We start from the raw sequence: 64,124 nt of genomic DNA on the forward strand, positions 1-64,124 counted from the left end.
CACATGAGACTACGAAATGACAGGTGTTTTAAGTACACGACACAACATCGCACGGGGATGACCGAAGCCTCGGGGTACAAGATCAGACTGAAAGCACACAACACACGAAGTACTTCAAATTGCGGCCACCTTATCTCCAACAAACCATGCCACTCCGCCGCGTAGCGGCGGCGAACGGCTAGTCCTAAAGTATCAAGGCTAGCACGGTGTCCGTCCGTCCGTCACACGAAACGCTCAGATTTCTGCGCCTTCCCATTGGCTGCCGAGCGGAGCGAAGGCGGCATCGATTGGTTAAAACGGAATTATGTTATTCACATCAATAAATTCATGTGGCTCACACAGATTTGCATAAGACTATCCATTATCCGAAGGCGGCATCGTTTTAATATTACGAAGTATAATATTTACCATTTTAATAATATTAATACATGCTGCTTTTAATATTTGAGTGCTAAAGCTATTTATTCTCAAATAAGAAATCCCCTAAAGAGGCTTCCAATGCTGCGACGTGCTTAACCTACACGTAGGAATGCGTGTTTCCAAGGACATCCTACAGTATCAAGGCTAGCACGGTGTCCATCCGTCCGTCACACAAAACGCTCAGATTTTTTTAGCCTTCCCATTGGCTGCCGAGCGGAGCGAAGGCGGCACTGATTGGTTAAAACGGAATTATGTAATTCGCATCAATAAATTCATGTGGTTTACAGAGATTTGCATAAGACTATCCATTATCCGAAGGCGGCATCGTTTTAATATTACGAAGTATAATATTTACCATTTTAATAATATTAATACATGTTGCTTTTAATATTTGAGTGCTAAACAGAAAGAGCTATTTATTCTCAAATAAGAAATTCCCTAAAGATGCTTCCAATGCTGCGACGTGCTTAACCTACACGTAGGAATGCGTGTTTCCAAGGACATTTCCGCCTCTTAACCTTGTAGCGTGTCTGTGTGTCTGTCCGTCTGTCAATCCGTCCGTCGCACTCCCTGTCTTCCTGCTTTGACCTGCCTTTTCGCATGGCTACACTCGGCCTTTCTAAAGCATTTGGGTCCCATCTTATGGACGGCGCCTACCTTTCTGACTCGACCTAACTATGCCAAAATCACAAAAATAGCAAAAACGCCACACAATTAACTCGCGTCCTGATTGGGCAATACCTGCCGACCTGCGACACTGACTGGATCTGTCGCACGATCAGACCGTCTATCGCCCTCGCGATTGGACGTAAGGTAAACGTTTCTGCCGAGCACGAAACGCATCGATTGGTTGCAAACAGCTAGGCGAGCTGCGCAGATACTTGATTATTGACATTTAGCTACGCAAAACCTGTCGTATGTACTGCGAATCGGGCACAGTAACCACTTTATTTTCTAAGAGCTCTGCACACTTCTTAAATAGAGATATTTACTGTTATTAATGTAGACTTCACAGACCGGTATTCTGTAAGAGCTCTGGGATGTTATTTTCCACTCACTTTTCAAAGTAAAGACGATATTAAAAGTATTAGTATCATTAATATAAGTATCACAGGCCGCATTTGTAAGAGCTCGGCGATGCTTTTTTCCACACTCTTTCTAAAGAAGAGACATTAATAGTTTTTAATATTAAAGTAGGCTTCACGACCAGCGCTTTTTGTAGGGACTTTGCAAATATATATCTTTTTGCTTCACCTGGCACTCACCACTGCCACCGTGCAATGAAGGCACGCGGCTGCACGATCATTGCGATATCTGCTCCCGTGCACCGCACCCGACGAATGCATGCGCGCACGATAGATAATTGTTTTAGTCAATTTATATTGCATGTAAAGTATGTATTTGTTTGGAAATCTGATAATAATATGTTAAAGCTAAGCCAAATATTAATAATATAAACATTTTACTATTTTGCTTAATAATAAATATCAGCGTTTTATTACCGTGCTATTGGCTAATATTCTACGCACGTAATTGGTTAAAACAATATATTTTGTTAACTTACTAACAGTTTGCAAAATGGTGGGCCCTACGTGCAAGCAATGCGAGGCGAAGATTGACCCGCTTCTGCTGAACCCGCAGCGGTCTACGACGGATTACCGGGCGCGCTGCGTCTGCTGCGGGAAGCTGCAGTACGGCTACGCATTCCGTACAATCAGCGGGCGGGACATCGTGCGGCGCTGTATAGCCTGCGAGAACGGCCCAAAAGCGGTTGAGTTCTGGGAGGAAAAGCCCACCACCTGATTCGGCCGAAGTGCGCCGCCAGGAAAGCCTGGCGAACGTCAAGAAGGCGATGGGTCCTGACTGGTACCTTAAGAAGAAAAAGAGGCGCAGCCGCCCTCGCAAGCTGACCGCCCGAAACTTCAAGTACATCGAGCAAAAGAAGCAGCAGAAGAGCAAGTAATGGTAAATATACCCTTTTAGGCCCCCATTTTCCTACTTATTTTGTTTTAGTATACTGGCTGACGGTGCGAGGCTTGGAGCGATAAGCTGACTATAGTGCTGACTCGCCTACAAAGCGTAGCGCGCTTCATAAAATATGAGCACATGGAATCAACTGTGTACCACTGCAAGCTGGTCGTTCCTATCCGCATACGCGTCACCGTAGATGGCACGTACACTCGCCCACGTGGACACACGCAAAACCATGATATCTGTACCATCAGCGCTTATAGCGTATATTTCCACAAATTTAAACTTCAGTATTGAGTGGGAGCTACGTGCGACGAATAAGCTGCTGTTTGCATAGATACTACCACTGCGTGACAGTGCAGACCGTACAGATGGACGTGGCAAGTCAATGTGTCTGAACGCAATATTGTACTTTAGTGTCCTGTCCATAATGACCGAGATGAGAGCTCGGTTGTGTCGCGGATCACGGTGTACCCGCCGCGCGCGAATTTATCGCATTGGCTATTGCTAACAGAAGGTGTACCCGCCGCACGCGTATAAAACACTACTACTAGCAGACATGTGGTCAGCTTGCCTATATCGCTGCGGTATGGCCTGTGCCCAATTAGTGACGTGCTGGATCATATAGACGGATACATCATAATCGTAGGTACAGTAAGCTAGCACGACGATGCAAAAGTACCGAGATCGCAGCGGTGCTCAATGCATAGGTGTTGGATATCACGGCCACACCCATTGGCGACATTGCGGGATTTGCACGGACACATCAAATAGCACGCCGGGCTGTTAGGTAGGTAGCGTAAGTACTTCATCTAATGTACATGAGCTAGGTTTCGATTCAAGGCTAAGGTATCTACGAGCTGATAATTTGCCTACAGCCATGTGGCTTCATATGTTTGGCATACATATGGGCACCAGTAAATGACACTCGGAAAGCATCTACACCACTCTGTCAGTCAGTAGCTATGCAAATAAGTCAGTAAATACGTCAGCTATGCAAGTAAGATCAATGCATGCGGAATATAGTGGAAAGATGCTACAGTATTATCATAAAGAGCTCAGCGGAACTGTTGCAAAGCATAATATTGGTGTTTGTGGCGATCATTGGCAAAACAAAATTCTGTCCTAAAAGATACTTCGCGCGGAAGGCCGACCAAACCTTGCTCTAATAGACCGTCGCAAGCAATGATATGGTGTCGACTGCCTCATCGCGATGACGTGACAGATGGTATTATGTTTGACTAGGCGTATTTAGACCACCAAACTAGGATTCCCACCGATCTATGCCAATTCCGTAGCATCATGGATACTGACCCGTCTTCTGAACAGCATATATTACATTTGCAACCACGCGCGCCTCCGATTGGCGTCATTGTGGGAGATATGCGCTCAAATGAGATTATAGCCAAATCCTTCTCGGGTAAGATGGTGCTCATCTTGCAGATCACGGGAAACCCTGGTCATGTCTACCATAACATGTGAACTCTATAAATACTGTGTGCGGTGTTCTTTTGGAGCGTAACATAAGTAGATCACAGTATACATTTATTATATGTAGCTTCGCTCTAAGTAGAAACTCTAAGCACACCGCAGCGCAGCGGAGGTGTCCAGCCCACACTACACCAACCAGCCCTGCCCTAGCGTCCGCGGAGCGGGCGCCCAGAGAGCTAGTCCTAAAGTATCAAGGCTAGCACGGTGTCCGTCCGTCCGTCACACGAAAGGCTCAGATTTCTGAGCCTTCCCATTGGCTGCCGAGCGGAGCGAAGGCGGCATCGATTGGTTAAAACGGAATTATGTAATTTACATCAATAAATTCATGTGGTTCACAGAGATTTGCACAAGTCTATCCATTATCCGAAGGCGGCATCGTTTTAATATACGAAGTATAATATTTACCATTTTAATAATATTAATACATGTTGCTTTTAATATTTGAGTGCTAAACAGAAAGAGCTATTTATTCTCAAATAAGAAATTCCCTAAAGATGCTTCCAATGCTGCGACGTGCTTAACCTACACGTTGGAATGCGTGTTTCCAAGGACATACTATAAGTATACGTAATAGTATGTACTTAGTAGGTTTTGCAAGCTATTGTAGCTGTTTTGTTGTAGAAATATTAATAAATTAGTTGAGAGTGAGGTAACTGACTGAACTGCCAAATCATAGTACATGTACAACAGAAGATGGCCGTAAGAACAACGCTTTGTTAATAAGCGATCCATAAAGATAGATACTGTAGTTTTAGATTGAACAAAATGAGCTCATATGTGTTACTGCTGTAAACCATTGTTTTCTACGAGTTGTTTAGACAGCAAAATCCGATACTACTTAGCTGGCGGACGTGTCGTCGACAGGGGCGTAGGATACGATTTTAAATGGAGCGGCAATACAACAACAAAACACGAGAGGTGTGATATATAGTTGGTTAAGTAGACCCCATAATGAAACGCTAATAAACGTTGGAGCTTAAATGACGTCGAATAATTATGGAATCATCGTTACATTATCAAATACAAAATCACCAGCAACAGCAGCAAGGCGCCTTGCGACACAATATCCAAATGCTTCAATTATAACTGGCACAGACTCGGGTGCTTATTCTGAATCAGCACAAAATGAACGCTACATACATTAAAATCGTACAATTTGAATATTGTTTAGCTTTCATTGAGTTTGATATGAGAAGTGAACAATCTTTATTAATAGTTACTTACAAGCTGAATTAGGCAGTACAGACAGGTAAGTAGTGCAAGCTGGACAGGCCATTACTATCGTTTGCGCTGATGTGAGCTAAGTTTCATAGCGGCTCAGAAATGGCCCGTTATATCGAGCACGACGCTAAACTAAACGTATTGTGTTGCGCTTGTATAAATGTTATTTGAAGTGCTGGTGGTTTTGGGTGGAAGATGAAGATACAGTGATAGCCAGCAACAAAAAAGAGATTGTATCAAGAATCTTGATTCACGAGAGGTGAAAATTATACACCTTTGCCAGTCCAAATCGGCGACAGTGTAAAGCAAAGCGGTGTGAAGTAACTTAAGTGACAAAGAAATTTTTATTTTTTATTTTCAAAAATTGACTTTAGAGCAATGGCGATTTAGCGCAGAGCTAACTGGTGGTCAAAACAAGTTAAAAAAAGTCCATCCTGTCTTCGCCCTTTTCCGAGCACCATCGTACCCGGCACCCCCGCGTTGATACTCCATCTCATGCTACCTCGGTCGTTGTCGACACGTGCAAAATGCAACTTAGGCCACACACTCGACACGCAGACAGAGCCGTCGCGACTGGGCGATGCTAGACGACTCCATGAGCATGCGGAAGATAAGCTCCTCGCTGTAGCCTGCCTTGTCCAGCATCGTGATGCGCTCCAGCGGCTTGAACCAGCGCACGCGTCTCCGCCGATGTCGTCCTGCGGTTGCCTGCCTGTCCCCCGCCTGTGTTTTCTCCCGCTGATGCTGCGCCGCGTTCACTGAAGTCCTCCACACACATTGCGGGGTTCGAGCCAGCCCCACCGCTGGACCACCGCGTCGAGGCACTGCGCTGCCGCCGATGCCCACGCCGAACTCGTAGACGGTGACGGTGGACCAGCGTACGCTCTTGCTCGCCATGGCTGCTGTGTATGTGGCTGTTGGACTGGGGCGAGGAAGGAATGGAGGAAAGACCCAGAAGGCGTCGGCTGTATGTCGTTCACGCGCCCCTCCCGGGTAACCACTCACTCGCGCCGCTGCCATGCAAGCACCAGATTTGGTGGATCTGCTCCATCCACTTACAAACACTCAGTTGCTTGCCTTGCGTTGTTTTTCCCAGTCAGCGCTCAGTTCAACATCGTCCGCTTGCCCAGAAAACAGAGCGCCGGATGCAGCTGCTTGAAAACGCTGCAGAGCATAGCTTCCATGTATGGATCTGCGCTTGGTTAACAAGATGGCGCGCCACTGTGCGTTGTCAGTGGCGGCAGCTATTCGTAGCGAACCTATGGAGTACGGCACGTAAAGTTTTGCACTACACTAAATCAACTTTGCATGACAGGCTTTTTCTAAAAAAATAAATTAAAAAATTAAAAAAAATTAATTACGGGACGTTCCACTTTGCTTTACACTGTCGCCGATTTGGACTGGCAAAGGTGTAGTTGGTTAAATAGACCCAATAAAGAAACGTTAATAAACTTTAAGCCTAAATGACGTTTAGCCATCCTGGAATCGTCGTTACACTATCAAATAATTTACACCACCGTCAACAAGAATAACTGCAAGGCGTCATGGTTTGGTATGAGAAGTGATCAATGTACTTAGTGGAAACAGGACATGCCATTACTATAATATCCTTTGCATTGATGCGAGCTAAGTTTCATAGCGGCTCAAAAACGGCAAATGATATCGAGCACGACGAAAAGCTAAATATATTGTGTGGCGGTTGTAGACATGCTATTTGAAGTGCAGGTGATTCTGACAGTGATAGCCAACAATAATAAAGAGACTGTGTCAAGATCACTACAGGTAGAATAATCTTTTTTTTACATTGTAAGTATGATGCTAGGGGCTTAGGTTTTTGTAGTAATAATTGCACGGCTTACTGGGAACTCAGCCTTTTGTAGCGAATGGCCTAAATTAAACCCAAATTTATGACATTAAAGAAGTCGATTTAGGCACATCGGGGCTCATAGTTTTTAGAATAATTATCCATCCGAAAAGGCAAACAACTTGAATAAAAGCCTAAACTACCGCCGCTACGCGGCGGCGCTCGGCTAGTGTGATAACTAAGGGAATTCGGTGAGTAGTACTAATGGAGGGGCACGTTTGTTCGAAACAGTATTATAACACGCTTCGATGGCCACGCCATAGCGTTTTTTTCATCTACTTACAGCCCGCCTGTCGACTTCTGCCGCGCCAGCTTCTGTGCCTTGAGAGAAGCCAGAGTGGGGCGCTCAAACTGAGACTTGCCGAGCTTGCGGTTCACGTAGTACACACGACCCGTCGAGCGCGACACCTTCGCCTCCCAGCCGACGGGAAGAGAGACTTCCGGCAACGCGTCCAGGTTGAACGACTCGCGCACAGGACGATCCGCCGGCGTTGTGGCCGGCTTCACCTTGGCGCTCTTCGAGGTAACGACCGTCGTGGACGCAACGTTGTCGGACGGGTTGGTGTTCTCCTCTGGTTTGCTGTTTGTGCGCTTGCTCCGGTTGTCGTACATCCCCTTGACGACCGACATGCGGCCCTTCAAACTCGACATGGCACCAGTCACGCCCACTTCCATGCTCTTGACAATCGTGTTGCGCGTGGAAGAACTGTTGGTGGGGCTGTCCTCACCTTCAACCTCCGAGACGTCGAAGCCGTCCCCACTGTCTCCCTTTTTGTTCGTGTTCCAGAAGCGAGAGCCTACACTCATGCTGGGCATGCGCGGGAAGTGGCGCTCGGACGGACGCGTCTCTGATGATGGGCGGTTAAGGTCGTCCGAGCCGGTGAGCGAGTCCATCAGTACAGTCTCACGAGGTTTCTTCTCTTTCTTGGAGCCCAGCGTGCGGAAGATCGACTTCTTCGGCGTGGGTTTCTTCTCGGGAACAACACCTTCAGCGTGAAGCTTGGCGATCTGCTCCGTCAGCTTCTTGTTTTCGGCCTCGAGCTGCGAAATCTTCTTGTCCTTGTCACGCACAGTATCTTGCAGTTGGCGAACCTTGACGTGGTTGCCAGCTGAAGAGAACTCCTTGTCGCTCTTGAACTTCTCGATCTCGGCCTTCAAGCCCTTCATAGTAACCTTCATGTCCTCATTCTTCTCACGCAGCTTCTTGTTCTCGTCTGTAAGAGTCTCGATCATACCGCCAGCATCAGCCATCACAACACTCGAAGCAGCAGAGGAGTCCGCCGTCGCGACGCTGCTGCGACGCTGCAGCTGAGCATTCCGCTCCTGTTCTTCCTGCAGAGCAGCCTTCAGCTTGTTCAGCTGGTACGCCATGTCCGCCTCACGACGCTTCTCCTCGAGAGCAGCTAGATATTTCGGCCGCTGAATCGTCATACGAACCATAGCCTGCACACGAATGACCATTTCGCGCATCTTGACATAACGGTGACGCTTGACAAATCCACGCATATACCGCTGAATGATGACAGCGTTGTGGTTACTCTTGACTTCCGCAGCTACCTTGCGGCCCTGCATGCCTCGCCAGTGAGCCTGCGCTGAAATGAGGCCCTTCATGAACGTGTTGTATCTGCGCATAGCGATTACACACCGAATAACCGACTGCAACTTGATGATTGCTTCTAGCTGTCTGAGGTACTTGATACGCTGCGTAAAGCCAACCATGATGTTCTGTACGTACGTGGCCTTGGCATCCAGGAACTTCTTACGGCGGTCCTCAAGCTCTTCGAGCACACCTAGCTGGAAGTACACACGAGTCTTACCCATCTGATACTGAGTTGGGGATTCCAGCTTGAGCTTGTCCATGAGCAGCTGGCACTTGTCTGCAGCAGTCTCGCCACCACTCGGCACGAACAGCCAGAACTTGTCCAGGATCTCCGTGTGCTGCAGCCGGTTCGGGTACGCTGCACGGGAGATACGAATGGCTTCAATCACACCGGCACATCGCAACTGGGACACCACCATGTTTTGGTCCATGGCAGTAGCGCTCTTGATCGGGTTGGGCTTGATGCAGCGTACGTAATGTACACGCGTCGAGTTGATGGTTGCCATCAGCTCCGTCAGACTCTCTTTGAATTGGGTACCCACGGTCGTGATGGACAGAGCACCGCCACGCTTACGGCGGCTACCTGACGCCTCAGAAACAGCTGACTTAGGCTCCGGCTTCGGGTCGAAGAGCTTGGCGATGAACGGCTTGGATGAGCCACGCATGAGCTCGGACAAGTCAGGCAGCAGTGAGTCCTTGTGCTTCTCCAGGAATCCCACCGAGTCGTACATGACAGGAGCGGCATAGTGCTTGATGAGGAACTCGGTACGAGACGTGCGAGGGAACTCAATAACGTGCGCCATATCATCCTTGTGCAAAGACGTCACCTTGGACATGAAGGACTCCTCACTGCCCTTCGGTCGCATCACCTCTTCGTTCAGCAGCGAAATGATACCCATGCGCGATTCAATCACAGTCAGCACGTCCTGGTTATCCGCGTACTCAATGTGGTCCCACACGATTCCTTCCTCCTCATACTCAATCTGCACCGTCTTAAACACATCCTGTGTGAATTTCTGCTGAAGCTTCTCGTTAGCGAAGTTAATGCAGAACTGCTCAAACGAGTTGTGCTTGAAATGCTCGAACCCGAAGATATCGAGCACACCCACGTGGTTGGCCATGTTGGCATCATCAGCAAGCGACTGGTTGATCGTAGCCACAAGCCAGTCGAACACGTTGGAGTAGATCGCTTTAGCGAGGGCGTCACGACAGTCCATCGCCAGCTCTTTTTTTAAAGGTACACTGTACACATCATTCACAGCACGCATAGTACGCGAACAAAGAGCCTTCTGAAGTGCCTCCCACGTGACACCAAGCATCTGAGTAGCACAATTCGCACCACCGTCGCCCTCAGCGATGAGAGACTTCTCATCATCTGCCGGGTCTGACTGCAGCTGTACCTCACCAAGGTGGAGCACTCCAGCCAGCACTTCGAACAGTGGCCGCTGGTCATCGCGAGACAGACCCACAAGCTCCAAGGCCTCGCGTGTTTGGTTGAAGTGTTTCTTGTCGGAGAGTCCTTCGATCTTCCGTGCCGTGTTGTCGCCCGTGTACACATAGTGCTTCGACGATTCGAGCTGCAACTCCGACGCAATGTCGGGCGAGTCAAGCAGTTGGTAGAAGATATGGTAGTTGCGTTCAGGCGCTTCGTGCTGGATGACACGCGTCTTTTCCAGAAGATACGTGCGGCACTTGGCACCGACAAGCGTGCCATTCTTGTCAAACTGCAGCTGTGTAAACTTGCCGAAACGACTGGAGTTGTCATTACGCACAGTTTTGGCGTTACCAAAGGACTCGAGCAGCGGGTTTACTTCGATAATCCTCTTGATGGTGGAGTTGTTGAGACCGCCTGCGATGGTGGCCAGGTGGTTCATGAGGATTTTGGTGGTCTCGGTCTTACCAGCACCGGACTCGCCACTGACCAGAATGGACTGGTTGCGCTCCGAGCGCCGCATGTTGTCGTAGGCAGCGACGGATGTGGCGTACACGTGCGGGGGCAGCTCCTCTTTGGGCTGGTTAAGGTAGCGGAGGTGCTGGTCTTCAGCGTAGAGGTCTGGGAGCCACTTGTAGGGGTTAATAGCGATGCAAATGTCGCCTGTGTACGTGTAGGGCAGCTCGCACAGGAAGCGCTTCTTGATGTTGAACAGGATGGCGGCCTCGTGCAAATAGTTGAGCGTGATCATGTCCTCAATGCCCTCGAGACCAACGTTCTCGTTCTGGTACGGAAGCGACTCGAGTTGATGCACATCCAGTAGCGCCTTTGTCTTCTTCGACAGCATGTCCACGCAGCGTTCCTCAGTCTCGCCATCGGGAAGTTCCACTTTGCAGTAGATCTTACGTGTCTTGCCATCGCCCGAGTTCTCATCACGCAGTACTTCAGCCGCAAGCCACACGTGCGTCTCATCCGGCACGAAGCACTTGGCGCCCGCCACCATCTGCAGGTCGCTCATGGTGTTTTCAAATCCCCTCGGCCCCTCTAAGAACTCAGGAAGCTGGCGTGGCAGACGGTCTAAAGCGGAATGGGTCGACTTGAGCCGAACGGGGAGCTGGCAAGATACCGCACAGTACCGGTAGGTGGAGCCATCTTGCAAGTGGCAACTCCATTTACTTAAGGTTTGTAAACAATCTTTGATCCGACAACAATCTGTGACGACATAGCCCGGCCAGTGCAGCTGGAAAGTCAACCGGCTGGGGGGATTTGATCGTCGGTGTTACCGACGGTGTGCGACGCAGTACAGCCTGTAGCCATGACCGTGTGCCTCCTTAAGAAGGCTGCCCGCCTCCTAAGGAGTACTTAGGCGGTGCTATTGCAGTGTGCGCCTTCATGTGCGGGGTTTCTTACCTAAAAGCTTCTCCACAAGGTTACAAAATGAAGCACCAGATCTCATTTGTTTGATGGTCGTTTTCTGCAAGGAACATGATTTACCGTCCAAGCACCGGTTTCTGCTGTTAACTTTGCCCCAAGTTGAGAACCCACTAAACTACATGTGCATATCTATCTAACTAAATGCCGTGTGTTGCCCAAGAAGCTCTGGATGCACTGTATTCCAGTACAGTACAGTGTAATTATTTGCCTCAATTACCGCTGTAAAAACACCTTTTATACTTGCAATTTAAAAAAAAATTACAGGATCATATCTTATGCATAGTGATTTTACGCAAGATCAGCCGCATAGCATATTGAAGGGTATAAGATTCTCGGTGTTCTTTATTTAGGCAGGTTAATGTACTAGTATCATTTAGGTGACGGGGTCACACAGCACCTTGCGCTAGAGGAAGTTAGCTTCCGAGAGTATACAAACTCTCAGTGAACGGCAGTTCACAGGTCCCCTCTTTATCAAAAGAGAGCGAAGTGACCTATTAAAGGTAGAAAGTAAACTGAGTATATTTATAGGTAGATAAAGCTTGGGTTTAATACAAACTATAAGTCACCTATAGAAATGCAATGTCATCAACCAATGGTTGGCTTTGGACGACCTTGGTACTTTGTACCAAATATCCCGAAGTATGACGTGTCATACTCCTGAAGTGTGACGTGTCACACTTCATGCAACCAGGGCACACTTAGGGCTACGTACCCTGTTACATCCTCTCCCACTTAAGTTTGGTTTACCGACCAATCAGAATGAAGAGGTGTTCGTCACAACCATTCATTCTCAAAGTCAAAAACCATCGACTTGGCCGCGCGAGCGCGGCGGAGGCTCACTTCACAGTTAGAGCCTCGAGCAGCAGTCTGTGCGCTCATCTTCTAGGTCTTCCACTTCGACCGTTAGCCATGCCTCGTGGTACTGCTAAGAGCGGTGCGAAGACACGCTCAAAGGCTTCTGCCGGAAAGGCGCAAGCCAAGAGCACTAAGCCTCACGGCAAAGGTTCGGCACTTAAGAAGGCTACTCAGGTGGCCTCCGAGGTGATCGGTTCATCGGGCGACGCGGCTGTGGGCAAGCAAACAAGCAAGCGCCGCAGCCCGTCGCCCTCGGCCTCTCCAGACAATCGTCCGAACCCTCGGTTCGTAAGACGTGAGTTCGACTCTGGCAGTGAGGACGAAGCCGAGTCCGGGAGCACGCACGATGCTCCTGTGGTGTTGGAAATCCCACGTGAACTCTAGCTACAGATGTAGTTAGGATGTTCCCACAACAATACGTCTACTAGGATAGTAAACGATCGTTCGGGCGGACCTGAAGACCCCAGTTCTGCCCTTGCACCGGGACAAACTGGACCTTGTAAACTACTTATATAGGCCAACCAGTAAAATAAGAACACGCTACTAGCACGAGCAAAGCTAGCAGGTGTTTTGAATCCTCGTGGTCCCAACAGCGGAAGGGTACCAGGCACGGGTAAGCCTTTTACGAGATCACCGAGTGCTCAACACTCGGCCAGAAGAAATAAAAGGGAGGCAATTCAAGCACTCCCAGTCGTACAAATAGGCAACAATAAGCCGTCACGTAAAACCTCCCGATAATAATCGGCCAATACACAAAGTCTCTTGGCCTTGCCGGATGAACCCTCGCTACAGAGCTTCGAGTTCACCGACAGGCATAACACACTCAAACAAGCTTGACCTGACGCTTACCTTGAAGCCGGACGTCGCTCTGTGTGCTTGAGTGGAAATTCTGTTCTGTATCTAAGCTTACCCTTTCGGGTCTATTCCTAATAAGAAGTCCTAATCAAGTATACAAATATCAAGTGAACAATGATCCGTTATGGATCTTCTTGCATGCCAAGCGTCGTCTGCACCGTCGCATGAGCATCTTTAACGGTCCGCGCCCTGTCCCAGACGGTGAACGTGTCTTCCAAAGGTCGCTGAGTATTCCGCGAACTCATCCCAACCGCCACTGAGGGTTCGTACCGTAGATGGTCCGCTGAATGCGAATCCGGCCAGTCCATTAATAATAATAAGGACAGCCTGGATTCAGTGACATAGGGCCGTATCCGATACTTGTTGAAAACTCGGAGGTGACGCCGTCGAGTCCCTTGCACCTTGGCGTCTCCGTACATCACCCGACCGAGGGTTCGTCGCTTGAACAACTTGGGCGGTGTCACGTCTTTGTCGACGGGTGATAATCCGCAACCACGGAGAAATCACTACACCACAACTGCCCCTGTCGCAATGGAAGCCACGGTACTGGTGCCCGTTGTGACATTTCTTCATTCTTCAATTCACCATCTCGCCACCGTATGTCCAAGCGTCTGAATCGAGCCGTGTCCGACGCTTTTCAGCGTCTCAATCCTCGTAGACGTCGCGAACGTGAACAGCTGGAGGTACGTCAGCTCATCCTTCTCTTGAATCATTGGCACTTGCTCATCATCTCGCATTACTCGACTTGTTTCTCAGGAGGGCAAGGCCGAGGGTTCGAACGTCCCTCAGTCTGCTACACTTCCTCCGACAGCGGCGTCATCAACTGGTCCTTCGGCGCTTCCTGCCCCAGACTCTTCACTCCCTGCGGTAGCTCCTGCAGCACTCCCCGTCGTCGCTGAATCCGCGGAGATGGCTCCTGCTGCTCCTCCTGCGCCTGCTGGTGGTACACCACCACTCACCGAAGATTCGCTGCGCGCTATGCTGGCTGAAAGTACGGAGGCATCGGTCGATCACATGATGACCTCGATAATTTCGTACTTGACTGCAATGTCACGTCACCAAGTGCAGCTCAGCGTTGCGCCTCCTCTCCACGGCAATGTACACACTCAACGTCGCCTCGAGACTGCTGTTGGTTTCGATGATGTCCTCGCTGCATGTTCCACGACGTTCTCCAGCATCTCAGCTAACTGTTGAGGTGTCCCGCGTGACTTCGTTTGCAGTGGTCGCTCTCCGGTCGGCATTCATGTTTTCTTATTCTTAATCCACTTCCACAGCGTAATCATGTTCATGTTGTTCTTCAAATGCATATACAATTTGTTGTTGCAGTAACGTTTTTCGTCTGTTACCACAGGCTGCATCGCCCTGTGGACAGTTCACACGTGATCCAGTCACGCTAGTCTTCGTCCGCCACTTGCGCCATCTGCAGCCGATTATCGCTCTTCTTGGCTCGCAAATAGTCGTACAGCAGACCTCCACATGACAAGTTGGATGATGGTTCCCAAGTTGGATCTTCATAGCCAACCCACTTGACTTTGAACTCGCGTACAGCACGCTCCGTGCTCGTCGTTAGTGGTGTTCTGTCGTCGAGGATGGCCTCGACTTCATATTCCCCGGCAACTTGGTCTGGTTCCCAGCTGTCCTCAGGCAGTAGTTCCTCATCGAAGTCGAGTCTTGCTTCATTAGTCGCGTCAAGTACCAACCGAGTGTTCGGTCGACTATTGAATTCGTTGACAGCCTTGAGTCTTGACACATGCACTACTGGGTAAAAGCGATACCCACTCCGATCAGGCAGTTCCAGCTCGTACGCAAACTCTTCCACCTTGCGCTTGATCCGAAAAGGTCCATGCCATCGGTGAGCTAATTTCTTCGTCAAGCCCGGTTTGACGCGTTCCATGTACAGCCACGCCCGGCTCCCAATCTCGAAAAGAGATCTCGGTGGGGCTCTTGCAGGATCTTCCATCTCTTCCGAAGCTTCTGGAGGGTCCGCCGAGTCTTCGTTTCCACTTGGTTGAGGTACAGCAGCTTTTTCCAGTCGACTCAGAGCATCATTATGCTTTTTAGCCCTTCGCTCCTTTTCTACAGCCTGATAATCCTTGGCCATAGTGAGGGCGACCTCATGTTGTCGATTGATCTCACGCCGCCACGCCAGTGCGTCAGACTGCTTGCCGAGTCCTCGTTTGAGTGATGACGACATTGCCCGCAACGTCGACTGCGCATCCCAACCATGAACGAGGTAGAACGGCGTTTCCTTCCTCGAAGTGTCTTGAGAAGTATTAATAGCAAATACTAGCTTCTCCGCGATTTCGTCCCAATCTTGCTGTAGAGGGTCTTCCGCGTACACCCGTACGGACCCCATCACTGACTTCACCGCGCGTTCCTGCTGTCCATTAGCCTGTGGCCGATAGCTCAAAGTCGCTTTTGATCTTGACTGCATCATCTCTGCGAACGCTTGGAACACCTCGCTCATGAAGCGTGGGTCGCGGCCATGCCTTATTAATGATGGGGCTCCGAACCGTCGGTACACACATTCTTCGAACACTTGGGCAACACTCAGTGCAGTCGTATCTGACATAGCCTTGGCAATAACGAATCCCGTGTACGAGCACTGAAATAGGAGCAACGCCGTGTTGCCCCTACGAGATTTCGGTAGTGGGGTCATAAAATCCATCGAGACGATCTGGAAAGGTCGTTCGGCTAGCACGTTACCAGGTGAGTATCCACGAAGCTGTGGACGGCTTTTACTCGAGCTGCAATCTGGACATGACTTCACATGCTTCTCCACGTCAGCGTACAAGCCGATCCAATAATAATCGGACTTTACGCGTTGGAACGTTCTCACCGCACCTTGATGTCCTCCTTCCAGCGAGTCGTGACAGTTCTGCAAGACTTCTTGAATCATCGTTGTCGGTACCACAAGCCGCAGCTTGGTCTCCTCTTGCCAACCGTGGTTGTATCGACGATTCAATCCAAGATAGTGAAGCACGCCGTCTTCTGATAACACGAACCGGTCAGCGTATTTCCAGGCATCTCGAGCTTCTTTGTAACTCAGCTCTTCTGCTTGGCCCTGAAGCACCTTCTTGATGTTAAACCACTTCTGCTCCTCGTCTTGTGCCACCAGTATCCGTCTGCGTCGTTCCCGCTGTATCGCTACCGGATCAACATCTTCCGCATCGGGAAATGCCGATGGTACAGTCTTGTGAGGATGGTCTGGCAAATCTTCGCCGAATGAATCTTCGGTGGACGTCTCTTGTCGTTCTTCATGCTCCTCTTGAGCTTTTGAGACATCCTCTGAGTGTTCATCTGCAAACCTGACGCGTTTCTTGGCTTTCGTCTGTCGCCGAGTCATCACTGCTATATTACCATAATCGCACTTTGGTGAGCTGTAATCAACCACGAAATTTTCGAAAGTTTTCCACTTTGAAGACTCGCTGCCTGACAGTACATGTACTTGACGCTCTGCTCCTTGTGACGAAACATCTACCGAGTCTTCATCCGGCTCGTAGATCATTTCCTGGATGCGGTTCAGCGATGCCAATTCCGACTTGCGAGTTTCAGCCAAGATTACCGGACTGACCTTTGATTCCAGCGCTTCAGTGGCTAACGAATCCGCGGCCGCGTTGTATTCTCGTACAACGTGAAGATATTTAACTGATCGAAGCTTGGCCGTGAGTTCCTTGTGAGTATTCAGCAGCGCTAGCAAAGTTTCCTTCCTGCATGCGATCACCCCTAGTGATTGTTGAATCGCGAGCCTTGAGTCCCCAACGATGACTAAATCCTCGGCACCGTGCGCAATAGCAGCCTTGACCCGTTTATCATACCTGTATACTCTGCCTCATTCACCGTGGTAGCCGAGAGGTAAGCGTTTGCAGCAATCACTACCTTCCACTCAGGAAGGCTCCACAGCACCCATGAACAACTCCCGTAGCCACCGTACTTCTGTGTCTTCGCTGATCCGTCAAAAGACATGACGAATCCGCTGTAATTACGGGAAAGCCTGGTGTACAGCAACGCGGGGTCCATTCGAACAGTCGGGGAACCCTTGTTTGGAGGTGCCACCGGCGCGAGCGAGTCCTCCAGATCAACGAAGCTCGTGATGCTTGACTGGAGGAGCTGTGCGAAGGCGACATCCTTCTCCTTCACGCGCTGCACCTTAAGGTGCCACTGCGATAGCAGCACTGCGAACTGGACCGCGCGTCCGAAGAGAGACTTCGCCTTATGCACCCACTCTAACGTCGAGAATCGTGTATAGACATGTAGCGTCTTTCCTGCCAGCTGGACGTAACAGATCTTCAACAGCAGAAGTAACGCCAAAACTTCCTTCTCAGCAGGATGGTAGTTCATCTCGGCCTCCTTGAGCACCCGACCGAGGAACCGTACGGGGTGTAACTTGCCTTCATGTTCTTGCATTAGCGTAGTGCTCAACGCCCATTCATTCGCAAAGAGCATGACGTGAACTGCTTTCGACCGATCGAAGTGCCTGAGGATGGATGAATGTGAAACACTCGTCTTCAATTTTTCGAAGGAACGACGTGCCACAGAAAGGCCACCTTCAACGGCAAAGTCTTGATTCTTGAGCTAGTACAGCGCTGCACCGTAGACTGCGAAGTCTTGAATGAAGCGACTGTAGTAATTAACCGCTCCAAGAAACGACTGCATGCCCTTCTTACTCGTTGGAAACGAAAACTCGGTGATAGCCGCAAGCTTCTTGGGGTCAGCTCTGATACCTTCTGGCGAAATTTGATGCGACAGAAAGTCCACCTTGGGTTGGCAGAAGATGCTCTTGGTGAAGCTAATGCTGATCCGACACTGTGCAAATCTTGCTAGCAATCGGTCCAGCGTCGCCAGGCAGCTGTCGAAATCCTCGCCACCGAAGCAAATGTCATCCACAAACGACCGTCGACCAAATACAGGTACCAGCGATGATTCGTCTGGCTCCCCGCTCGTAAACATGTCAGCGATGGGGCTGTTGACGAGTTGTAGTACAGGGTCGGTCTCTACCGGTGCTTCGCGGTCTGCCGCGAACTTCGTTTGAAACGAACCCTCGGCGCTAGGCCCACGACGTTCCTTGGCCTGTTCTTCAGCTAAACGCATCTTCTCCGAGCATTCAAACCAACCTCCTTTAGGTTGAACGAACCCCCAGAGTGCGTTGTCAATCATACGCTGATAGATCATCGGCGCGTTCTTTAGCCCGAAGGGCATGCGTAACCACTCGAAATGTCCGAGTGCGCAGACGAACGCCGATACTTTACGCGCTCGCAAGGTCATCATGACCGCTCAGAAGCCGCTTGCTGCATCCAGCGAGCAGAACCATAGGTAGCGCTCGAGATCTGTTAACAGGTCGTCGACTAGCGGCATTGCATACTCCATGATCGCAGTGATAGCATTCACCATCTTGTAATCAATGCAGAGCCGGATGTCCAGCCCGTTCTTTTTCATCACAATCACGATCGGTGATGCCCATGGACTGTCTGAAAAGACGATCAGTCCCGCACGCAATAAAGCGCGCAGCAGCTCGTACAGCTTGCCGAGAAATCGTAGCGGCACGCGCCGGGCACGCTGTTTAATTGGGGGGTGCCCCTGTGTGTCGATATCGCATACCGCACCGTAGGCTGGCGGCGGTAGTGCGTTACCACTAGCAATCAGAATGTGCTCGTGGTTCTTTAGCGTCGCGACCAGACGTTCTCGGCGTTCAGCCGACAGCTCAGGATCAGCAACATTAGGCGCACTGTAGTCAATTGTCGTGTTGATCTCTTCGGTCAGATCCGGCAGGAATGCCAGCTCCTTCGCGTAGTCGTCCAAGCCAATGTTGTTAGCTGGGTGTTCGTAGAAATCACTTCTCGTATCCTCCGTTGCTTTATTTCCCTCGGTTGTTAACACTCGAGCAACCGAGATGTATGTTCCGTCCAACGCCGCTACGGATTCTTCCCTTGACTCAACATTGGCATCCGCTTTGATTTCAACAGTCGGTACTTGGTCCATCTCCTTCCCATCCTGGTTTCCCATCTCTGGGCCATCTGCCGAGTCGTCGTTCGCAATATTGAATGCGTGGGCCGCCGACATATTGGGTTGTTGACTTTTGTTCCGCTCCTCGTTCTGCCGCTGTCTTGACATTTCGAAATCCGCACCAATCTTGCAATGAATACTCGGTGCCGTACTCAACACCTTCTGCGCGATGCCTGTATCCTCTGGATCAACCACCGGTGGCTCGTTCGCAGATTTGGTGACACACAAGGCCGGGACAGCTTCGTCAAAACGGGTGACTCCATTCAATCCAGTGCCGTTGCTTGTCGCTTCCGTGGTCACCCCTGACTGGACACTAACACTCGTTGGCGTATGTACCACGTTCACCGGTCTCAGTAGTTCGTGTGTACGCACTACCGAGGCTTCGTTCGCGTTATTGCCTCCGCCATGGGTTGTCGTGTACGTGTCCAAAGGTTCTGCGGAAGGCTGACCGTCGGCCGAATCCCCGGCTGTCACCCCAGACGCCAGACAGGCTTCCACTTGTTCACGTTCTTCCAGGATCAGTGCCCAGCGCTCTGCACACGTCAGACGATCACTGGAATCCAATAGCGAGTCTTCTAGAGGTCGTGCTAGCACCCCACTGGGTTCTGGATAGTTCGGTCGATCAACTGCCGAAGGCTGAGTTGCAAGCCATTGTTCGTAGATTTCACATTCACGCTGAAAGAGCTCGCGGTCTCTACAACCTTCGTAGGCCAATACTTGCCAGTCTTGGTACTTCTTGGACTCCAGACGCACATAGCCGTCACCTCGTGGCAAATCCCCATCTGGAATCCACATTGCGATCGAGTCGTGTGCTGGTAGGTACACAGTTCGATCAGACACGTTGGTCAATCGAATGCTCTGAGGCCGTCCACGTCGAAACCTCGTCACTGACGGGATTAGCTTGTTCGTTCGACGAACCCACAGTACGTGTTCTTCCAGACCGACGTGGCGCTTCGCTAGTCGGTATTCTCGCCACTCGTGCGCTTGAATGTCCAACCGCTCGGGTGGCCCGGCGTTAGCATGGGAGCCGTATTCTTCGCTGTCGATCATGTTCTTGGTCTTAATCAGCGGGATTTGAACTTCGTGCGGTAATTGCGCCGCGCCGTGAAACAGGTCCAACCGGATCCCAGCTGGGATCATAAAGTCGGTCCCGAGTACTACGTCGACGCCTGCACTATGCGCCATTACCCACATCTCGAACTCGTACACCATCTCCCATCCAAGCGTAATCTTGACGCACGCTCGTCGCGTCGTAGACACCTTGCCTTCGTTGATTCCTTGCATGTCAATGCGGCGTCCGTGATCAGGTACATCTCGGAGTCGCAACTTCTTGGCAAAGGCGACAGTTATCACACTAACGTTCGCTCCTGTGTCGAGGAGAATCCTCGTTCGCTGGTCGTTCACAGCGCCTTGCACCAGAGCTCTCATTCTGATCCGTCGGTCGAATTTCTTGGCCGACCACCACCCCTGTCTCTCGCCAGGGTTCAGCTTCATCATCTTGGAGTGACCCTTGGGCTCGTCTCGCGCTGCACTCGAAACCAAGCCGAACGAACCCTCGCTGGTGCCCTCATCAGCATCAGCACACTCCACCCTCTCTCCAACACCTCCACTGAGGATTCTTCTCCTCTCCTTTTCATTTTCCGTCGCGTTCACACTTGTTACGTATTTATTAGGCCATTCACTCTGCCCCATGATAGCAAAGATACACTCTGCTTCCATTGAAGGCTCGGTTAACTGTGGCAGCCCGATAGGGACCAACCCAGTTGTAGTTGGCGGGCTGCCTAGTTTAAATGACGTTCTTGAACGACGGCCTTGAGCTCTGGCGGGAGTTCCTCCTTCGTGCCTTTAGTGCGCACGAATTTGGCAAGGTCTTGGAAGTTGCGGAAAAGTTCGCATTGTCCAGCATCGTGGAGCTGCTTGCAGAACTTGCATCGCTTGTTACAGTAGTGGGCGGAGTGACCCATGCCACCGCACACCGCGCATGGTCCGTACTGTGGGCGTCGGTTGTCGCGGTTGAAGTCACGTCGACCGCGTTGGTCCTGATTGAACCCACGGTCACTACTTCGGCGATCTTGACTGAAGCCATTCTCGCGATCAGGCGTGTTTCCGCGCGGTTGACGGTTGTCCGAACGTGCGTAGGTGCCTTCAGCAGCTGCACGGCGCTCGTTTTCGTTAGCAGCAGCGAGGTATCGGTCGTTTTCATCCAATGAGAAATCGCCATCCGTATTATCGGGCTGAAAGTCGTTGTACTCATCTTGGACATTGTCGTAAGCGTTCGGATCTTCGTTTGAATACTCGTTGCCTCCTTGAGCAGCTTCACGACCTTCTAATTCAGCTAGTAGGTCGTCCACCGTAGCTTCAATGAGTGTCACTCTTGGTTTGTTGCGGTTGTCATCGCGGCGACGGTCATCACGCCGGTTGTTGCGGGCGTACCCATCGTCGCGTCGCGTATCACGACTCTTAGAGTATCGGTACTCACTGTCACGCTTGGCCATTCTCTCCTTGCCCTTGAGAACATCTTCGATGATCTCTTCGAGCTCGTGAATGTCGGCGACTCGAGCGTGGTAGAGACTCTCCGCCAGCTTGTCATCATCGCATGTTGCCAGGAACTGCTGTACGTGTTCTTTCGCGTCGCGACCACTCTTCTCGAAGTGTAGACGGGCGGCCCGAGCATAGCCATTCAGCCTGTTTAAGTAGTCGCACAGATGTTCATTTCGTTCCCGCTTGGCGGAGTAGTAACGCGACAGTGCCGTCTGCGTGAGCTGCGAGCAGTAGTAGCGGATGAACGCATCGCTCAGCAGCTTCCACTTGCGCTTCGCCTTCTTCGGAAGTTGACGGAACCAATGAATGGCTCCGTCTCGGAGACTTAGCTCAAATGGAATGCACCATTTATCGGCATCTGTGTGGGTTCCAGTCATTTCATAGACGAACCTGCGGATAAAGTGCTTTCAGTTCTAGAAATAAGAGAATGGGCCTGACGCGGGGTCACTATCCCGAATCAGATGACAATTTCAAGTGATTAGAGAGGATTTGGGTTGGCTGGCACGGATTCAAGTTGCCGGTGGTGGATTAGCCATGACGAGCATCGCCCCGTATGAAGTGACGATGGATCTGGTATGAGCGATGTACGAGAAGGCAAGATCCACCAAGACTTACCATCGGATCCACCCTTACTTGGATTCACCTAAATGGATATGGGATATACTATACAAGAGTGGATCGGGTGTGGATCCTATGAAGGAAGGATGGTAGGTGCCCTCTAAAGGTGGATCTAGTAACCACGGCTAACGAGGAGTCAAGATCCACCGCGAGGTGACCCGGATCCCATGCTTTCGAGTTAGGGCCCAAGGAGGGAGGCTCCCGCCTTAAGGGACCTGGATCCAGGGAATAGGAACGAGTCGTTGGGGCGTCGGCGGCAGTGGAATCTTAGACGGATCTTCATCTTGAATCATCGGTCGACTCACGGGCTGCTTTCCGGCATTGATGCCAACAGCGCCAAACGCCTTCCGAAGCTTCTTCTTCCATTTCTGGAGAGCAGCCCCGGCTTCATGTGGACTCCAATCCTGGAGCGACATCGTCGATGGGTACGTCTCGTTCTCGAACCCCAGCGACAACAGTAGCGAAACTGAATCCTCGGCAACTTGACTAGTCGAAACCGAGTTGACTGGGTAAGAAGTTCCTGCGCAAGCGCAGGCCAGTCGGCCTTTTTCTTGGGGATGGGCTTGAACAGCTGCATCCACTCATCATTCTGCATCAGCGCTTGTACGCGGTCGAAAACGCGCTTGGCGGCTGGTGTATCACCGTTGATAGGTGGGCGAGGTGCCTTTAGCAGTGCTGAATGCTTTGCACTCGCCACCGAAGGTTTAAAACCCTCGGTCCCATCGTCATAATCATCATAGGCCGGTTCCGGTCCCGCAACATCATCGTGCTCGTCGGCGAGGTTCCTCGAAAGGGACTTGGTCGCCCCGCTCAGCCCCGATGATAGCGTGGCCGTCTCCGGCGTCGCTGCGCCTGGCTCTGGAGCCGGCGTCTTATCTTCGTAATCTTCATAATCGTGGGCGTCAGGACCGATGTCCGCTTCGTCGTCGAAGCTCACTGAAAGCTCGGTGGCAGCTGCAAAGCGCGCTGCCGGGCTTGAACTCTCGTTGCGAGCCCCGCCAGACTTGGCGGGCGTAACTGGTACCGTCGGTTGTTCTTTCGCCATGTTTCTTGTTATCGTTTTTTTGCTCTTCTTCTCTTGGTAGCTCGTAAACTGGAAGGCCATACAAACAGTTCACAATGGTCACAATCTGTTCCCGGGTCGCGGCACCAGTTGTGGTGTTGGAAATCCCACGTGAACTCTAGCTACAGATGTAGTTAGGATGTTCCCACAACAATACGTCTACTAGGATAGTAAACGATCGTTCGGGCGGACCTGAAGACCCCAGTTCTGCCCTTGCACCGGGACAAACTGGACCTTGTAAACTACTTATATAGGCTAACCAGTAAAATAAGAACACGCTACTAGCACGAGCAAAGCTAGCAGGTGTTTTGAATCCTCGTGGTCCCAACAGCGGAAGGGTACCAGGCACGGGTAAGCCTTTTACGAGATCACCGAGTGTTCAACACTCGGCCAGAAGAAATAAAAGGGAGGCAATTCAAGCACTCCCAGTCGTGCAAATAGGCAACAATAAGCCGTCATGTAAAACCTCCCGATAATAATCGGCCAATACACAAAGTCTCTTGGCCTTGCCGGATGAACCCTCGCTACAGAGCTTCGAGTTCACCGACAGGCATAACACACTCAAACAAGCTTGACCTGACGCTTACCTTGAAGCCGGACGTCGCTCTGTGTGCTTGAGTGGAAATTCTGTTCTGTATTTAAGCTTACCCTTTCGGGTCTATTCCTAATAAGAAGTCCTAATCAAGTATACAAATATCAAGTGAACAATGATCCGTTATGGATCTTCTTGCATGCCAAGCGTCGTCTGCACCGTCGCATGAGCATCTTTAACGGTCCGCGCCCTGTCCCAGACGGTGAACGTGTCTTCCAAAGGTCGCTGAGTATTCCGCGAACTCATCCCAACCGCCACTGAGGGTTCGTACCGTAGATGGTCCGCTGAATGCGAATCCGGCCAGTCCATTAATAATAATAAGGACAGCCTGGATTCAGTGACATAGGGCCGTATCCGATACTTGTTGAAAACTCGGAGGTGACGCCGTCGAGTCCCTTGCACCTTGGCGTCTCCGTACATCACCCGACCGAGGGTTCGTCGCTTGAACAACTTGGGCGGTGTCACGTCTTTGTCGACGGGTGATAATCCGCAACCACGGAGAAATCACTACACCACACTCCTGCGGGCTCTGCGGGAAGGCACAGCCCAGTGCCCAGCGGATCACAAGGACGACAGCGTGCAGTCGCTCGCTATTGATCAAGGTGATCACAGTCCCAGGACGTCTGTGCGCTCTGAGAGTCCGGCCGTCAAGGCTAAGGGCACTCCCAAAGCTGGTGGCGATGAGGAAGAGAATCCTCGCAAACGTCTCTCGCTTGTCGAGGGTCTTGCGCGTGCTAAGGCCTCTAAAGCCGAAGGAGCCAAGCCCTCAAAGAAGTGTACGGCCTCTAAGTCCCCACTTCGCTAGGAGAAGGAGACTCGGTACTCCCATCGGGGCCTCTTCGACTCCTCGGATGAAGAGGAGGAGAAGGAGGAGGAAGAGGAGGAGGGTGCTATCTCTGAGCCCCGGGAGGTCACGAATGACCTCGACCAGCAGCAGGAGGACTTCCAAGCTGCCCAACGTGTGCGTGGGGGTTCGGTGGTGGCACCCGTCAGCCAGGGAGCTGCCATTAACTCAAGAGGGTATTGGCCTCCCGAGGAGAGCTCTGGGGCTGACCTCTTCCTAGAGCTTCTCGTCGCTCCTCGTGGCCTTGTGGGCGGCCACACTTCTATGGTCGTTTACGAACGTGCCCTTGTTCAGAAGGAACAGCTGTTCGTTGACAGCTTGGAGGCTGCGCGGTGTGTGCTTCTCGCGCCACACCGTATCCCCCTTAAGGACGTTACGACTTGTCGTAAGAAGCCCGAGAACCGGGGTGGTCTCTATCCTCTTTGGGGATACCCCTGGGTTCTGCCCGAGAACTTTCCCTCCTGGAGTTCTTGTGAGGACATGTTCTGGGCTTGGGTGGAGTCTCTCAAGTACTCACCCACGGAGTTACGGGAACTCCATGAAGATCAGCTGTTGTCCCGCATCCTGGACCAGCGTGGCCTTCGTGTTCGGTTTGCCCACATGGTCAGCAAGCGCATGCTGCCAAGGGACATCCTGAAGCGCACGGCTTCTAACGCTCATGATGAGCGCGGGTACGGAGTGTCTTCAACGTCCGTACTCCGTTCGGACAAGAAGCCCCGACTACTTATGAAGCTGCCGCCGCTTCTGTTCCCAGATTGCGACAGCCTTCGGGCAGTCAATCGGCTCCCACGAGTTCTCGGAGTGGGCATAACCCCTCCACTTCACGAGGAGCTGTCGCTTACCGCGACGCCGTTGCTCCTGGAGGATCCGCTCCACGTGGTAGTGGACTTCTCCCTTCCGGTAAAGCAGGGGCGGAGGTGCCCTCGTACGAGTAGGAGTACTCAGCGCCTCCCGAACGCTACTCTCGCCCGAGTGCTTCTCCTGCAGGTCCGACGCAGGACCCTGAGGTTGACCGGCGGGCCGCTTCGTCCGATCTTGACGAGGCCTTCCGAATGATCCGACGTATTGAGGCTCTGCTGCCACGGCCGGAGCCGCATTCGGTGCACTCCCAGTTGTACGCGTATGGTGCGTACCCGACGTACTCGACGTACTCTGCGTATGTCTCTGGGGTCCGTTCGTACGGGGCCCCCTCCGGCGTACGGTCTCCATCGCAGTCTTTCTGTTCAGCCCGAGGCTTGGGTGCCTGCTCCAACGCCTTTGTCGACGTCTGTGGCCGGGTATCGCTTCGAGGGGTTGGGCCAAAGTGGGTCTGCGAGTCAGCAACCCCCTGTGGATCATGGTACCGCTTAAGACGTCCAACGTAGAACGTCGGGTGCGTCGTCATTGACTTTGGCAGGTCGATGGTGTACGACGCACTATGTCTGGTCAGGACTGCAAATGGTCCGGTGAAGCGGTGCTTCAGCTTGTTGCTGCCGACAGAGCTGACAGTGTCTAGCGGTAGGCTCCTCGTGTCTAGTAGCACTAAGCCCCCCACTTTTAACACACAGTTAAGTTTCCTCTTCCATGTTTGTCAGAGTACTCCTTCTGTCTGTCCTGGGCCGCTGACATGGCGTCGCGGACCCTGCTGATAACGCTCAGCTTGGTATCCATAAAGGATTCTACTTGTTTCCGCAGAGAAACTGGTCTCACACCCGAGACCTGGGAGGAAAGGGCTTTTCGAGCCTCTCCCCCACTTAGAATAGAGGAGTCAGTGTCTCCTCGAAGAGTGAGAGGCACGCTGGGGTGACTGAAGCCGTTCAAGTAGAACGGCGTGAGCCCCGTGGACGCGTGCACCGCGTTGTTGAGCGCAAACTCAACAACTGGAAGCTGCGTCGACCACGTACGTGGGGCTTCCGCGCACACACTGCGCAGAGTGTCCTCGAGCACTCGATTGACGCGCTCTGTCTGGCCGTATGTCTGTGGATGGTCCGCAGTGGACATCTTCAGACAAGTTCCCAGTAAAGGAAACAGCGTTTTCCAAAACGCAGCCGTGAACTGTGGGTCTCGGTCCGAGACAATCGTCTCCGGGAGACCGTGATAGCGGAACACGTCATCGACGAACAACCTCGCGGTACTTTCGCCTGTGACGGTAACGTGCACTGGAGCGATATGTACCATCTTGCTGAGCCGACACACGAGCACCAAAATTCCGGTGTTGCCGTGTCCGTCGGCGGGAAGCCCAAAGATGAAGCCAAGACTCATCGACTTCCAACAGTCAGCCAGAACGGGCAGGCTCTGTAACGGAGCCGAAGTGTGCCCTGCGGGCTTAACCCGCTGACATGTTTCGCATGTCTTCACGTACCAGGCGACCCATGGGTCCACCAGAAGACCTCAGAGACCGACAGGAAGATCTTCTCGCGGCCCAAGTGGTCGCTGGAGGGCGCGTCGTGCGCCTTCGCGAGGATATCGAACTTCAGATCCTCGTCGTTGGGTACGACTACCCGTGGAGGTTCACTAGGCTCCACCCGGTAATAGAGAAGACCATCCTTCAAATCATATCGGTGGAGCCGGGAACGCTGTCGCGACGAAAGCCAGTCGTACCTCGCGCCCGTTCCTGATGTTAGGAACTTGACGATAGGCGCGACAGCCTCATCGTTCCGATAAGCCAGGCGTATCCGATCATATAGATCCGTTGTCACCCGTGTGATGTGGGCCAACTCGTAGTCTGGACGCCGAGAGAGGGTGTCTGCAAGCACGTTGAGCTTGCCCGGCTTGTACTCGACGCGGAAGCTGTACTCCGCGAAGAAAGACAGCCACCTCGCCATCCGTTGGGAGAGGTGAGGCGAATTCGTCGCCGTCCTCAAGGATGCGTGGTCTGTGTAGATCACAAAGGGCCTTGAGCCTAGAAGATGAAATCGAAACTTCACAAGAGCATACTTCATTACCAGGAGCTCCTTGTCGTGGACAGGGTAGTTCCGTCTGGCGGATTTGAGCTACCTGGACTGGAACGAGATGACTTGTTCGTGTCCAGCCGCATCGGCCTGTAGTAGTGCACACCCGATGTCGAAGGCATCGCAGACGACGCTAAACGGCTTCGTCTCGTCCGGCAGGGCCAGGACAGGGGCCTCTTAGAGACTGGCCTGGATGCTTTTAAAAGCATCCTGGTGCTCTCGCTCCTAGTGCCAGTCGACGGCCTTCTGAAGGAGGCCCGACAAGGGCTTAGCAAAGCCCGCGTACCCCGCGCTGTACGTTTGAAGGTAGTTGGCCAAGCCCAACCACTTTCGAAGATCCTTCTGGGATCGGGGCGTTAGCCATGCTACTATGGCCTTGACCTTGTCTGGGTCAGCTCGAACGCCCACGTTGCTTACGAAGCAACCGAGAATTTTAATCTCTGGTGACGCGAAAACGCACTTGTCGATGTTAGCGTAGAGCTTGTTTGTTCGCATTACGTCCAACACTCGACGGAGGTGTCCTAGACGCACCTCCATGGCCGTCTTGCCTCCCTCGGCACGGCTATGGACGAATATGTCGTCGAAGTACGTCTGTACGAAGGCGCGCAGTGGCCTGAACAATTGCGTCACCAGGCGATTGAATGTCGCAGGGGCGTTACACAAATTCCTGCGGCATGACGAGCCACTCCCAAAGCATGTCGCTTGGAGTGCTCACCGCGGTGAGCGGGATGTCACTCTCTCGCATCAGGATCTGGTAGTATCCGTCTACCAAATCCAGCGCACTGTACAGTACGCTCCCGGCCATGTTGTTTAACAACACATCCTTTCGTGGGATTGGTGTTTGGGCCGGCACCATCGCGTTGTTCAGCCTGTTATAAGCATGAACTAGACGTCACTTTCCGTTCGGCTTCCGAACGCAGAAAGTTGGCGTCGAGTGCGGGGATTTCGACTCCTGCACCATGCCTGCCTTCGCTTTCGCGGCGAAGAAGGCATCAATGACCTCGCACTGTTCGCGCGGAAGAGGCCATTGCCTCGTGACACAGTACTTTGTGCCAGGCACGAGATCAATCTCATGCCGTACGTCTCGATCTGGTGGGAGTTGGGTCGGTGGATGCTCAGCTCCTCCCGAGTGGTCTCAGGTCTTATGAGCACCATCTCTGCAACCTTCCCGGCCTTGAGGTTGGCCATGATAGACTCAGCCGTTATTTCCTCGAGGTTCAGTATCTCTGCAACCTCTGACAACGGTTCCAAGTGGACACCAGATGCCTTGACGGGTAGACCGGTCTCGCCATCGAAGATGTGATAGCACGCTTCCACCGGCCTTGTCGGAGGAGCCCGGGCCCTGGACTTCGAGTCGCTTGAAGCGACGGCGGCGTCGTCGTCGACGGCGACCGTGACGTGAAGCTTTGTTACCCACGTCTGGGGATGTCGGAGCGCCGACATCCGAGGCACTCGTGGCCTCGTCTGGTACTATGGTACCCACGCAGGAAGCGTGTTCGACGCCTTCCGCTTCAGTTAAGGTCTGGGCGACCGCGTGTGGCACTCTGTTACCCACACAGGAAGCGTATCCGACGTCTTCCTCTTCAGTTAAGGTCTGGGCGACCGTGTGTGGAACTCTCTTACCCACTCTGAACACGCTGTTCTCAGTGTTCGTGACAGCTGCAGCTGTCTGCGGAACTAAGTTACCCGCTTGTGGACCTAAGTTACCCACTTGGCCAGCGCCTCTTCTGGGCGCTGCCACCATCAAAGCATCCTCGGAGTCGTCATATACGTCGACGACTCCCAAGCATCTGCCGGATGCTTTGGTACCCTGGCAGCCCTTGCGGGCGCCCCGGGCCCTGACAGAGGTGGGAACATGACTCACCAATGCTCTGTCGGACTTCGCAAAGCGGCTGTCACCAATTGCCTTGCATCACCAGTCGATCCAGGGCTCGTGCTCCTCAAGCCGGGGCATGCCCAGGACCATATCGTACGGATCCATGTCAAGAACAGTGAACTGTTCGAGGCTGTCAAAGTCTTCAAACTTGACGGCCAGATCCATTTGGACGTTGGGGACAGTGACGACCTCCCCGTCGGCCAGTCGCACTGACACCGTCCCGTTGCCCTTGCTTTCTCTCAAAGCATCGGAGAACTTGTTGCTATTACGAGCAACCGTCTGGGTGCGTGCGAAATTCTTCGACGCCCCAGAATCGATCAAGATTCTAAAGGGATGATCGTATCCCCGTACACATCCGTGTACTACGAGCAACCCGCTGCTGCTCTTCGCCGATTCGAGAGTGCGAAGACTCTCAGGGGCTAAGTCCCCGTGGTACGCACCACCCGCGCACCCATCACGAAGACTTAATTCTTCCCCAGTAAGGCGCCCCGCCCCTACTGGCTCCCGGCGTTCCCCTGTCCTCGGGATCCTGGCTTCTGCCAGCGACGCTTGAGGACGGGCTTGGGGAAAGTCCGTCTGCGAATTCTTTCCGCGGGACATTCACGCTTGAAGTGGCTAATCTCCCCACAGCCGAAGCAGCGAATGTCGCGCTGCTCGACGGACCCGAGTTTCATGGGAACTGGTCCGTTGGGGCTTGTTCGACCGGGAGCCGACAAGCAGCTCCCAGGCCACGCTGAGGGCGTGTACGCGCCTGGTGATGGATGTACTCTTCCTGAAGAGCCACTTGAATCGCCTCTTCAAGGGTGCTTGACTGCACCCGGAACAGCTGAGTGCGTGCGGGGGCCACCCGAAGGCCGTCCATGAACACAGTCATCTTGATGTGTTCGTTGAGTGGGGTTCCCACTAGGGACGCCGTGAGCTCCCGTATCTCTTGCACGTACTCGTGCAGCTCACGCCTCCCTTGTTTGCACGAGAGGAAGCGCGAACGCTGGCGGTACTCGTAGTTCGCCGGGAGGAACGCGGCTCGGCTGTTCACACAGCTGAGCCCAGGATGTGAAATGTAACGGGCCTAGAGTGTCCGTTACTAGCTTACACGTAATAATGAGGAAGCGTGCAAGTTCCGCGATAGTGAAACCAAGTGCTTAGTCTGAAGGAAAATCAACTCTGTTTTTATTTAGGTCCAGGGCAGCTTGCCCTGACCACTCAAATACACGTCAAACCCTTATTGGGTGATAATGGGTCTGGCTCCCCATATATCAACCAATAGGATGACGGCAGTTCAGCACACGCTAGCCGTGTGCTGCTGCACCTATTTTTGTAATATAAATCTACCTACTTATGTAATGGCGTGGCCCACTACATGAAACATCCAGGGGATGTTGCCTCCCGTGTGTACACCCAACTCTTAGCACGGCCGCTAAGGTAGGAGAGTGCAAAAGCAACACGAAGTTGCTCGGTCGAGATCAGAGCCGCGTCCATCGCGAGCTCTACTTCTCGGACCCAGAAGTGAAGGTTCTCGCCTTCCTTCCCTTCATACGGCTTAACCTTCAGCCGTATTGGCTTCGGGTGAGGCGGATTTACTTCCGCCGCCGGAGCCTGCAGGTTCTCCCGCACATGCGCGATGAGCCCCTGCTCGTAAGCGTCAAACGCATTGACGCGCTCGAGCTGCTCGGCCGGTGTTGACACCATCAGGCTCTGCAGGGCCTCCATCCCGAAGATGCCTGCCATCTTCCGAACCGACTCGAACTGAGAGTCGTTCATATGGGAGAAGTCGTTCCTATCCATGGCAACGAACTTCGGAGAGGTTCAGGTAGTCTACCCGCGTTGGCGTGGATTGACTACGAGTGCTACCAAATGTGACGGGGTCACACAGCATCTTGCGCTGGAGGAAGTTGGCTTCCGAGAGCATGCAAACTCTCAGTGAACGGCAGCTCACAGGCCCCCTTTACCGAAAGGGGGCGCAGTGACCAATTTAAGGTAGGTTGTAAACTGAGTATATTTATAGGTAGATAAAGCTTGGGTTGAATACAACTATAAGTCACCTATAAAAAAGCAATGTCATCAGCCAATGGTTGGCCTCGGACGACCTTGGTACCTTGCTCCAAATATCCCGAAGTATGACGTGTCACACTTCAGGTAACCAGGGGTACACTTAGGGCTACGTACCCCGTTATGCATCTCCAGGCTCAAGATGTACGCGGACGACAGCCTGAACGTGACGGATGAGTTTCTCGGCACGTTGTGTATAAGGGGTCGTCCTAGCTGTGAACGAACTCAAAGATCATCGGTGAAATACGTCTTTTAGGATTACGAGCTATTGATGAGCTGGAAGGGCCTACAGTCGATTGAAGACTCGTATGAGTGAAAAACCTCGCTAAGGAGATTAAGATTCTTGCTAACAAGTATGTGTTCAAGGTCGACGACACCAAGCTCACCAAGTACTGGAAGCAGCTTCAAGGAGTGATGGGGAGCAATCGGCTGTGCATTGTTGCAGGCCGATGCGGCTGGACACGAACAAGTCATCTCGTTCCAGTCCAGGTAGCTCAAATCCGCCAGACGGAACTACCCTGTCCACGACAAGGAGCTCCTGGTAATGAAATATGCTCTAGTGAAGTTTCGATTTCATCTTCTAGGCTCAAGGCCCTTTGTGATCTACACAGACCACGCATCCTTGAGGACGGCGACGAATTCGCCTCACCTCTCCCAACGGATGGCGAGGTGGCTGTCCTTCTTCGCGGAGTACAGCTTCCGCGTCGAGTACAAGCCGGGCAAGCTCAACGTGCTTGCAGACGCCCTCTCTCGGCGTCCAGACTACGAGTTGGCCCACATCACACGGGTGACAACGGATCTATATGATCGGATACGCATGGCGTATCGGAACGATGAGGCTGTCGCGCCTATCGTCAAGTTCCTAGCATCAGGAACGGGCGCGAGGTACGACTGGCTTTCGTCGCGACAGCGTTCCCGGCTCCACCGATATGATTTGAAGGATGGTCTTCTCTATTACCGGGTGGAGCCTAGTGAACCTCCACGGGTAGTCGTACCCAACGACGAGGATCTGAAGTTCGATATCCTCGCGAAGGCGCACGACGCGCCCTCCAGCGACCACTTGGGCCGCGAGAAGATCTTCCTGTCGGTCTCTGAGGTCTTCTGGTGGACCCATGGGTCGCCTGGTACGTGAAGACATGCGAAACATGTCAGCGGGTTAAACCCGCAGGGCACACTTCGGCTCCGTTACAGAGCCTGCCCGTTCTGGCTGACTGTTGGAAGTCGATGAGTCTTGGCTTCATCTTTGGGCTTCCCGCCGACGGACACGGCAACACCGGAATTTTGGTGCTCGTGTGTCGGCTCAGCAAGATGGTACATATCGCTCCAGTGCACGTTACCGTCACAGGCGAAAGTACCGCGAGGTTGTTCGTCGATGACGTGTTCCGCTATCACGGTCTCGTTTGCCAAGTCTGGCGGAGCTCGCAACGAGCGTTCAAGCCCGGCTGCGTTTTGGAAAACGCTGTTTCCTTTACTGGGAACTTGTCTGAAGATGTCCACTGCGGACCATCCACAGACATACGGCCAGACAGAGCGCGTCAATCGAGTGCTCGAGGACACTCTGCGCAGTGTGTGCGCGGAAGCCCCACGTACGTGGTCGACGCAGCTTCCAGTTGTTGAGTTTGCGCTCAACAACGCGGTGCACGCGTCCACGGGGCTCACGCCGTTCTACTTGAACGGCTTCAGTCACCCCAGCGTGCCTCTCACTCTTCGAGGAGACACTGACTCCTCTATTCTAAGTGGGGGAGAGGCTCGAAAAGCCCTTTCCTCCCAGGTCTCGGGTGTGAAACCAGTTTCGCTGCGGAAACAAGTAGAATCCTTTATGGATACCAAGCTGAGCGTTATCAGCAGGGTCCGCGACGCCATGTCAGCGGCCCAGGACAGACAGAAGGAGTACTCTGACAAACATGGAAGAGGAAACTTAACTGTGTGTTAAAAGTGGGGGGCTTAGTGCTACTAGACACGAGGAGCCTACCGCTAGACACTGTCAGCTCTGTCGGCAGCAACAAGCTGAAGCACCGCTTCACCGGACCATTTGCAGTCCTGACCAGACATAGTGCGTCGTACACCATCGACCTGCCAAAGTCAATGAAGACGCACCCGACGTTCTACGTTGGACGTCTTTAGCGGTACCATGATCCACAGGGGGTTGCTGACTTGCAGACCCGCTTTGGCCCAACCCCTCGAAGCGATACCCGGCCACAGACGTCGACGAGGGCGTTGGAGCAGGCACCCAAGCCTCGGGCTGAACAGAAAGACTGCGATGGAGACCGTACGCCGGAGGGGCCCCGTACGAACGGACCCCAGAGACATACGCCGAGTACGTCGAGTACGTCGGGTACGCACCATACGCGTACAACTGGGAGTGCACCGAATGCGGCTCCGGCCGTGGCAACAGTCCCTCGATCCGTCGGATCATGCGGAAGGCCTCGTCCAGATCGGTCGAAGATACCCGGCAATCCACCCGCAGATGCAGGCTCGCGACCTCACGCTTCAGCAGGTCCAGGCGGCCCGCAAGACGAGCGAGCACGCCCTGATTCCCGGCCTGAGCGGCAGCATCACCGCCAGTCCCAAGGCCAATGCAATCTCAAGCCCGAGGGCGTGTTGACGAAGGCGGTCAACCTCAGTGTCCTGCGTCGGACCCGCAGGAGAAGCACTCGGACGAGAGTAGCGTTCAGGAGGCGCTGAGTACTCGTACCCGTACGAGGGCACCTCCGCCCCTGCTTGACCGGAATGGAGATGTCCACTACCACGTGGAGCGGATCGCTGAGAGTTTGTACACACTCGGAAGCTAACTTCCTCTAGCACAAGGTGCTGTGTGACCCCGTCACAAGATGTGTACATCGGTCTGTTCGCCGGTCACCAGGTGCTCCACATTGAACGAGAGCGTATCAGCTCGTATGACACGGTAGGAGCCAACCCAGTCAGCTTGTAGCTTGTTTCCTCGCTTCTCATCGACTCGAATTTTCAGCAAGAACCATTGACAGGTTCTCTTTTGCGAGCAACTATTGGACAGTTGCTATTTGAAACTGTGATCCTAAAAGGGTTGAAGTTTCGCATTTTGGGCTCAGTAAAAACAAGACACGTGAACCTAATACCGGTATCGATAATACGGGTTCATTTAACTTGACGACCACGCTACACAATACTAAGTACTAGTTGATTCGACTGAGATAGGGAGGCTGTACTAGGCTTCCTTCCATCATCGTGTTGCTCTTGTTTTTCTTGAGCATGCTGGCCAGGCGAGCGTACATCCGCCGACAGCGCTCACTGGAGCAACATGCTGCTGGAGTACGTCACAACTTGCAGACTTTGGATTGGGGTTTTCTTACAGTTGTTATAAGGATGCGATTTTTACAGCTCGGATGACCGTCGTCTAGACGCAGCACTGAGAGACGCTGAAGAAGGTTTCAATGTGTGCACTGTCTGCAGCTTCGAGAATTTCAAGCGCTTCAAGTTTTGCACAGTATGTGGAGAGGACCTTGTCAACAACGAACCGGATGAAGATCGTAATACCGGTTCCAGCAAGAAACACTCAACGAGGTTGTCGTTCTTACCGCTACTTAAACATGAAAACAAGGTGGAGCTTGGTACCACGACTCCTCCAGAGCAAACAGCAACAACTCGGCGGCGTCTGCGTGCTCAGCGACGCAAAGAATGGACCAGGAAAATAGACGTTGACGGCCGTGTGTACTGGTTCAGAGATGGTCGGTGGGAAGATACGCAGTTCACGGTGCTCCTTGCGAACTTCCGGTCCAAGTCTGCGATTGATTCAAGCTCATCGTCAGTGAAGCAACTCATGGCGGCATTGATTGGGGTCGACATCGAAGAGGAGCCGCCTACCACTGTTGGAGAAGAGAAATTGTCACTACCAGCGTCAGAATGTGAAATCAATACTTTGGTAGATAAAGAGCCAAACGTGACAACTGATACCGTTGAGCAAGATGGCACCCATCAGCCTTTGTTTGGGTCGGTTGAAGACTGTATTGCCACCTTAGTGCGGGGTACACAAGAACAGCACATTGTGCTTACTCCATCAGCCGATTCAACTGTAGATGCTTCGACTTACCCTCTTGATATCCCAAGCACGAGCCTAGATGGCACCGGTTCAACTCCTCTCACCGAGACGGTATCATTTGCCGCATAAGATTTTCCGTCAAAATATGCTCATTTTGTAACTGCAACGTCGGCTCTGCTTGTTCCTGCTGAAAAGGAGCACTTGCGGCTTAATGTAGAGCGTACAAATGTGTTCGAGGATTCGATGGAATCTCTGGCAATGATCCCGCTTCAGAATTTGCACTCTGTCCTGCGCATTTATTTTCTGGGTGAGAGCGGCGTCGACGCTGGTGGATTGCATCATGAATGGTTTGTGCTGTTGAGTGAAATGCTGGTGGATTCTGCCCGTGGACTATTTGTATGTACCAACAAGGACGAGCAAACCTACTTTCTGAATCCCTGCTCAATTGCAAATTTCTTGCCGAACCAGCTACTTCATTTATATGCAACCGGTCGACTGCTGGGTCGCGCGTTACTGGAAGAATCCATGCTGTGTTTTCATCTTGCACCGTCTCTGTTAAAGCTCATGCTTGGTTACCCCTTGAGTTTTGCAGATGTAGAAGACTTCGACCCAGAAGTGTACGCAAATTTAAGGTGGCTACTAGACAATGAGAATGTCGAGTCGATTGGACTCTTTTTCACCACGACTGTCAAGGAGGGGGACAGATACCGAGATATAGAGCTCGTGCCAGGTGGAAACGCCAGCGCAGTCACTGACAGCAACAAGCGCGAGCACATCGAGCGCAAATGGCAGCACCTGCTAGTGGAGAGCGTGGCACCGCAGTTGCAAGCCTTTCTTCGTGGTTTGTACGAAGTCGTCCCTCGTGAGCTGCTTCTACTCTTCGATCCAGAGGAGTTTGATTTTCTATTGTGTGGATCTGATGAAATTGACGTCGAAGACTATTTGCGCAATACAAAATACTCGGAAGATCTACATCATCATCGCTTACTGATTTGGTTTGGGGAGCTGGTTCGCGAAATGCCGAAGCAATACCGTCGCCGATTGCTGCAGTTCTCCACAGGCTCATCACGCGTACCCCTTGGTGGTTTTAGTGCGTTGACAAGCTACGACGGTCGTTTGTGCCCGTTTACTCTAAAGGCAGTGTCACTGGTAGGCGACGGGTTCATTCACAGCCATGCCTGTTTCAATCGCTTAGATCTACCGCTTTACGTCGTGCGTGACGAATTGAAAGCTGTACTGCACGCTACGCTAGAAACGGAGGTCTATGGGTTTACGACGGACTGATGCAGAGCAACCAGTGCGTTGTGTGGTAGATTTATTAATATGTGAGCTGACTAAATCACGATCGTGCAACGTACAAACCAAAACGTCCATTATCTGTACGCGACTACTCATTCTAATTGTCTATTTAGTTATTTATTCAACATGGAGTTGACGGATAAATGGATGCGAGCTACGGGAGACAATGATGTGAATCTTGTGAACAGCTTACTGGCTAACAACCCAACCTTGCTGGACGAACGACACCCTCACACTGGCCGCACAGCTCTGCAGCATGCATCCGCTTGCGACGCCCACGACGTCGTCCGCTTTCTTCTTCGGTAGTTAGGCTTGCCACACTGATATCGGGAACGAAAGGTAACTTGTTGTTGTAGGAATGGAGCAGGTGCCCTCGTGACGGATGCTGACGGAAACTCAGCTCTACATCTCGCCGCAGCGTCCAACGCGCTATCCTCGTTGCAACTGTTACTGCGTCATTTCCACCATTCATCATGCGACGATAAGAAATGGTTTCGAAAACTGATTAACCAGCGAAATCGTTATGGATACACTGCTCTGCTGATCGCTGGAGAAGAAGGATGCACTGGATGTTGTGCTGCATTGATCAAGGAGGGTTGTGCCGATGCAACGCTACCGCTTTTGGAGATGCCGTTCTTCACTGCAACAGATCTAGCAATTCGCAATGGTCATCATGAAGTCGTCGATGTCTTACGTCGGCATGCATACTGATATAAAATACTTTCAAATACTTCGGCGATATCGGGGTCTTCAAGGATTTGGATTGACGTTAAAGTAGACTTGCTGCAAATGGGGGTCTAATTTTGTTAGGAATGGCTTCAGTATATCCTCCACGCCATCCGGCTGCAGCACAAGAGTCGCAACACGCTCTACAAACTCTCGCCCGCCTGGAAAGAAAAAGGTTAATGCATCTCACACATAACATAAAGCAGTTACAGTCGTACATGGTTGTAAGAGTCCCGTTGTGAACAGCTCGGAAATATAGGTACTTGCGAGGGCTTCCGATTTACTTGACAACATAGCAGCCAACCAAGGCTGAAATGTCCAAAACCGAATGGGTTTACACGTTACCCAGTCACTCGCAATTTTTACGAGATCTCCCATCATCCCCCGAAGCTGCGGGGGCTCCTCCTGAGGCCATTCGCACATAACCAGCATCAGCACCATGACTTCCTGCGAACAGGGAGAACATTGGTAAAATATTAGTTAGATGTTAGCCCCAGAAAGAAAACTACGAGTTTTGTACCCGGACATCGTTACTCTCAGGCGCTTCAAAGCAACCTTGTAGGTCGTCCAGAAAGCAGCGGTATATCTCCGGATGTACCGCAGCTCGTGCATCCACTGCATTCCGCTGCAATGTCTTCGCCATGACCTTCAGTTGGAGTGTGCGTGGGGAGAGAGCATAACTCTTGAATGGGGGCACCAAGACCCACCCGGAAAGCACTAGCCGTTTTATTCCATGAACAATACTTTAACATCTGATAATTGCACTGAGAGCAGCAAAGGAAGGTTACCTTGTACACGAATGCGTTTGCATCTGTCACTCATACTACGTGCAACTGCCAGCAAGGTATTCGTGCGTGGAGCTCCGACAACCCCTTCAGTCAACAATTCACTACCAGATTAATAGAATTATTCAGACACAAGATAAGTCTTTAACAGCCACACCACCACTGGGACAGCTTCAACATCGTGTTACCTATGAGGCGAATGCTCTTCCACCTCAATAGTTGCCGTGTAGGAAGAGTCTTCACGTCTGCTTTGAAGCTCTTGTAGCACCGCTACCAGCAGTTGCGACCGTGTCGGATGTGACGCTAGGAACGGACTCTGCAGAACTGACCGCAGTAAATGAACTCTTGCGAGGCGGACGGCGTCAATCGTCAAAGCCCCATCTAGAGGCAGCGTGGGTAGTGTAGCGACTGGGAACCACTGATGGATACGCACCGCGGCGTCCTGCTGCGGCTTACCCACACTCACCACATGTTCAGCTGCACAGGCCCATTCCAGAGCTCTCTGAAGAGACTCAAGGTTCCATTCGTGCAATTGCGATGTCTGTGTGAGATTCGCTAGCTTAACAAACGTCCGCACATGTTGCTCTTGCTCCATTTTCGAGTTGATTTTTTTCAAAAACCCTTTTGTTACCGCCATACTGTTCTTTATTAAGCTCAGCTTACATTAACCAAGTCATTTTCGTACGTAATGTCAGGCTCTTAAAATAATCTCTTGGAGAGCCCTCACTTATTTTACAATTTTTAATTAAATATTAGAGGTATTTTTTGCTTGACCCTTTATGAAGTAAGCTTTGGCTGGGGATTGGCCAAAAACGCCACGTTTAGGCGACGTCAATGCAAATAAGGCGATAAAAGCAGTACCGGAATTTACGGTATTTTGCAACCGATCAACTTTTTGCAGTGGTCCGTAAAAAGTCTGCAGAACCAACTAAATTAACCAGTTTGACATCAAAACAGTGTCCCAGTTAAATCGCGCCTTTTCTTACATTATTGTGAGCAAAGCGACGGTTTCAAATGGACAGGAGTATCTTGTGCGAGATTTTACGCCTTCCGCCGTTTTTACGCTTTTGACTTGAAGGTACTTTCTACACCGGTTGCAGAAAACCCGTAAATTCCGGTACAGTGGACATTAACTTTAGCAAAAGTTGTTTAAGGGAAGCCGTACCGTCGAGAGCATAAAAAAGATATGCCATATGGCTGCCAATTTGTGACGTCAAGCGCCTCGTTCATTTTTTGCTCTGTTAGTCTGGGTTCGCTCGTCATTCGCTCCAGCTGCGCTCGTGGCGTGTCGGACCCGTTCACCCATCGATCGCTTCAGGCTCATGTTCTTAGCATGTTGGTGAAGGCAATACCGGCGGCTTCGTCGTCAGTCTGGTCGTTGAAAAAGCTTCCTGTACGTCATCTCGCCGCTGGTTATGCGTTCTGGTGCGTCTACTCATAGGCAGATATTCTGAATCACTCACATGGTCACTCCAATTCGCTTGTTTCCGAAATTAAAGGAAAATACTGGCATGGTACCGCTGGCTGCACGGGAACAATTCTCTCCGGTGTCGTCACAGCTTTACATGCAGTACAACATGCATCGATCACCAAGGAAGACGTGTTGTTTCACCAGGTGTATACATGCTTTGGTAACCACACCAAACACTCCCCGATTTGCAGCGTGGACACTATCAGTATTGCGTGTGTACCATGATGGCCACGCAGATGCACACTTTCTATCGTTGATGATGCAGCCATTCTACGTATTTTAAACCCTTCGCCGATCAAGATTATCTGCAGCTGCCAATGGAGCTACAGGTATACACGCTAGTATCGATGGGTCTGTCAGCTATGACCCTTAAGTCTATTGAGCAAGTCCGAGGACGTTTCGCTTACATCCGTGAGGCGGTTGATCTGCGCTTGGATATCACAGAGAAGCATCTTAGCGCAAAAATCCGGTACATCACGCTGTGTTCACTGTTGTCGGTGTTCTCATTATTGCCTCGCGGACGAGTCTGTTTTCAATATGATTTACGGGCTCTACGGCTACGCGTGCAGCCACGTGATCATGCCACCCCTAATCTACATGCGCAGCATGTGATGCAGGATGTCTGCATTGAGTAAGGTTAAATTGATGCTGTGCGCTGATTTATCCACGTCGTTCGCGAGCTGCTACCGCCTTTGGATGCCACTGGTGTGGTGTAGTAGAACACACAAATACAGTCAGATGTGGATTCCTTACACAAACCACAACGAATCGCCGAGTTAGGTCGGCGGTTGTATGGCCTGCGCAGAGGGTGGCCTCCTCGCGGTTCGACCCTTCCGGGACAGACGAGTGGCTCGCTTCCACTCGGTTCCGACTAACCAAGTCAGAGCACTTCCGAGGCTCCGCCGAGTTTGGTTCGGTTGAGCTCGTTCACAACCCTGTGCCCTCCACCAAAGGATGGACGACGGCGCGCGAACGCTTTTACAGGTAACCGATCGCAGAGGCTGCTCAGCTAGAAGTGTTACGGCACCCGGGCTATCCGACGTACCGGCCCACTGAGTTTGCGGGGCTTTCTTTCGCGCGTAGCGAGACTTTGTCCTACCCGGACCGGCCTAATCTCTTGGCGCTACCAGTCAATACCCTACAAACTATTCCTCTCGAGTATCGACGGCAGGCATAATCCAGCCCTATGCCGGATGAGTGTACACGTGTCTTGGACTATGAAAATTCTGCTCTGTTATCTTCTGGGAGCCTTTTCGGCTCCCCCTATTTAATCCTATGTTCTCATACAAATATCTAGTGAAATGTAGTCGTTTAGGATCTCTACCGACACTTCCGCTGGGTTCAGGCGACAGTTGAGCTCAGCGGCTATCCGAATAGCATCGTCCGGACCGATCGCTGAGTACTTACCATGATCCTTTGTTTCTAAGATCTGGGTTATCAGACCGAGCCGATTCTTGATCTAAAGTAGGTTGGCGTATGGTCGAATCTAAAAATTCCTACACCACAACTGCCCCGGTTATAATACGAGCCGAACTGGTGAGTGTCTTAATCCTTCATTGTTCCGCCACCATTGGTCCATACTCGGCTGATGACGTCTCGCGGTTCCCCACCACCTTCTTCGGTACGTTTGTTGCTTCCTCTGTCGCTCACTTGACAGCTCCTTACTCCTCGTCTGTTACTCCAGCGCAATTCGCGGAGCCATCCGTCTCTTCCAGCTTCTCGTCGAGGTGAAGGCGCGCCCGCTGAGTCGATTCCCCGACTCGTCGGTACTCGTGGGGTCAGCGACCGGCATGAAGCTGGGTTGGTCGACCTGCCAAGTTCCCATGAGTCTGACGCGGAGTCGACGGAGTCTTCTCTCGCGCGCCCTCCTGGTCCACCGAGCTTGCCGGGCGACACCACTTTGGGCACCAACAGTCAGTCAAGCTCGGCTGCTCCAGTGAGTCTTGACTCCCTCATGACCATGGTTACTGAGCAGGGATACGAGCGTCGGAAAGAATTGACCTTCTTGGCGAGGCTCATGGCCTACGTATTCCCTCGCTCCGTGGGGCCTTCTGATCCCGCAACGGCGAGCGATCCTGCAGGCTTCTTCCGCGGAGGAACTGTTGGACATCTTGAAAGGCAACTACGCCGCTCTTGATTATTCCCAGGTCATTGGTGATCTCAGGGCCGACAATCAAGCTGTTCAAGAAGAGAACCGCGCGTTGACTCGGCGATTGGACACTCTTGTCCTCAGCAACGTTGACTTGTTCACTCAGCTCTCATCGGCACGACAACAGGTGTCTCGATTGGAGGCTGCTGCCACGCAGTTTGTTAATCTCCTCGCTTCACTGCGAAAAGCTGTAGCCTTGAGTGGAGCAAAACTTGTTCGGGTTATCGAAGCTGAGCAAGGCAATGCTGAGGCTTCGCTGAGTCAAGCCCAGCTCCATCAACAGCAAGTCTTGGATCGAGACGCTGAGATCGCAGTCCTCCTCCGGTCCATCTCCGAGAGGGATGCGGCGTTTGTCACTCTCCAAGGCATTGCTTCTAAGCCTTTCGAGCAACTGCAGGGGTCGGTGCAGCTGTACAGCTCAACCGGCAATCAGCCCTTGCGGCACGCTCAGTTGGTGATCGCTGAGCAGCGGTCAGTGATCTTGCGGCAGAAGCGGCTCATTCGTCGGAACGGCACCCTTCCGATGCACGACCCTCACATGGCTGCTGTTGCTGGCGCCGGTTTGGAGGTTCCTGGACTTGATCCGTCCGACCTTCGTCTTAACGTCCAGCTGTGTCGTGTCTTAAAGTCTCGCTTCCTGAAGTTCTTAACGTTCCAGCTGGCGAATCCCGGCGGCTGGAGTTGATCGTCCATCCTCGCCAAGACGCCTCAGTGATTAGTTCTGCTGCTGGTCGACCTGCTGGTCCTAATGTAGCACCTCCAGCGGGTCCGGCTTCTTCTGCGACCCCTTCTGCGGACTCGGCTGCGGCTCCTGTCAGCTCAGAGACGGCTGCAAGTCAGCCCGAGCTGACCCTCGCCCAGCTTCATCGTACTCCGTTGGCGGACTTGACGTCGACGCAGCGGCTTGGGCGCTATGCCAATCTCAAGTCTCCAACTGCTGCAGGCTCTCGTCACCGTTCGCTGGCGCCGCATCCGCCTCAGCCGTACGCTTGTCCACTTCCCGGGGAGGAGGAACACGAGGCTGTCGGTGCCCTTCTGCGCTCGAGTTCTCCTCGAGCCACCGTGTCCGATGGGGGAAAACCCCGCTCTGGTAAATCGTGTCGCCGGACTCGGCGAAAAAAGGTTCGTCACCTTCTGTTGAGTACCGCCACACAACCGCCTGTCTCCGCTCACTCGGAAGACGACGATGAGGCTTCGGGCGAAGCTGAATACGAGTTTGAGATGACTGAGCCTGCCGACGACACCGTCCTTGCGTCTGATTCAACGACTCTGGTGAGTTCTTCGTCTTCTGGTCCTCTGTCGACGTCGTCAGTCGTGCGCCGGTGTCCTCTTCTGATGTCGTGTGTAACGGGCCTAGAGTGTCCGTTACTAGCTTACACGTAATAATGAGGAAGCGTGCAAGCTCCACGATAGTGAATCCAAGTGCTTAGTCTGAAGGAAAATCAACTCTGTTTTTATTTAGGTCCAGGGCAGCTTGCCCTGACCACTCAAATACACGTCAGCCCCTTATTGGCTGATAATGGGTCTGGCTCCCCATATATCAACCAATAGGATAACAGCAGTTCAGCACACGCTAGCCGTGTGCTGCTGCACCTACATTTGTAATATAAATCCACCTACTTATGTAACGGTGTGGCCCACTACATCACCCCCCTATTAAAGTTGCACTTACGCAACATAAGCGACGGGCGGAGAACAAATCAATCAAAAGGGAAACGAGAAGAAAATCGTGGCCAACAGGAACGAACGAGGCGGGGACGAGACAGATCCTGCGCCACGCAGGAGAAGTACAGCACGACTTGCACTGAAGACAACAGGCGCGGACGATGATACAGCAGCAGCAGCAGATTCCAGCGACGGCGACGTCGCTGATGAGCGCGACGACCGCGGCACGCGGCACCCACGTGATGGACGAGGCGCTGAGACCCTGGCCGCTGTATGACATCTCCGGAGCGCAAGATCCGGAGCCTCTGGACGAGATGAAGGACCTCTCCCGGCGTTTTCGTGCGCTGCGCCAGAAGCCGGTGGACGGCGTTGACCACAGTGCGCTGCAGGAGTCGTGGTGCGCCTTCATCCGGCGCTGGAACCGGACGCAAGCGCAGGAAGAGAATCTCGTCGACTGGATCGTATACCGGGAAGAAATCATCGGGGGCCATTCCTTGGGCGAGCTGCGTGTACGAATCTGCGACAGCGCTTGGAACGCCGACGACCGTATCTGCTACGTGCGAGTTGCTGAAGACTGCAGGAGATGTGTGTCGTCTCGCCCGACTACGGACGAGTGGAGAGCCCATGTCGCCGAGCATTCGCTCAGTGATCGCAAGAACGCCTGGATCCAGCGTTACCGTCGCTCGCTGTCCGAAAAGGCCAGCGCCACTAATCGCGCCGGCTCGCGCCGACACTCATATCCGCCGCTCCGTTGGGATTACGAGAACTCGGGTCGTCGTTTTCGGTCGCGCTCGCGCGATCGCGAGCAGCGTCGTTCTCGATCACGTTCGCGTGGTCGCGCAGACTGGAGATCTCGTTCTCGGCCGCCGCGTGATTATTCGCGGCGCTCTCCGGCGCAGGAAGACTGGAGTCGTACTCTTGGATCACATCCGGGACATCGCGAAGGAGATTCGCGCGGGGCTCCCACGTATCTTGGTCCGCCGGAAAGCCAAGCCATCGTACCCTATAGCGGCGCGCGGCGGGAGCCGTGCGACTGGTGGACACATGGCGCTGCCCCGACCGACGGGGCGGGTCTTCGTGATCGACAATCTTCTCGACTGTCCAGCGGATCTCGCCAGCTGAGTCGACAATCGGCGGTGGGCCGTCCCGCTGATACGACTGACGTTCTGGTTGGGGCCGCGAGGAAGATCTCGCGGGGAGCTTCTGGACGGCGTACCAGGAGGCGGAGGAGGCTCAGGACGCGGCTGCAAAGGCCGTGAGGACTGCGACCGAGACTCGTCAGTCGAATCGGGAACTCTTGGCGCGCGTGAGGCTTCTTGAGCGCGCGGTACATGGTAGTCTGCTGAGCGGGACGGTGGAGCAGGCGCCTGGTGTGAATGGCGCGATGGCGCGGCGCGCGCGTCGGGCGGGGCGGCCGCTATATGCGCCGGCGGCTCAGGAGACTGAGTCGAAGAAGGAATCGTAGCGGGCAGGTATTTCGTGAGTCGTCCGACGTAGAACGTCGGATGTAGCCGCAGCGACGTGGGGATATCCAGTGTGTAAGCCTCGCCAATAACCTTAGTCACCGTAAATGGCCCAATAAAGCGCGGTGCGAGTTTACTCGCGCCGAGGTTGGTTACGGCAGAGTCTCTGATTCCTGAAGTCCACAGAAGCCTCCTCTCTCGAGGAGGCGTTTGCTCTCGCACTTCGTGAAGACTACGTTGTGGCGGCGTCGTACGCGCGGACAATGTCCGCGGAAGCTCAAGAGTCAGCTCCGGAGCCGATGGAGATCGACGCGATTGACGCGTCGAACAACCGCCGTCGTGCAGTCTCTCGTGCGAATGGTGGTCGTCCCAGTCGATCCCTCACTTGCTTCCGCTGTCGGAAGGTTGGACATCGCGCGGCTGAGTGCCGCGCGCCCGCGCCAGTACTCGCGCATACCGTCGATGCCTCTCCTACCGATTAGCCAAAAAACGACCAGTGCCAGTAGGTGCGGGGCTTGCCCTACTGGCTGGAATGGAGGTCCGGGTCCCCCGGTGACAGCCCAACCTTCTAGCCCTCGTGTGCTACACGCACACTTCAATGCCACACAGCGTCGGACGACTCCAGACCGATCATCATCAGCCTCCATGTCGCCGGCGCCCGACGTCCACTACGCGCGCTTGTGGACTCAGGAGCGACAAACAACTTCTTCCGTGAGTCGTGTCTGTCGACGCTACCCAGCGAAATCGCTGTCCGCAACGGTCGCGAACAGGTTGTAGTCAAGCTTGCTGACGGAAAGCCGCGCCACGTCGCGCGGCGCGAGATTACGTTGCCGTACACGTTCGACGGCTTTCGCAGCAATGACGACTTCCTCGTGATTGAGATGAACTACGCATTTGATTGCATCCTGGGCATCCCGTGGTTGTCTCGGTATCAACCAGAGATTGACTGGTTGGCCCGCTCGGTTAAACACGCAGCGGTTTCGACGTGAGCGAGGTGTTCACCCACCTCCTGGTTGCCCAGAAGGACTGGCCCCACGTCACCGTCGTGGATCGGTCGTCCACGACAATGGCTGTACACAGAGTGAGCGATGGCCCTCTCTGCACGGCTTGTGCAGTGCTGTTGAACGAAGGCTCCTCGCCGCGAGGCGAGGACAAGAACACGATGGCGGTCGAGCAGGGGCTTCCGCAATACGAGCAAGCGGTCGAGCATGGGTTCCCGCAGCGCACAACTGCGGTCGAGCATGGGTTCCCGCGGCGCACCACAGCGGTCGAGCATGAGTTCCCGCAGCACAATATGGCGGCCGAGTATGAGTTCTCGCAACGCAACCCAGCGGCCAAGCATGGGTTCCCGCAATGCAACACGGCGGTCGAGCAGTCGAGGCCCCCGTCACCCGAGCCGGTGGTCGAGCAGTTGGAGCTCCCGCCGAACGATCACGCGGTCGAGCAGTGGCCCCCGCGTGTGACCGGCACAGTTGAGAGTGAGCTTCAGTGTCTAGAGCGGGGTGATACATCGTCCAGCGAGAGCGATTCTTCCTCCTCGAGTACACACTCGAGGCGCCGGGCAAAGAAGTCGAAGCGCCGTCATTTGAAGCCACGACGTGAAACTGCACCGAACGGCATCTCACAGACGGAGTCGGTCTGTGTCATTGAGCACGTGGACGACGGCATGGGCCGTCAGCGCACCGTCAATCTTGCGTGTCCACCTCGCGACGCTCAATCGATCACCCGGCTTCCAGGTCTCTCCTGGAAGAACTTCCTTCGTGGTCTCAAGGTTGGTGAGGCTGAGCAGGTCTGCCTGATTACAGTCACTTCGTCTACGCCACTCGAAGGGAACACCGTCAGTGATGACGACGGATCCACCCGTCCCAAGAGCGCCGAACCGAAGTCCGCTCGCGAGGAGCGATTCGCAGCGCAGTCCTGGGAGTCCTTGCGCGAGTCTGGTAATCCAGTGTACGAGACCGTCCGCGAATACGCGGACGTCTTTCCCGATAAGATTCCAGCCGAACTGCCTGCCGATCGAGGCGTCCGCCACGAGATCGATCTCGCGCCCGGTTCGAAGTACTGTGTGACGCGGCAGTGGCCGCTGCCGCGAGACCAAGTCAAGCCCATCGACGACTTCTTCGAAAATCGCCGTAAAGCGGGTCACGTGCGTGAGAGTGTCTCTCCACATTCGAGCCCAACGTTCTGTGTGAAGAAGGCCACAGGCGGATGGCGCATCGTGCATGCCTTTAACAAGTTGAATGATGCGACCATCCCCGCGCAAACCCCAATTCCCCGGAAGGACATGGTGCTCGACACCATGGCGGGCAGTGTCGTCTTCAGCGCCATCGACTTGACCGATGGATTCTATCAGATCTTGATGAGACCGAGCGACATCCCCCTGACAGCGGTCAGCACCCCCAGCGGTATGCTCTGGGAGTGGCTTGTGATGCCACAAGGCTTGAAGAATGCTCCCGCCACGTTCAATCGCATGGTCTCCCATGTGCTGCGTCCGCTTCGAGACTTCGCACCGAGCTACTTCGACGACATCTTCGTGCACAGCCGCGCTGAGGATGGGCTCAGCGCGATAGAAGTCCACTTGAGGCACTTAAAACAGGTCTTCCAAGTGATGCGCGAGAACAAGTTGTACGCGAACCTGAAGAAGTGTATCTTCTGCGCGCCGGAGATTCCGGTGCTGGGCTGCTTCGTGGGCAAGGACGGCGTTCGCGCCGACCCGGAGAAGGTGTCCTCTATCTGCGCACGGCCGTCACCAAAGAACCCCACTGAGTTGCGTCAGTGGTTAAGGGTAGCAAATTATCTCCACAAGTACACGAAGTAATTAGCCGGATCGATCCAGCCCCTCCTCATCCATTCCTGAAGGAAAGATGCCACATGGGGTCTGGTCACCCGCTCTCCAAAGCCGGCTTCGGACTCAGTGAGGAAGGAGCCTTGCTGGAGGCGCCGATCCTAGCTTCTTTCCCGACGACCTCGAAACCATTATCACGTCGTTTGCGACGCGAGCGACTTTGCCATCCGGCTGTGCGCTGATGCAATTTGACGACGAAGGACGTGAACGGGTCGTCAGCTATCAGTCTCGACAGATGAAGCCAGCGGAGCGCAACTATCCTGTCCACGACAAGGAGCTTCTCGCGATGCGCTACGCTCTGATTAAACTCAGAGTGTACTTACTCGGCGAGCAAACCTTCGCAGTGTATACCGATCACGCATCGCTAAGGACAGCGATGAAGAGCCCTCATCTTTCCCAGCGAATGGCTCGCTGGTTGTCGTTCTTCTCCGAGTATAATTTCGTGGTTCACTACAAACCCGGCAAGAACAACATCCTTGCAGATGATCTGTCTCGTCGTCCAGATTACGACCCACGCGATTCGCTGGGTCGACAACCGCTGCATGATGAAGACGACGAAGACAACTGTGCTATGTGCTTGGCGTCGGGATTGAACCTGACGAGCGTGTCTTCAGAAACCCTACTCCGCGACGAAATCCGGACTGCGTATGAATTCGATCCGGTCTATTCAAGTATTCTGGAACATCTCCGCTCGCTCAGTGAAAAGACACTGAGTGCTTTGTCCCGCTCCACACGCCATCAGATCGATAGGTATCGGATTGAAGACGGGCTGTTAACGTACAGCATCGATCGCTTCGATGCTTCGCGTGTAGTGGTCCCCAACGACCCTGACTTGCGCTCGCGGATCATTCACGAGTTCCACGATATCCCCCTTGGCGCTCACTTGAGCCGTGAGAAGACATTCGCCGCAGTGTCGCGCGACTTTTACTGGCCCCACATGTATAAGTGGGTGCGCAAGTGGGTGAGGACCTGCGAGATCTGCCAACGCGTGAAACCGTCCGCGTCATCGCAGGCTCCCCTGCGTCCCTTACCAGTGGCCACCGAGGCATGGCGCTCGGTGTCGATGGACTTCGACGTTGGCCTCCCACCCGACTCCGCCGGGCGCTCCGGTGTCCTGGTATTTGTCGACAGGTTCAGCAAGATGGTTCACCTCATCCCGGTCCCGGATACGATCACCGCGGCCGATACCGCGGTGCACTTCGTGGATGCAGTCTTCCGTCATCATGGCATGCCCGAGTCTATTGTTTCGGACCGCGATCCGCGGTTCACGTCTGCTTTCTGGACGAAGCTCTTCGAGCTATCAGGGACAAAGCTGCTGATGTCAACGGCCGCTCACCCGGAGACGGATGGCCAAACCGAGCGAGTTAATCGCGTCCTTGAGGACGTACTTCGCAGCTATGCGACGTCGTTCACGAGCTGGAGCATGTTCCTTCCGCTTGCTGAGTTCGCGCTGAACCACGCGGTTCACGCGTCGACTGGCCTGACTCCTTTCTTCGTCAACAACGCTCGGCACCCTCGCGTTCCAGCTCTCCTTGCCGTGGGCCGTCCCTCGACGCCGTGTGGCTCCACTCTGGGTGGGGGTGAAAGACCACTTTGTGACGACTCCGGTTTCGAACCCACAACCGGTTACCATACCGGTTGCCGACAAGCCTTCTGCGCCAACACCGGTAATGGACCCTCAACCGGTTTCCATACCGGTTGCCGACTCCTCCTCGAGTGCAGCCTCATCTTCAGCGACTGTTAACGCAGTGACACACGCCCAGGCGAGGAAGGCCCTGACGACTCCCCGCGACGCGGTTGCCCCTCTCGCCTCGTGGACGAATCGTGCCCTGATCAGTCCTGGCACCGCTAACGCGGTGTTTACATCAGCGAACTACGCGCCAAAGCAACCGGCACGTCCAGCTGATAACACCGCTGTCTCAGACTTCCTCCTCCAGCGCCAAGCAGTCGCCCGATACGTCCGCGACGCGCTGCAGACGGCGGTCGACAAGCAGAAGGAAAACGCGGACAAGCGCGGCCGCAAACACACAGTAAAGTTCGCGACAGGAGATCGAGTGGGTTCCGCTCGAGTCAGACAGTATCGCGTCATGCCTCCACGCATGCCGAACACAAAGACGTGGACTTGAGATGCCATGTCAATCGGATTGATGACGATGCAGGACGCGAGGTGGCGTGTCTTCTGGACGTAGTCGCGCATGGACATCTTGCTTTGTCGCAGAGCGAAGAACTCTGCGCGCACTCGGGACTCGTCTTGTGGAGGCTCGAAGGCGAGACGAAGATCACTCTGGAGGGCCTCCAGGGTGGAGAACGCATCGTTGTTGACGACCCGTTTGCCGAGTGCCCACTCCTTGGCTTTCCCGGCCAGTCGGGTAAGTAAGAAGTTAACTTTCGCTCCTTGCGCCTCGATCATCCTCGAGGCGATACCGATGTCGATTTCGCGAAACCAGCGATTCAACGGAAGGCGATTCGCTCCTTCACCGGAGTAGGTTGACGTCTCCAACTTGACGATGTCATTCTTCGAGGAACGCGAGGGAGTTGTCGCTCGCCGATTCGCGTCGGCGAGCTTGCGCTCCATGAACTCTTGAGCTGCTTGACGTTGTTGATTGGGAGTCGCTGAGCTCAGCAGCGACGCGACAACAGCCTCACCGGACACCGCCGCAAGGCGGTGAAAGGCCTCTCACTCGACACGAGTGAGATGAGGGAAACCAGCATGCTCCAGGGTCGACCCTGAAGCTTCAGACGTCTGGCTCATTGTGAACTTGGTCATGGGAAGGACTACAAAGTGCTACCAGGTGTAACGGGCCTAGAGTGTCCGTTACTAGCTTACACGTAATAATGAGGAAGCGTGCAAGTTCCACGATAGTGAATCCAAGTGCTTAGTCTGAAGGAAAATCAACTCTGTTTTTATTTAGGTCCAGGGCAGCTTGCCCTGACCACTCAAATACACGTCAGCCCCTTATTGGCTGATAATGGGTCTGGCTTCCCATATATCAACCAATAGGATAGCGGCAGTTCAGCACACGCTAGCCGTGTGCTGCTGCACCTACATTTGTAATATAAATCTACCTACTTATGTAATGGTGTGGCCCACTACATCGTGGCCACACTGCCTGTCCCGGCTACGAGTGTTTGTGCCCCAGGCTCGACCTCACCTAGCTCAGCTGAGTTGCCCCAGTCAAGTGTGCCGCTCAGCGTCGTATCAACGGAGGTTGGGCACTCCCGGTCGTCATCTGGTCCTCGATCTTCTCACGTCTCTTCCTCTCGAGGCATTAGCGTATCCACTACACCGACTGACCTAATGACTCCGGCCGTGAGTGTTCTCAGACCGTCTCTCCTTGCGAGCTCGGCTGTGTTGACGTCCCCGTCTGGGCACCATCCAGATCTGCTGCGACTGCTTGTACTGTGACTGCTCAGCTGCTTGAGGACCTTGACGCGTCTGACGACGAGGTCTTAGGGCCTGGCGACGGTTCTGCACCATCCGCCGGCTCGACGAATCTTGCCGCTGGGTCGCTCTCGGACCCCATTTCTTTATCCGAGAACTCGGCGGATAGTCCTTCAGGTTCCGACTCGGCGGCCGAAGATGCTTGTCGTTCTGCCAAGGTGAGAAGCCTTCATGCGGCCATCTTCGGTTCTGACGATGTGATGAGTGATGAGTCCTTACCGCCGAGTGATCGCCACTCTTCGCGACATTCATCGATGGATTTTGGTGACGGGACGACGTCTTCTACCTCTGCATCGGCTTCGGGGAAACAGCAACGTCGCAAGCGTCGTGCCCCGTCGAGTCCTACCGGTCACCGGTCGAAGAGATCCAAGAAGCACAAGAAGCACAAGAAACACCACAAGGAGCACCGACACCACCAGCATCGGCAGCCAGCGTCAACCTCTGGCATGGCTCCAGCCTCATCTCTGTCGGCTGCTCCTTCGCTGAGTGTGCCCCCGGTAGCGTCTGTTCCATCTTAGCCGAGTTCGACTGTGTCACGATCACTCTGCCAAGCGCTCTTATGCTCCCGCTGGCGACGTTACGGACTGGGGCCTCGCAAGCGGTTTCCAAGGATTGTCGTTTGACTCTTCACATGGCTCAGCTCCGCGAGGTGCCATTTATGCATTTCGGCTCAACCCGCTGTTGGAATGCATTACTGGACACACTGAGCGGAGGAGTGCAGCTGGAGCTCGTAGATGGTAAGAGTCGTGTGCCACCCACGCCGTGTTCTCTTGACGGCATACGAGCTTTCATGGTTGTCTTCGATCCGAGTCATCCTTGTCAGCGTCTCTAGCGGATGCTCCCCGAGCTTCCTTTCTTCTTTTCTCCGTCAGTTCTGGAGGAGGCTCGGCGGTGTTTGGCTTCTCAGACCCGACCTCGAACCTTGATGCAGATTCTTGGCGATATGTGAGTGAAGCTTCGTGGCGACAGTCCTTTGGACTCGGCGGGGAGGCCTATCACGACGGATGACCAAGTGACTCGTTACTATGTTGCTCTCTACGAGCGTCGTCACTGGATCGTTGAGTCAAGTGTGTTGATGGGCCTCCATCCTGACCTGAACCCGACAGTCACGCCTGCTCAGCTTGCTAAAGTGTATGAGCTGTGACTGGTGTACAAGCTCGAGCGCAAACGCCGTAGTGACACCCTACGATCCTTGGTTGTCGCTGTCTACGACCAGCTCTACTCGGCGGTCACCCAGTAGCTCGCGGCGAACCTGCTCCTCTCATGGATGCTGAGGTATATTTCGATCCGTCCGTCCCCCATTAATCTCCGGTTAACCTTTCGTGGGTCCCAGCCGGAAGAGACTGGGTTCAGTGCGCTCACGATGTGGATCTAGCCGAGCCCTGGTGAGCTTGGTGACTAACCGACCCGGCGGTTCACCCGTATAATACGTGCTTCCGCGCTCGGAACGTGGACCTCTTGGTTTTCGCTCCGCGCGGTATGGACTCCCAGGTTGTTGACGACGCGATCGAAGAAGATTTCGACCTTGCTGAACAAGCGCCTCCTGCTTACGCCCAAGGTGCTCCACCTCGGTTGAATCGCCAAGGTATTCACATCTTCGCCGGGTCTTCTATCGGTGAGCTCGGCTCGGATAGCGAAAGTGCATCCGATGACGACTCGGTGGACGATGGGTTGGGTTCTCCCAACCTCCGAGGAGCGTCTCCAAGTATGTCGCTGTTCGGCACTCCACTTCGAAGTGGAACGGACCCGCTTCACCTCACGTCAGCTGTGTTGGTTCCTGAGGCACATGTTCTTCTTCCGCCTACTTCGGCGTCAGTTTCCTTGGCTAGCTCGGCGATGATACTTCTTGCCACGGCTGCGGATGTTGCATCTCCTTCAGCAGTCTGTCAGGGAGCGACGTCTGCTACACCGCAACGCCTCCATCGTCGAGTCCGTTGAGCTCTCCCCAGTTGTCCCTGTCGGGTTCACCTCTCTTGGAGTCCGGATCGCCTTCTTTTTAATTTTCTTCTTTTGACTGAGCGTCCCCGTAGGTATCGTTCAGGACTTCATTTCGTAGTATATGTAAATTTGACACAGTAGTACTCCATCTCAACTCGGCCTGCGTCGTCCGCCGAGTTGGTGTAACGTTTGGTGCGATAACCGTGAAACCCCATCTGCAACTTGCACCATTTGCAGACGGTTTTCACGCTTCTTCTGTCGTAGATAGTCAAACAGGAGACCTCTGCATGACAAATTCGACAGTGGTTCCCACGTAGGCTCATCGTAGCCGACCCACTTAACCTTAAACTTTCGCTGGGACCGGGACGTACTCGTGGATAATGGTAACTCGTCGTCAAGGATTGCTTCGACTTCATACTGGTTCGTACTTGCGTCTGGCTCCCAGCTATCTTAAGGTAGTAGCTCTTCGTCAAAGTCAAATCGCTGAGTCTCTTCGAGGTCAGCAGTTAGCCTCGTCTTGGGTCTTTCGCCGACTTCGGTGACTGCCTTCAGACGTGATACATGGACCACTGGGTAGAACCTATATCCGCTCTTGTCGGGTAACTCCAATTCATAGGAAAATGCTTCCACCTTCTTCTTCACCCTGAATGGTCCATGCCATCGATGTGCTAACTTCTTAGTCAGGCCCGACTTGACTCGCTCCATAAACAGCCAGACTTGGTCTCCTTTTTTGAACAAGGATTCGGTAGATTCATCGGCTGGTTCTGCAACCCCGTCTTCGGCATCTGCTGCACTGGGAATGGATCTTTTCTCCTTCTTGCTCAGTGCTTCGTTGTGTTCTCGAGCTCGTCGTGCCTTCTCCCGCACTTGAAACTCAGCTGCTAGCCGTAGGGCAACTTCTCGTTGTCTGTTCGCTTCTCGGCGCCACTCGACCGCATCCGCCGAGTTGGCCGAGCGTCCCTGTCCATGTCGTATTGAGATCGTCATGGCCTTGAGTGTAGACTTGGCATCCCAGCCATGTACCAGATAGAAAGGGGTCTCTCGCCGAGTCGAGTCTCTTGAGTTGTTGATAGCGTGTACCATCTTCTCGACGATGTCATCTTAGTCGGCCTGAAGCGGATCTTCCACGTAGACTCGTATAGTCTGAACCATTGTTTTGACTGACCTCTCTTGTTGACCGTTGGCTTGTGGTCGGTAACTCAGCGTAGTCCTCAATCTCGACTGCATCATTTCGGAGAACTTTTGGAACACTTCACTCATGAACTTTAGATCTCGGTCGTGCCGTATCAGAGACGGAGCTCCAAACCACCTGAAGAATCATTCTTCAAACACCTTGGCCACTTCGAGTGCCCCGGTGTCATTCATAGCCTTAGCGATAACGAACCCCGTGAAGTCGTCCTGGAGCAACAGCAGTGCAGTATTGCCCCGCTGAGCTCGAGGTAGGGGAATCACGAAATCCATTGACACGATCTGGAATGGACGGTCTGACACCACATTTCCCGGCGAGTACCCTCTCAACTGTGGCTTGCTCTTACTAGTACTGCAGTCCTCCCAGGCTCTAACATGTTTCACCACGTCGGCGTAAAGGCCAATCCAGTAGTAGTCGGCTTTGACTCGGTGATAAGTTCTGACGATGCCTTGATGACCCCCTTCGATCGAGTTGTGACAGTTATGAAGTATCTCGTCGACCATAGTTGATGGAATCACCAATCTCAATGATAGGTTCGGTTCGCCGAGTTCGCCCTGTCGGCGCGTCTCATCTCGGCGGTATAACAGGCCGTCTTCGCTGAGTACAAAGACTTCTGCGACTTTGCCGGCATTCTGAGCTCGACGGTGTGTAAGGTCCTCAAATTCACCTCTCAGATACGCCTTCAGATCGGCCCACCTGAGTTCTTCGTCTTGTGCCTTCGCGATTCGTCGTCTCCGCTCAGTCTGTACTGTCAATGGATCCATGTCGTTGGCATTCGAAGCCGTATGGGCTGACTCCATCTACGACCCTGTTTCAACATTCGGGGTCGTGCAGCTAGTCCGCCGAGTCGACGCCCTGCTGACTTGTTCGAATTCATCTCCACTGCTTTCAAACGCAAATTCTCCAGGATTTGTTGATATGGCTTCATGATCCTGACTTCCTCCTCTTGCTCTAGTCGAGTCTTCATCAAGCTCATCCTCAAAGCGAACTCGGCGTACTCGGCTACGAGTGACCGCCGTGACAATTGGGGTTTCCACTGGGTTGTCTATTGCGTACAGCTCTTCGGCTACTCGGTTAATCGTTCTTAGTTCTGCTTTCCTATCCGTCCCGAGAATTACTCGTCCGACTTTTGCTTCGAGTGCTTCTGTAGCGAGAGAATCAGCCGCTGCGTTAGAGTGTCGTGCTATGTGTCGATACCGGACCGAGTTGAGTCGCTTAGTGTGATCCTTGTGTCGTGCTAACTCCACTTGCAACGTCTCCTTCTTGCATGCTATCACCCCCATAAATTGCTGGATTGCAAGCCGGGAGTCTCCCACAATAATTAAGTCAGTTATCCCTCGGTCAATCGCCGCCAAGACCCCATTGTTCATGCCGGTAAACTCGGCGATGTTGACCGTGGTGGACGACAGGTACGCACTCGCAGCGATCTCATTGTTCCAATTCGGAAGACGCCACAGGATTCACGAACAATTTCCATACCCGCCGTACTTAGCTGTCTTCGCTGAGCCATCAAATGACAGTACACATCCCGCGAACTCGGCTGGTATTCGGGCGTATAGCAGCTCCGGGTCCATTCTAACTGTCGCCGAGCGCTTGGAGGGAGACGCAAGGTGCTTCAGGGAATCGTCGAGTCCGATAAACGGGGTTATCGACGCTTGAAGCAACTGGGTGAAATCTACATCTCGTTCACGTACTCGCTTCACTTTCAAATCGTAGGGCGACAGCATTACTGCGAAACTTACTGCGCGGCCGTACAACGACTTTGACTTAAACACCATTCCAGCGTTGAGAAACGGGTATAGACGTGTAGCGTCTTCCCTGTTAAAAGAGTGTAGCACACTTTCAGTAATTGTAACAGCGCGACCACTTCTTTCTCAGCGGGATGATAGCCGAGTTCATTCTCTTTTAGTAAGCGTCCGCAGAAGCGAACTGGGTGCAGCTTGTCGTCGTGCGGCTGCATCATAGAACTGCTAAAAGCCCAGTCATTAGCGTACAACATTATGTAGACTTCTTTCGCCGAGTCGAAATGACGAAGAACTGGAGCTTCTGCTACCCGTTTTTTTTAGCTCGGCGAATGACGCTTTTGCTGACGTCAAGTCACCCCAGGACCAAAGTCCGTCTCCTTTAGTTGATAGAGTACCGCTCCAAAAACAGCCAAGTTCTGGATGAATCGGCCGAAATAGTTAAGTGCACCGAGGAAGGCTTGCATCCCTTTCTTTGATCTCGGGAAGGAGAGCTCAGCGATCGCGGCTATCTTCTTCGCATCAGCGCGTACGCCACTCGGCGTAATCTCGTGCGACAGGAAATCAACCTTGGGTCGTACAAAGATACTCTTGGTAAAGCTGACGCTAATCCGATATTCTGTGAACCGGGCTAGTAGTCGGTCCAATGTCTCCAAGCAGGCGTCAAACGTCTCCCCTCCAAAACAAATAATTTGACAAACGACCTCAGCTTGAACACTGGGATCCAATAAGACTGGTCAGGTTCCCCATTAGCGAACATGTCACCGTCCGGTCCGTTGACTAGATCTTGGACCGGATCGCAGTCAGCTTGTGATTGGTGGTCCGCTTCGAACTTCGTCAGCTGTCCTGGCGTTGAATCGCCGACTCCGCCGAGATCGAATCGCCGAGCTCCCGACTCAGCTTCGGCGTTAGCCATTCGTTCAGCAAACAACTGCCATCCTCCCTTAGGTTGAACGTATCCCCATAGAGCGTTGTCGATGAGTCGTTTGTAAATCATAGGCGCATTCTTTAATCCGAACGGCATTCGTAACCACTCAAAGTGCCCAAGTGCACAGATGAACGCTGAGATCTGCCGAGCTCGGCGAGTAATCAAGACTGCCCAGAATCCGTTCGCAGCATCAAGCGAGCAAAACCACAAGTAACGCTCCAATTCGGTGAGCAGGTCATCAACTAGTGGCATGGCGTATTCCATCGGCGTCGTAATCGCGTTAACTAGTTTATAGTCAATGCATAGCCGAATATCTATTGAGGGGTACCGGTTTCAGGCGGTAAGTACCCATAAACCGGTAACCAAACCGGTCCAACACGATCCCGCGATGATTATGGTACGTTGGTTACGCTATCGACGATTAGACGAGTAGGATGATTGGACGAGTGCTGGTGATTGGATGCACCAATTGATTGGATGCCCTAGGTAGTGAGGACAGTGTAAGCTCCGATAAATCAATCACTTGGGAATCTTCCTTCTTTCCCTCAAGTGTCTTCGCTCCGGTCTACTCCCGACGCTTCCCTTCTCTCCGTACAAGCCTAACATTGCCTAAAACCCGTGACCTCTATCAGGTTATGAGCCTAAGTAACATGGCCTCTGCGCAAGACGTTTCAACTAAGGTCTCCATCGACAAGTTCAACGGTGACAACTACGCGACGTGGAGCCGCTACATGCGTGGTGTGTTCCTGACCAAGTCAGTATGGCATGTCGTGAACCGAGAGACGACTCCAAGCTTCACGGACCCTCGTGCGAAGGACGAGTATGTCAAGTCGAGCAACATCGCGTTCGGATTGATGCTGCTCCACATAGATGCGGACTACCACCACGTGGTCGACAACTGCGAGGAAGCGTGGACCGCGTGGACGCGCTTGAAGACGTTGTACGGTGGATCGCATAAGGCTGGTCGTATTTACCTGAAGCGACAGCTCTTCAGCATGGAGATGTCCGAAGGCGCGAATGTGTTGCATCACTGCAATGAAGTTCTCAACATCAGCGCCAAGCTAAGTACCATCGGCGCCAAGATGGAGGACGAGGACGTTGCGATCTGCTTGCTGCGCAGTCTCCCTAAGAGCTACGAGAACGTCGTGCTACACCTGGAAATGAGTACTGCTGAGCTGAGGACGCAAGACGTTGTGAAGGTGCTCACGAACGAGCATATCAAGCGACAAGGCGAGAAGGCCTCTGCGGTGAAGACTGAAGACGCGGCGAAGGCGTTCAGCACCGAGCGGGAGTCTCGCCAGTGTACTTACTGCGGGAAATTGGGGCACGTGATTGAGAAGTGCTGGACCAAGCAGAAGGATGAGAATCGAGGAGGCCGACGCGGCGGCAACTGTCGTGGACGCGGGGCCAACAATGTCCAGTTACGAAACGACGACTACGACCACGGCTATGATCGCGTGGCATTTGCGGTTTCGTTGGAATGTGGAGTTTGACGGGCAAGAGTATGTCCGGGCTGTGGGCAGTCGACAGCGGTGCGACACACCATATCTGCAATGACAAGATTAAGTTTATCATGCTGAACGAACGAGAGGAAGGCGAGGTGAAGGTCGCTGATGGCACTAACGTTGCAATCAAGGGTGTGTGGACCATCATCGAGCGCGTGGTTCTGCAACGGCGATGAGCGCGAGATCGAGATCAACAACGCGCTCTACGTGCCGAAGATGAAGAAGAACTTGCTATCGGTGCCGCAGATCAACAAAAGCGGCAAATTTCAAGTGGTGTTGGACGGTATAAATATGCACGTTGCGCGCAAGGATTCGAAGGAAGTGGTGGTTACAGCAGATCTCGTAGACGGCCTTTACTGGCTGCGCACACCACTATGCTCGGTAAACGCAGTGACTTCGAAGTCGAACATTGACTTGCGCGCGCATGGGCCATGCTCCTATCGACGTTCTACGACAGATGGCCAACAACGGCATGATCAAGGATGCCAATGCATCTTTAAAGTCAAGTGGGGAAAGTGTCTGTCGCGGGTGTCAGCAGGGGGAAATGGTCCAGGAGCCGTTCCCCTATTTAATAAATATTTATAATAACAGACAAAGTAAAATAGTAACCGCGACAAAAGCATTTACGACACGTTCGAGTTGCTTCATTTCGACATCTGCGGCCCCATGGAAGAAGAATCGTTGGGTGGGAGCAAGTACTTGCTGCTCATCGTTGACGAAGCCAGTGGATGCATGAAGGGTTTCTGCTTACGAGCCAAGTCGGACGTTGAAGAATGCCTCAAGAGCTATATCACGAAGGTACAGACGCAATTAGGCAAGCGGGTCAAGTTCGTACGCCATGACGGAGCTCGTGAGCTCGCGACAAACTCACTTAAGGTGTTCTACGAAGATCGAGGCATCGAACAGCAGACCACGGTTCCGTACGCGCACCAGACGAACGGCACTGCAGAACGAGCTATCAGGACTATCGTCACGATTGGTCGCAGCATGCTGCACCATGCCAAGTTGGAGAAGTGTTTTCGGGGCGAAGCGGCGATGGCCGCTATCTACGCTAAGAACCGCCTACCGTCACCCAAGATCGAAAACAAGACTCCACATGAGATCGTGTACAAGTCCAAGCCAAGTGTGAAGCACATGCGTGTGTTTGGTTGTCGGACGTACGTCCTAACTCCGAGGGAAAGGAGACTCAAGTGGGATCCAAAGGCTCGAGAAGGGTTGTTCATGGGTTATGAAGAAGTGTCAAAGGAGTATCGAGTTTATGACATCGAGGCGGGGCAGGTGGTGATCAGTCGCGATGTCAATTTCAACGAATCAAACTTTGGATTTTCGACGGCTAGTCCAAGCGACGATGACGCAGATTCTGATCTAGGCCTCGACTCTCTCAGTATCAACGATACCGAAATTGCGGGTCAAAGGAATTCAAGCAGGCGGGGAAACGCAAGTCCCGCACAAGTAACGCTCACGGCATGACTACGAGATCGCGCGCTGCACAGCAGGCTGCCGGTTTGGAGGAAGCTAGTGCTCGAGAAACCTCGTTTGAGCGTCAAACAAAGCGCCGATCAGGTGTGCGAAATGACTTGACAGTGATGTTGCCGATGAAGAAGAAAAAGACGTCGAGGATCAAGACGACGATGACACAACCCCGCCTGTATTTTGGCGAGCATGTGCCAACGCAGTGGAAGCTGGTGATTTTGCTGAACCGGCAACGTTCCAAGAAGCGGTGAACGGGCCGGATCAAGTGCATTGGCGCAAGGTCATCCGTGCCGAACTTAAGTCGATGCGACTTCGCGGTGTGTTCGGAGCTGTCAAGTTACCGAACGGTCAGCGGGCCATCGGTACGAAGTGGGTGTTCAAGATCAAACGCAAAGTGGATGGTTCAATCGAGAAGTACAAGGCGTGCCTTGTGGCGAAAGGCTTGAAGCAGAAGTATGGCGTTGACTACACGGAAACGTTTTCGCCCGTGGTGAAGCATGTGACGCTGCGCATGATCATTGCTTTGGTCGTGTACCTCGGCTGGCCCTGGACCAGCTGGACGTGGTGACAGCATTCCTGTATGACATAATGAAAGAGGTGGTGTTCTGCATGGTGCCAGAAGGTGTCGAACTTGATGATGACTTCGACTGCATGGAGCTGGTGAAGGCGATCTACGGTCTCAAGCAAGCATCGCGCGGGTGGAGCGAGACCTTCGACGACTACGTGTGCTCTATCGGCTTTCAAGTTTCAGCATACGACCCGTGTCTCTACATCAAGATTGTGGATGGTCACTGTGTGCTTCTGCTGGTCTACGTAGACGACGTTTTAGTGACTGGTAGCTCGGTCGAGCTAATTGCAACCACCAAGAGCGATCTCAAGAAGCGCTTCAAAATGACCGACAGTGGCAAATGTGCGTTCGTATGGGAATCGAATTGGTGTACAACGCTGACGGGAGCGTTACGATGTGCCAGCGCCGATATGTCGACGACATCCTTAAGCGTTTTGGTATGGATGAGTGCAAGGCGGTGGTGAGTCCAGCTGATTTGAGCTCTCGACTAGTCCGAAGCAGTGCATCGACCAAGGTGAATGCTCCGTTCCGCGAGGCTGTAGGTGCACTCATGCACTTGATGACCGCGACACGACCGGACATTGCCTTTGCCATGGGATACGTTTCTCGCTTCATGGAGAACCCACAAGTCGAGCACTGGGCTGCTGTGAAACGCATCTTTAGCTATCTACAAGGAACCAGGTCGCATGGAATCTGCTTCAAGCCTGGTGACAAAGTGGATTTCCGCGGGTACTCTGACGCCTACTGGGCTGGTGACCACTCCGATCGCAAGTCAACTTCGGGCTACACGTTTCTTTTGATGAGCGCACCCGTGAGTTGGGGGAGCAAAAAGCAGTCAAGTGTGTCGTTGTCAACAAGCGAGGCAGAATACGTCGCGCTAAGTTTAACTATTCAAGAAGCCAAGTGGGTTCACCGCCTACTTTGCGAAATTTTGACGGCAGCAGGGGAATCGGGACCTGAGCTCAATATTCTCGAAGACAACCAGTCATGCATTAAGATGACCAAGAACCCAGTGAACCATGGTCGGGCCAAGCACATCGACATCAAGCACCATCACATTCGTGATGAGGTCAAGCGCGGTGAGGTCAAACTGGAGTACTGCGAGACCTCTGTGATGCTGGCGGACATCATGTCGAAGACGCTTCCGGGGCCACGTCGCAAGGATCTTACGACGGCGCTCGGAGCCAACGCGTGTTCGCATTGAGGGGGCGTATTGAGGGGTACCGGCTTATGGCGGTAAGTACCCATAAACCGGTAACCAAACCGGTCCAACACGATCCCGAGATGATTACGGTACGTTGATTACGCTATCGATGATTAGTTGAGTAGGATGATTGGACGAGTGCTGGTGATTGGATGCACCAATTGATTGGATGATCTAGGTAGTGAGGACAGTGTAAGCTCCGATAAATCAATCACTTGGGAATCTTCCTTCTTTCCCTCAAGTGTCTTCGCTCCGGTCTACTCCCCGAGTGGTGACTCTTCCCTTCGCTCCGTACAAGCCTAACGTTGCCTAAAACCCGTGACCTCTATCAATATCCACACCATTTTTCTTCCGTACTATCACCACTGGTTCGGCTCAAGGGCTGCCCGAGAATGATATCAATCCAGCTCGAAGCAGTCATTTCAACAACTCGTACAGTTTGCTCAAGTGGCAAAGAGGTATCCGCCAAGCTTTCTGCTTTATAGGTGCGTGTCCTTGAACGTCGATGTCGCACAATTCTCCGTACGCTGGAGGCGGCAGGGCATTACCACTTGAAATTATTATTCCTTCGTGCTTTTGCAGCTTTGCCACCAACCTAGCCGACTGTGCTGGCGTATGCCTACTTGACTTGACGTTTGGAGCGCCATAGTCGAGTTCTGTAGGCTCAACTTCAGTAAGGTCGGGAAGGAAGGCTAGCTCATGAGCGTAGTCCGTCAGCTCCAGATCTGTCCCACTCCGCTCAAAGATGTCGGTCTTACTGTCGTCAACATCATCCTCTTACTCGTTCTCGGTCGCTGCGATAGCCACTTAGTGTTGTCTTAGGGTTTCCATTGGGTCTCTTGTTGAGCTGTCATCTTCAGCTTGTTCTAAGCTGTAGCCAACTCCACCGGGGTCGAACACCGTCGTCGCCGAGCTCGTTGCTCCGATCTCCGTTCCAGTACCTCTCAACAGTAATACCTTTGATAAATCATAGTTGTCGTCCACGTGAGGGCCCGTATCCGCTGAGTCCACTACGATGGCCGATCTGACTTCTGCGTGCTCAAACTTGTCTCCGAGGTAGATGATATCATCGTCGTGTCGTCTAACCACATCCGAGCCGGTTTCAGCATCCATAGTCTCCAACGCGGATCGTCGTTAGGCTTAATTCCCTCATGTAGTTATACCTTCCGACTATCATAGTATTTAGTCGCGTCATAGTGCTGGTCCGCCGAGTTCACCGAGACCGCAGACCTAACTTCCCTGAACGCAAACTCCTCTCCGGTATAGCTTACATCCTGGCGGCATGCTGTGGCCACGTCCGAATCACTCTCAGCGTTTGGATCCGCTGACGCCGAGTCCACCGCCACCGACTGGATAATGCAGGCTTTTGGCGTACCCATCGCTGAGTTCACCACGTCTGCAGAACTTAACCCATCGTGTAACGGGGCTACATGGTGTGGAACACACAGGGGTACGAAGTGCCCGGAGAGTTAACAAACTCTCAGTACATAAGTTGGAGAGTTAACAAGGTCTCTCAGTACGTTGGCCGAAAGCCACACGTTATGCATTTGATTAGGTTTAACTAGGCTAGATAGTTAAACAGATACATTTACCCCTAGGCGGCTTGGCGCAATAATAGTAAATAAAACACTTCTGGTTATGAAGCATAAAAGTTAAGGTGTTAACTTTGAGCCCTGGTCTTGGGCTGTAAGCTCCTTTGGATAAGGAACTTAGTATCAGTGACTGTTTGAGTCGAACGTCCTCCTCTGACGCTAAAGCTACGGCAGCCCCGCTCCACTTGGTAGCACTTGTAGTCAATCCCGCACCTGATTCGGCTGACTATATCCTCTGCGAGGATATACACCCCCGTGTTTGCAAATTTGCCCCTGGCGCAGCGGGACGCGCTTACTAAGCTTATCCCATGCTTGGGCGGAGGGCGTGGCTCATCTTATATCGCAAGGTCCAGAGGCGGTCACCGCCAGGCTGGAATCGCTCTCCGGCTACGAGAACGCGCTCTTGGAGCACGTCCAAGAGAAGATGAGCGCCGCAACGCGCGCGCGGCATCGATGACGCATGAGA

General features: G+C 53.1%; 4 protein-coding genes across 4 annotated transcripts; 1 reads left to right on the forward strand and 3 right to left on the reverse strand.

The window, feature by feature from the left end:
- Positions 1–5,637: 5,637 nt before the first annotated feature.
- On the reverse strand, positions 5,638–6,000 carry PITG_01534 (uncharacterized protein; the record flags this gene model as incomplete). The annotated part of the gene is made up of 2 exons (XM_002908138.1): positions 5,638–5,811; positions 5,863–6,000. 2 exons carry the CDS (start codon positions 5,998–6,000, stop codon positions 5,638–5,640), a joined length of 312 nt encoding a protein of 103 aa, XP_002908184.1.
- Positions 6,001–7,182: 1,182 nt separating this feature from the next.
- PITG_01535 (myosin-like protein) lies at positions 7,183–11,072 on the reverse strand (the record flags this gene model as incomplete). The annotated part of the gene is made up of 1 exon (XM_002908139.1): positions 7,183–11,072. One exon carries the CDS (start codon positions 11,015–11,017, stop codon positions 7,247–7,249), a length of 3,771 nt encoding a protein of 1,256 aa, XP_002908185.1.
- A 23,864-nt stretch (positions 11,073–34,936) lies between these two features.
- On the forward strand, positions 34,937–37,352 carry PITG_01536 (HECT E3 ubiquitin ligase, putative; the record flags this gene model as incomplete). Its single annotated transcript, XM_002908140.1, has 6 exons — positions 34,937–34,947; positions 35,017–35,557; positions 35,870–35,981; positions 36,267–36,764; positions 37,162–37,275; positions 37,330–37,352. The coding sequence occupies 6 exons, from the start codon at positions 34,937–34,939 to the stop codon at positions 37,350–37,352; spliced, it is 1,299 nt and encodes a 432-aa protein (XP_002908186.1).
- Positions 37,353–37,723: 371 nt separating this feature from the next.
- Positions 37,724–39,079, reverse strand: PITG_01537 (uncharacterized protein; the record flags this gene model as incomplete). The annotated part of the gene is made up of 6 exons (XM_002908141.1): positions 37,724–37,849; positions 37,892–38,146; positions 38,220–38,416; positions 38,488–38,588; positions 38,640–38,646; positions 38,728–39,079. The coding sequence occupies 6 exons, from the start codon at positions 39,077–39,079 to the stop codon at positions 37,724–37,726; spliced, it is 1,038 nt and encodes a 345-aa protein (XP_002908187.1).
- Positions 39,080–64,124: the final 25,045 nt, after the last annotated feature.

Source organism: Phytophthora infestans, genomic scaffold (assembly GCF_000142945.1).
Source record: "Phytophthora infestans T30-4 supercont1.2 genomic scaffold, whole genome shotgun sequence".
Taxonomy (NCBI): Eukaryota; Oomycota; class Peronosporomycetes; order Peronosporales; family Peronosporaceae; genus Phytophthora; species Phytophthora infestans.